This window comes from Oryx dammah, unplaced genomic scaffold, assembly GCF_014754425.2.
Source record: "Oryx dammah isolate SB20612 unplaced genomic scaffold, SCBI_Odam_1.1 HiC_scaffold_29, whole genome shotgun sequence".
NCBI lineage: Eukaryota > Metazoa > Chordata > Mammalia > Artiodactyla > Bovidae > Oryx > Oryx dammah.
This window is the reverse complement of record NW_024070213.1, coordinates 5,027,073-5,098,145: the sequence shown is the minus strand read 5'-3', so window position 1 is coordinate 5,098,145 and position 71,073 is coordinate 5,027,073. Positions and strand designations below refer to the sequence as shown.

Sequence of the window (71,073 nt, the reverse complement as noted above, 5' to 3'; positions counted from 1 at the left end):
CACGCCAGGCCTCCCTGTCCATCACCAACTCCCGGAGTTCACCCAGACTCACGTCCATCGAGTCCGTGATGCCATCCAGCCATCTCATCCTCTGTCGTCCCCTTCTCCTCCTGCCCCCAATCCCTCCCAGCATCAGAGTCTTTTCCAATGAGTCAACTCTTCGCATGAGGTGGCCAAAGTACCGGAGCTTCAGCTTTAGCATCAGTCCTTCCAAAGAAATCCCAGGGTTGATCTCCTTCAGAATGGACTGGTTGGATCTCCTTGCAGTCCAAGGGACTCTCAAGAGTCTTCTCCAACACCACAGTTCAAAAGCATCAATTCTTCGGCGCTCAGCCTTCTTCACAGTCCAACTCTCACATCCATACAGGACCACAGGAAAAACCATAGCCTTGACTAGACGGACCTTAGTCGGCAAAGTAATGTCTCTGCTTTTGAATATACTATCTAGGTTGGTCATAACTTTTCTTCCAAAGAGTAAGCGTTTCTTAATTTCATGGCTGCAGTCACCATCTGCAGTGATTTTGGAGCCCAAAAATATAAAGTCTGACACTGTTTCCACTGTTTCCCCATCTATTTCCCATGAAGTGATGGGACCGGATGCCATGATCTTCGTTTTCTGAATGTTGAGTTTTAAGCCAACTTTTTCGCTCTCCTCTTTCACTTTCATCAAGAGGCTTTTTAGCTCCGCTTCACTTTCTGCCATAAGGGTGGTGTCATCTGCATATCTGAGGTTATTGATATTTCTCCCGGCAATCTTGATTCCAGCTTGTGTTTCTTCCAGCCCAGAGTTTCTCATGATGTACTCTGCATATGTTAAATAAGCAGGGTGACAATATACAGCCTTGACGTACTCCTTTTCCTGTTTGGAAACAGTCTGTTGTTCCATGTCCAGTTCTAACTATTGCTTCCTGACCTGCATACAGATTTCTCAAGAGGCAGGTTAGGTGGTCTGGTATTCCCATCTCTTTCAGAATTTTCCACAGTTGATTGTGATCCACACAGTCAAAGGCTTTGGCATAGTCAATAAAGCAGAAATAGATGTTTTTCTGGAACTCTCTTGCTTTTTCCATGATCCAGCGGATGTTGGCAAATTGATCTCTGGTTCCTCTGCCTTTTCTAAAACCAGCTTGAACATCAGGGAGTTCATGGTTCACGTATTGCTGAAGCCTGGCTTGGAGAATTTTGAGCATTACTTTACTAGCGTGTGAGATGAGTGCAATTGTGCGGTAGTTTGAGCATTCTTTGGCATTGCCTTTCTTTGGGATTGGAATGAAAACTGACCTTTTCCAGTCCTGTGGCCACTGCTGAGTCTTCCAAATTTGCTGGCATATTGAGTGCAGCACTTTCACAGCATCATCTTTCAGGATTTGAAACAGCTCAACTGGAATTCCATCACCTCCACTAGCTTTGTTTGTAGTGATGCTTTCTAAGGCCCACTTGACTTCACATTCCGAGATGTCTGGCTCTAGATGAGAGATCACATCCTCATGATTATCTGGGTTGTGAAGATCTTTTTTGTATAGTTCTCCTGTGTATTCTTGCCACCTCTTCTTAATATCTTCTGCTTCTGTTAGGTCCATACCATTTCTGTCCTTTATCAAGCCCATCTTTGCATGAAATGTTCCCTTGGTATATCTAATTTTCTTGAAGAGATCTCTAGTCTTTCCCATTCTGTTGTTTTCCTCTATTTCTTTGCATTGATCGCTGAACAAGGCTTTCTTATCTCTCCTTGCTATTCTTTGGAACTCTGAATTCAGATGCTTATATCTTTCCTTTTCTCCTTTGCTTTTCACCTCTCTTCTTTTCACAGCTATTTGTAAGGCCTCCCCAGACAGCCATTTTGCTTTTTTGCATTTCTTTTCCATGGGGATGGTCTTGATCCCTGTCTCCTGTACAATGTCGCGAACCTCAGTCCGTAGTTCATCAGGCACTCTATCTATCAGGTCTAGACAAGGCTCCCATGTACACCTAAAACACTGGGTGGGCCGCAAAGTCCGTTCGGGCTTTCCATGCAATAGTATGGAAAGAACCCAAATGGGCATTTGGGGCCAACTCAATACAAACCCAAACCCAATACCAACCAGATCCCTCACAGGGATCTACCAGGCCTGGTGTACTTTGACCTCCTACACCTTTCCCTGGGCTTCTCCATTGGCTCAGTAGATAAAGAATCCCCCTGCAAAGTGCAGGAGAGGCAGGAGACACAGGATCGGTCCCAGGGTCAGGAAGATCCGCTGGAGGAGGAAGGTGCAACCCACGCCAGGATTCTTGCCTTAAAAAATCCCATGGACAGAGGATCCTGATGGGCTATGGTCCTGCGGGGTCGCAAAGAGTCAGACACAACTGAGCAAACGAGCGTGCACATCCACCCATCGCTTCCTTACCATCACCTCCTCTGCTCACTGCCTCACTCCTTAGCACCCTGTCACCATGCTGTGAGCAAGCCCAAGTAGCTGTGCAGAGGGGTCCACGTAGAGGAGATCGGAAGTCCACGCCTGGTATAACCAGCTGAGGTGCCACCCTGGAGCCAGCATCACCTGCCAGCTGCGCCAGCCATGCCAGCATGCCAGCCAGGCCATGTTGAACCTCCAGCCATCCTAATGCCCCAAGCCAACACCCCCCAAAGCAGGAGACCCACACGCTCCATCCACAGAATTGCCATGGTAAACGATTATCGGCATTTCAAGTTACTACCTTTGGGGGTGGTTTGTTAAACAACAATAAACAATCTAAACAGCTGTCTATCGGAGAACTAGATTTAAAACCATATTTTCATGACGTGAGCACACACACGCATGCATTACCCACAGATGCGGAAATGTGTTAACTTGTGCGCGGTTTCTTTACTGGCAGGCTTTGTGTTCCTTTTTGCCTATTTCGCTTGGCTCCTATCTCTCCTTCCAACACTTCCCACCCGATGTCCCCAAATCCTGTTGCTTGGTTCTCCATAAACACTTGTGCAATCATTTATTAGTCTGTACAGACACCTCTGGAGAGGTTTCTCTGATGGGTGGAGGGCCTTCTGTTACCCAAACGTGATATCACTTGCCTATATTTTGCTTTTCTTCTTGGAGAGTTTTTTGTAAAAACCCCTCCAAAACCCTTGTGGAAGTCCAGTTCATTCTTTTAAGGAGTTGCATAAAATTCTCCCATCCTGTGGCCATTGCATACCAGTCAGCCATCCTGGAGGTGTGAGCTGGAGCCAGCTCATCCTAGCTGGTGAAAACCTGTCATTAACGCTTCAGGAGTTTTGTGAGCCAGTTATTAAAATGTTCAGTTCCGTTCAGTCGCTTAGTCATGTCCAACTCTTTGCGACCCCGTGGACTGCAGCACTCCAGGCCTCCCTGTCCATCACCAACTCCCAGAGTTTGCTCAAACTCATGTCCATGGAGTCAGTGATGCCATCCAACCATATCATCCTCTGTCGTCCCCTTCTCCTCCTGCCCTCAATCTTTCCCAGCATCAGGGTCTTTTCCAATGAGTCAGCTCTTCGAATCAAGTGGCCAAAGTATTAGAGTTTCAGCTTCAGCATCAGTCCTTCCAATGAATATTCAGGACTGATCTCCTTTAGAGTGGACTGGTTTGATCTCCTTGCAGTCCAAGGGACTCTCAGGAGTCTTCTCCAACACCACAGTTCAAAAGCATCAATTCTTCAGCGCTCAGCTTTCTTCACAGTCCAACTCTCACATTCATACATGACCACTGGAAAAACCATAGCCTTGACTAGACGGACCTTTGTTGGCAAAGTAATGTCTCTGCTTTTTAATATGGTTGGTCACAGCTTTTCTTCCAAGGAGCAAGCGTCTTTTAATTTCATGGCTGTACTCACCATCTGCCGTGATTTTGGAACCCCCCCCAAAATAGTCTCTCATCGTTTCCATTGTTTCCCCATCTATTTGCCATTAAGTGATGGGACAGGATGAGATGATCTTAGTTTTCTGAATGCTGAGAATTGACTGTATTAAAATGTAGCCAATAAAAAAATTAAATTCTATAAATGTGTAATTAAATACACACATTATACTAGAAACTAAGGTAATACTCCAAACGAATCACTTTCTAATTATTTCACTATTCCTGATGCTCCAGGTTATTTACATCGACTATGAAGTACGACACAATGACGTGCTTCTGGGCACCTCTTCGTAAGTCCGCCATCAGATGTGTCCTGTGGCTGGTTTAAAGCTGGCCGTGGTGAGAGCATGCACACCACAGGAAGTGGCACACATTGCGAGTCAGGGCTTGACTGACTGTTTTCTTGGTTGTCTAGACTTAAGAAATATGTGATATTAATAATGCAGATTCGTGTCTGCAGCTACTACACTGCGACTAGCAGGGAAAATGTGAGCAACTGTTCTCCCAGGATTTGGAAACTATTATTCAAGTCAATAAAGATGGTGAATGAGTGACGTTTCAACACATGTCTTCTTTGGTTCCCTGACATCTTGCTCTCTTTTATTAAAAATATTTATTTATTTGGCCATGCCTTGTATTTGTAGTGGTTCTTCAGTTGCAGTATGTGGGATCTAGTTCCCTGACCAGGGATCAAACCTGTGCTTCCTGCATTGGGAATGTCCAGTCTTAGCCTCTGGACCACCAGGACGTCCCTGCTGCTACTGCTGCTGCTAAGTCGCTTCAGTCGTGTCCGACTCTGTGCGACCCCATAGATGGCAGCCCATCAGGCTCCCCCATCCCTGGGATTCTCCAGGCAAGAACACTGGAGTGGGTTGCCATTTCCTTCTCCAATGCATGAAAATGAAAAGTGAAAGTGAATTCGCTCAGTCGCGTCTGACTCTTTGCGACCCCATGGACTGCAGCCCACCAGGGTCCTCTGCCCATGGGATTTTCCAGGCAGGAGTACTGGAGTGGGGTGCCATTGCCTTCTCCAAGGAAGTCCCTATCATCTTCCTATTTGACAAAAATGCGCGTTCATATTGAACCGACATTTATTCCTGGGTTCCAGCTATAGGTTGTCTCCATGTACAAGAGTTTGGCAAAGATCAACAAAAACATTCTATGAAGATCAATTGACTACATCAAGTTTATAACAAAAGGTGTTGTATATTTTATTATTATCCGTAATGTTATGCCACACATCCTTTCCATTAATACATTTTATAATAAATACAGGTATGTACACAGATGTCTGCATTGTTTCCTGGAAGGTGGGTTGTTTCTCGGGCTTCCTAGGTGGTGCTAGTGGTAAAGAACCTTCCTGTGGATTCAGGAGACACAAGCCACATGGGTTTAATCACTGGGTCGGGAAAATCCCCTGGAGAAGGGCATGGCAACCCACTCCAGTATTCTTGCCTGGATAATCCCATGGACAGAGGAGCCTGGTGGGCTACAGGAGGTGAACAGAACTGAAGCAACCTAGCACGCACGCACGGGTTGTTTTTCATTTGGTAGCTCATTACTGATTGATTCTGTTCCCCTGCCAATAAGCATCATTTGGCTTCCATTCCAACAAGTTCCCAGGTTAAAGGGTGTATGTAATGTTCATACATATTTTAAGGTTTCTTTCAACAATTGATATAATTAGTCTCATTTCTAGCATCAGGGCATGAGTGCCTTTTTCCCATCCAGCTGCTAACCATGGATTTATATTTGCCAGTCTGATGTAAAGTGGTACCATTATCTCACTTTGCTCCCCCCTCTCATGCCGGTGAATATGAAGGTTTTTTCACAGGTTTGTTGCCATTTGGATTCATTTTGTGAATTGCTTCTTGGTGTCCCACCTTTTTTTTTTTTTTCCTATTGGGTTGTTCATTCCTTTCTACCAATTTCTGCATGGTCTTCATAAATCAGATGTAAGCCTTATATGTGTTCTCTGTGTTTAAATCGCTTGTCCACATATTGACTTTGTATTATCTTTTGTCATGGAAAAAATAATTTTTGTGTTACTGTTTATTATTCCTTCTATAGCTACTGGGTATCTGGTCTTGGTAATGTTCATACAATTCTTTAGCATTTCTGGCTGCATTTTTATCATCTTTAATACAAAGTTTATTTTCACATATGGCTAAAATAGGAGTCCAATTTATTTTTTTTCTGATGGGTAGCTAGTCATGCTAGTATCATTTGGAAATATTTGTGATTTAGTGAAACAATCATAATAGATATATATTAATTAATGATTCCCCATCGTATTGAAATATTACTTTTGTTATCAAGTATGGGGCTTCCCCGGTGGCTGAGTCAGTAAAGAATCTGCCTGCAATGCAAGAGGTGCAGGTTCAATCCTTGGGTGGGGAAGATCCCACCCTGGAGAAGGGAATGGCAGCCCACTCCAGTATTCACGCCTGGGAAAGCCCATGGACAGAGGAGCCTGGAGGGCTGTAGTCCACGGCGTCGCAAATGTACTCACATATATTTCTGTATTCTAATCTATCTATTCTCAAGCCAACAGCATATTGATTTGACCCTAGAGTCTTTATAGTCGGTTTCCATTTGGGAGATTTTAGGAAGACAACATATACAAGTTTCTGGGATGAGATCTTTAGGAGCGCCTTTTCGTCTTGCTACGTCCCTTTCAGCGCATTCACCACCGGGCCACTGCGGTAAACTCGTGGAGACTCAAGATGAAAGCCGCTGAGTCCCTGAGTCACTTTACGGAAGAGGGTTTCTCTGCACTGTTGCCTGTTTGCATCATCTTTGCCTGAGGGATAAACAGCCCTTTGTTTTGAACTCAGCACAGCCTATCCTACTGGGCCAATAGCTAGTGTTGCTGCATGTGAAAACTAAAATGCACAGCACTGGCTTAGTGGCTGGTGGGTGGTGCCAAGGACACTGACGCCGGAGGCTGGCAATCGAGGTTGTGAATGCCAGCATGTTTACTTCAATCAGCTTGCACCGATTTATAGGCAATTGAGAAAAGTGAAAAGTGATAGCCACTCAGTTGTGTCCGACTCTTTGTGACCCTGTAGCCCGCCAGGCTCCTCTGTCCATGGAATTCTCCAGGCAAGAATACTAGAGTGGGTTGCCATGCCCTCCTCCAGGGGATCTTCCCGACCCGGGGATCGAACCCTGGTCTCCTGCATTGCAGGCAGATTCCTTACCATCTGAGTCACCAGGGAAGCCAATTGAACAGTAAAACAAGAGGTAAGAAAGCAGGATATTATAAGTGTGTCTTGGCTGTTGACTACCCTCAGATAGATTTTTGTGTGAATTCAGGAAGGAAGTGGTTAGTTTGTGATCAGAAATAAAGAGAACAGAGAAATTCCAGAAATTAGGGGCTTAGCAAACTTGGAAAGCCAAAAATAACTTGATACAGGATGGAGAAAGTCAGTGAACAACAAAGGCTCAAACTACCTCGGGGCAAAAAGCAGGTTGAAAAAGAGGTCCCAGGAGACTCAAGGTAGATGCTGTTAAATGGTGAGCAGGTGAGACGTGGGGCGAAAAAGAAGGTAAGCAGAACTGAGATCAGTATCGCAAAGAGAACGTTTGGGTGGAGGTGTGGAGCATGGAACTAACTGGAAACAAACAATGTCAAAGATTATTAGGTTTTTAAGGAAATCATGTTGTGAAAGGAACCCAAGACTTGGATTAAAATAAGGCTTTGATTGTTCTTGACTGAAAACAAGCCTTGGGAGCAAAACTGTGCCATTTGCAGAGACATGTATAGACCTAGAGATTGTAACACAGAGTGATGTAAGTCAGAAAGAGAAAAACGCATATTGTACATTAATGCATGTATGTGGAACTTAAGAAAACAGTACAGATGACCCTATTTGCAAAGCAGAAATAGAGATGCAGACACAGAGAACCGACATATGGGCACCAAAGGGGGAAAGGGGTGGGCGGGATGAATGGGGAGGTTGTGGTTGTCATACACACACTACTATTTATAAGCCAGAGGACTAATAAGGACGTGCTGTAGAGAACACAGAACTCTACCCAACGCTCTGCGGTGACCTAGATGGGAAGGAAGTCCAAAAAGGAGGGGGTGTATGTCTGATTTATTTTGCTGTATAGCAGATACTAAAACATCATTGTAAACCAACTATATGCCAATAGAAAATTTTAAAAAACTCCCAAAACCAAAAAAAAAAAAAAAAAGCCTTGGGTTCCCAGTCGTCCATGGGCAGACAGCATCACAGCCCCCAAGGATGGCCTGGCCTCCTATGTCCACTGCAGATGTGTCCAGGGAGGTGTTGGGGAACACAGTAAAGGACCAAGGAGAATAACCAACAAGGGGCTTCTTCCCAGAGGAGCCTGATCAAGGAATCCTGGCAATGTCCACCCACAGGATTTCTGAATTGTGATAGAGCCATGACCCTACCTCCGTCCTTCCCATTTCCACGTGCAAGTTGTCCTGACCTGCCCCATCAGTGGGCCTTGGGTCTGTATAGGAGGCAGATAATGTCTCTTTCAGTTTGTAGGTTGTCAACTGAAAAAAAAAAAAAAAGCACAACCTAATAGTTTAGAATTATGTTTTATTCAGCAGACATTCGAAGGACTTTAAGCCTGGGGCAGAGCATCTCAGATAACGCTGAGAAATTGTTCCGAAGAGGCAAGTGGGGAGCCAGGATATATAGGATTGCAACAAAAGACCAGGCAGTTAGAATATCAAAGGATTACTGTTAATAAAAGAAAATTAGATATCTCAAGTTAAGGAATTTAGTGCTTTTCTGTGTATGGGAAGATGCAAGAGTCTGGGCTCACTGGAATCATTTCTTTTTTTGAAAAACATTTGAATTTAATTTTTATTTTATACTGAAGTATAGTTGATTTACAATATTATGTTACTTTCGGGTACTCAGTGTAGAGATTCAGTTATACATATATCCATTCTTTTTCAGATTCTTTTCCCATATAGGTTATTACAGGATACTGTGTTCCTTGTGTAATACCATAAGTCCTGGTTGATCATCTATTTTATATATAGTAATGTGTATATGCTAATCCCAAACTCCTAGTTTATCCCCCCACACCCCCGCCTTGCCCTGTTCCCCCTTTGGTAACTGTAAATTTGTTTCTGAAGTCTGTGAGTCCATTTCTGTTTGTAAATAAGTTCAGTTGTATCCTTTTTTTTTTTTAGATTTTGCGTATAAACAATATCATATTTGTCTTTGACTTACTTCACTTAGTTTGATCATCTCTAGGTCCATTCACGTTTTTGCAAAAGGCATCATTTCACTCTTCTTTATGGCTGGGTAATATTCCTTTGTATATTTGTACCGCATCTTCTTTGAAACCATGCCTTTGGTGTGCACCTCAGCTACCGGGGCCAGCTTCCTGTGCTTTCTCACGCTGAGTCCCCTCGGGGCTCACTATCAGGGCAGCTGTAATGTGATGGTTTGATGGCTGCAGCACCCTTGGTTTGCTGATGTGGCAGGGGGCATTTTAGTTCACAAGATTCCCACATCAAGAAGGAATGGGTACAGAGGCCCTGGGGAGCACTGTGCAAGCCACTCACTCAAAGATCCAAGATTTCAACCTAGATTCAGGGACCCTGGCAGTTGGAGAAGGTGTGGTGTGACCTGACTATTTGGGGACCACGGAGAATCTTACTTGTCAGTTCCCAGATAGTTAGGTGGGGCCATGTGACTTGTTCCAATCAATGGAATGTGAGTGGAAAGGATGTGTTACATCAGAACCCAAGCACAGAAGGACTGATGAACTTCATTTACTTTCCATCTGTCCTTGCCATGGCAACCCTGGAGACCATGAGGTGAGATGCTGGTAGACAAGAGGGTGCCTAGATCCCTGAGTGGTGTATGGCAAAGTAAGTCTGCTACTGCTGCTAAGTCACTTCAGTCGTGTCTGACTCTGTGCGACTCCATAGACAGCAGCCCACCAGGCTCCCCCGTCCCTGGGATTCTCCAGGCAAGAACACTGGAGTGGGTTGCCGTTTCCTTCTCCAATGCATGAAAGTGAAAAGTGAAAGTGAAGTTGCTCAGCCATATCCGACTCTTTGCGACCCCATGGACTGCAGCCTACCAGGCTCCTCCATCCATGGGGTTTTCCAGGCAAGAGTACTGGAGTGGGGTGCCATTGCCTTCTCTGAAAGTAAGTCTAATCAACCCATATTAGATTTTGCTTGAATAAGATATGCATCTTTTATGTTTGTGTGTGTGTGCTGAGTCATGTCTGATGTTTTTAACCCTATGGACTATAGCCCACCAGGCTCCTCTGTCTGTGGGATTTTCCAGGAAAGAATACTGAAGTGGGTTGCCATTCCCTTCTCCAGGGATCTTCCTGACCCAGGGATTGAACCGGCTTCTCTTGCATTGGCAGGCAGGTTCTTTACCACTGAGCCACCTGGGAAGTTTTATCTTTAGCCCCTGGATCTAATTTAAATTAGATTATTCTGACTATACCCGTGCAATCATATCATATTGCAAGCCAACACTTTAATCTCCTCCTTTCCCATCTTTCCACCTTTTATTCCTTTGCCGTACAATGCTACCAGGGTTTCATGGTCAACAGTGGATTGAGATGATGATAGCAGGTATTGTGGACTTGTTCCTGATCTGAGAGGAAAGCTTTCAATATTTAAAGCATTACAACCTGTAAGATGTTTTCTGTAAGTTTTCCATGTGTGTCTGTTGTCTGTTTAAAGAAAGCTCCCTTGTACTCCCAGCTTGTTTAGCATTTTCAAACAGGTGTTGAATGTTACACTTTTTCTGTGTTTATTGAAGTGCTCGTATATTTTCTCTTCTGATATCCTAATGCATAATAAATATAATGTGGACTGTTTTCATTGCTTTTGGATGTCAAGCCCACCTGAGACCCCTGGGCACCCCTGATTAGGTAGTGCTCTATTTCCTTTGCTGTCTTTTGATTCGGATTTGCATCTCTGTTGACGACTGAGGTTCACTTGCTCAGGTTTTGGTATCAGGGTAAATCCAGCTTCATAAAATGAGTTGAGGCCATTTTATACTCTTTTAAAGTCATTATATATATATATTTTTTCTATTCTCTAGGGAAGATCTTGTAAGAGTCTATTCTCTAGAGAAGACCTAGCATTATTTCTTCTTCAAATGTTTGGTTGAATTTGCAGGGCCTGGGGTTTTCTTAGGAGAAGGGAATGGCAAACCACTTCAGTATTCTTGCCTTGTGGTTTTTCTTAGTGGGAAAGATTTAATTTATTTAATAATTATAGGGTACAGTGTTCTATTTCTCTAGTAACAGTTTGGGGAAATTATAATTTTCAAAATAAAATCATTCATTTCTTTTCAATCTTCAGATATTTTGGATACAACTTTTTGTAACAGTCTCTTATCTTTTTTACGTTTTCCTGATGTATTGTGGTATCTTGTTTTTAGTAATAATTCCTGACGTTGGGAATTTCTGTCTTCTTTTTTATTGGTGAGGTTTGCTAAGAAGTTATCAGTTTTATTAATTTTTTCAAGGAACTAGCACTTGATCTTGATGATTCTGTTATGTTTATTTTCTTTTTCATTAGTTCCATATTTATCTTCATTGTTCTTTTCCTCTTCCTTTGGCTTACATGGCTATACTATTTTTGATTTGTGAGAAGTGTGGCTAAATCATTAGTTTTCAGGCAGTTAGTTAAACTTCTCTATTAAAAAGCAAAGACATCACTTTGCCAACAAAGGTCTATATTGTCAAAACTATGGTTTTTCCAGTAGTCATGTATGGATATGAGAGTTGAACCATAAAGAAAGCTGAGTGCTGAAGAATTGATGCTTTTCAACTGTGGTGTTAGAGAAGACTCTTGAGAGTCCCTTGGACTATTCATTGGAAGGACTGATGGTGAAGCTGAAGCTCCAATACTTTGGTCACCTGATGTGAAGAGCCAACTCATTGGAAAAGACTCCAATGCTGGAAAAGATTGAGGGCAAGAGGAGAAGGGGGTGACAGAGGAGAAGATGGTTAGATAGCATCACCAACTCAATGGACATGAATCTGAGCAAACTCCAGGAGATAGTGAAGGACAGGGAAGCTGGCCTGCTTCAGTCCATGGGGTGGCAAAAAGTCAGACATGACTTAGTGACTGAACAGCTAAGCTTGTAAATAAATTTGGGGAGAACGTCATCCAATCCACGAACACATTATATCTCCTCATTTACTTAGAACTCCTTTGAATTTTTTTATTTTTTACTGATATATGCTCTTTAGCTTAAATTTCCCTTTAAAGACTAATTTAGCTGTACCCTACAAGTTTTAAAGGGCTTCCCTGGTAGCTCAGCTGGTAAAGAATCCGCCTGCAATCCAGGAAACCCCAGTTCGTTTCCTGAGTTGGGAAGACCCACTGAAGAAGGATAGGCTATCCACTCCAGTATTCTTGGGCTTCCCAGTGGCTCAGCTGGTAAAGAATCCGCCTGCAAGGCAGGAGACCTGGGTTCAGTCCCTGGGTTGGGAAGATCCCTGGAGAAGGGAAAGGCTACCCACTCCAGTATTCTGGCCTGGAGAATTCCATGGACTGTATATCCAGGGGGTCACAAAGAGTCCAGGACAACTAAGTGGCTTTCACTCACAAGTTTTAATATGTATCATTTCTTTCATGCTCAAATATTTCTAATTTCAATTATGATTTCTTCTTTGACCTTAGGCTATTTGTTTTCCAAACAAGTAGGAATTCTCTAGTTATTACTTTTCTTCTTAGAGTCTTATCTTAATGGCATTGGGGTCAAAAAATGCCCTTTGAGGTTGGTTGACACTTGCTTAATTATGTGATATATGGTAACTCTTTACTTTACATATCAGTTTTGGAAGAACTGGCATCTCTACCACCTTGGGTCTTCCAATGCTTCAACAAGGTGCATTTTCTCATTTATTTAGATCTTTGATCAGCAGCATTTTATGGTTTTAGTATAAAAGTCCTGTAGGTTGTTTTCTTAGATTTACACTTTAATTACTGAGGGTTTTTTTTATAGTCGTGGATCTTTATTTGTTTATTTGGCCGTGTCAGGCCCCGGGTGCCATTGTGGTGCATGGATTCTCTAGTTGTGGTGTGTGGGCTGTGATAGTTGTGACACAAAGTCTCTCTGGTTGTGGCCTGTGGACTCCAGAGCATGCTGGCTCAGTAGTTGCAGAACTTAGACTTCGCTGCCCTGATGTCACATCGGATTTTCATTCTCCAACCAGGGATCGAACCCACGTCCCCTGCATTGCAAGGTGGATTCTTAACCACTGGACCAGCAGGAAAGTCCCTAAAGCCTTTGTTGAATTTGTTACAATATTGCTTCTGTTTTATGTTTTGGTTTCTCGATCAGGAGGCCTGTGGGATCCTAGCTCCCTGACCAGGGATCGAACCCACACGCCCTGCCCTGACAGGTGAAATCTTAACCACCGATCCACCAGCAAAGTCCCCACACTTCAATTTTTTAAAAAAATTGTAATTTTTTTATGACCAGCCTAGATAGCATATTAAAAAGCAGAGACATCACTTTGCTAACAAAGGTCTGTCTACTCAAGGCTATGGTTTTTCCAGTGGCCATGTATTGATGTGAGAGTAGGACTGTGAAGAAAGCTGAGCACTGAAGAATTGATGCTTTTGAACTGTGGTGTTGGAGAAGACTCTTGAGAGTCCCTTGGACTGCAAGGAGATCCAACCAGTCCATTCTGAAGGAGATCAGTCCTGGGTGTTCTTTGGAAGGAATGATGCTAAAGCTGAAACTCCAGTACTTTGGCCACCTCATGCGAAGAGCTGACTCATTGGAAAAGACTCTGATGTTGGGAGGGATTGGGGGCAGGAGGAGAAGGGGATGACAGAGGATGAGATGGCTGGATGGCATCACTGACTCATGGATGTGAGTCTGAGTGAACTCCGGGAGTTGGTGATGGATAGGGAGGCCTGGCATGCTGCGATTCATGGGGTCACAAAGAGTCGGACATGACTGAGCGACTGAACTGAACTGAACTGGACTGAACTGGACTGAAGTGGTATTGTAACAATTTTATGACTCATATGGTCATTGCAAGTACCTAGACATACAATTGGTTTTTGTGTGTTCATCTGTGATCTTATAAACTCACTTATTGCTTCTAGAAGTTCCTTTTGTAGCTTCCTTGGCTTTTTTTTTTTTTTGATAGTCACATCTCTACAAATAGAGACAGTTTTAACCCTTTCTTTTTCATCTGCATGCCTTTTATTTCCGTTTCTTGCCTTTGTTGCACTGATTGGAACTTTGGGCTCTATCCTGACAAACAGTGGTGAGAGCAGACATTCTTGCCTTGTTTGTCTTCAAACCCATTTTGTCTTTGTTCAGTCTCTCAGTCGTGTCCAACTCTTTGTGACCCCGTGGACTGCAACACGCCAGGCCTCCCTGTCCTTCACCATCTCCCGGAGCTTACTCAAACTCACGTCCATCGAGTCGGTGATGCCGTCCAACCATCTCATCCTCGGTTGCCCCCTTCTCCTCCTGCCTTCAACCTTTCCCAGCATTAGGCAGGGTCTTTTCCAATGAGTTGACTCTTCTCATCAGGTGGCCAAAGTACTGGAGCTTCAGTAAATTAAACCCATTTACTGAGATCTTAATTTGGGTAATTATACTTTTACTTCTACAGTTTCTGATTGGCTCTTTTAAAAACGTCCTATATAATATTTTTATAATATAGTTATATGATATGAAATATTTGCATATTTTACACATTTGGTTTTCAATTTTTAGACATAATTTTACGGGGTTTGAGTATTTTTTGTTGTTGTTTAGCCACTGAGTCATGTCTGACTCTTTGCAACCTCGTGGACTGTAGCCCACCAGGCTCCTCTGTCCACGGGATTCTCCAGGCCAGGATACTGCAGAGGGCTATCATCTGGAGCTTATTAAGTGCAGTTGTTTTGGAGCCTCTGCGGGCCTCTCCTGTGATCTGTTTTTGCTGTTTCTTATGCATACTGCTGCATACTGTGCCTGGCTACCTCTGAGGGAGTAGAGACTTGATAAATGGTTTGCAGAAATATGCTGAAGCCTGGGATGATGAGATTCCTCTGGGGGAGATCAGCGTTTGCTGCTATCAGTTACGTGGGCGTGCTAGCAATCTGGGGTCCCCTTAAAGCAACTTCAGGATTTGGGTGTCTCTGGGCCCCCAAGGGAAGCAGAACTGAGCTGCAGGGGTTCACCCTTATTCTCCTGGTGCAGCCTTTGGGGTCCCCATCAGTAACGGGGCCTGCACAACGCTCCCTCCGGAGGTCCTGGACTCCCACGCCTGCCCCCAGCCTGGCTCATCCTCTCAGCCCTTCTTTCAGAATCAATAAGTCCCCAGGGAGAAATCAGTCCAAGCCACCTCCTCTTTCTGTGTTTGTTTTCTTCCAGGCCTCAAAGTCAAAATTCTCTGCTACCTTGTCAGCTCTCTAGTGCCCTCAGGTAGTTTTAAAAAATGCATGTGGCCTAAGGCTTCCAGCTGCTCTCACGGGCAGGCAGGGGGTCGGGGCGCAGTCTGATCACTGGAGGTGGGTGGTGGGGTGTGCCTTTCAGATGGCTGAAACGAAGGCCTAGTCAAACGCTGGCGGTACTGACCCAACAGAGGGGGAACCCACGACACGAGATTCAAGGGGGTCTTGTCATAGGCAACAGGGGATGGAATCTCGAGATAGGATTCAGCGTGGCCGAAGCCTGGCTGCTTTATTTTGTGGTGGCTCGGGGCCCGGGTGGCTTGAGGACAGTCATCCCGGGAGGACCCCTTGGCCTGCTCCCAGCATGGAGGGGCCCTACTTACAGCGGAGGAGGTAGTGTCTGTCCAGTATGGACCACAGGCTGTGCTTCCTTGCTAAGAAAGCGCCGGTCGGCTGTGCCCAATGGCTCAAGGGCCGAGGAGAGGAAGGGGATACAGAGAAGCAGGGTGAGAGTCAGCGCTGCTCAGCTTCTCCACCGTCGTCGCTGACAGCCTCCAGCCTACGAAGTCCTGCCAGAGAGCATCCTTTCCAGGCCCAGACCCTGCTGTCCCCTAGGACAGATTGATCTTGTCTCTCCTGTGCTCCTGGCCTGACCACGGCTCCCTGCTGCCCATCGGATCAAGTCTGAGACATTCGACTGGGCACCTGAGATCCTGAAGCCTCTGGAGCCACCACTGTCCTTTCTCACGTTGGCAGCCCTGTCCGCAGTTGGAGCCGGAGCTAACCGTGATAGGGGGGAAGGGACCACTGGGAGACAGAAGGCAGCTTTCCAGTGGAATCTTTACTCAAAAGGTTATTCTGTCCCCCTCCCAGCACCAAGGCAGGGAGGTGTGTGTGTGTGTGTGTGTGTGTGTGTGTGAGTGTGCATGTGTGTGGGCATGAAGCTGCATCCTGGCCGGGCCCTCCTTGCCTAAAAACAGGGGCATGAAAGACCCTCCCCACAGCCTCTCCAAAGATCCTCAACATACCCCAAGGACGTGCCTGCAGCAGCAAAACAGTGATGTCAACCCTGTCCAGCCCCCCAACATTTGCTTGGTGATTTCCTCTGCTCCAGCCAGGAGGCTGGGTGGGGTGCGGGGGTAGGGTAGGTTTGGGGAGGAGGAGGGTGTGTGCTGACAGTTGGACCTTGGGATGGAGCTCAAGTCTGGTGGGCTGGCGGGAGGGTTTGACTAGCATCTGAGCCGGAAACTCCCAAGCTGAGCTGGACCCGGCCAGAGGGCTGTCACTGCTCTGGGCCAGTTAGGAATGATGGGGTTGAAGACTGGGGGAAAGAGGCTCCAGCATGGCCCCCCTTGGATTGGAGGCACGGAACCCTATTTGCCCAGTAAGCATGTCTGTCCCTGCTGGAGCGCGGAGGCTGGTCCTCCGCCGCGGACCCGCCAGCCTGAGGACGGCCCCACTGTTGGTGGGCTGTCTTCCTCGGAAACCCGCCGACCAGCAGAGCCGCCCTCTGCCTGCATCGTCCACGGGCACAGGCGGGGACGGCGCTGAGTCCCCAGCAACTGTCGCTGACCCGCCCGCCGCCCGCCAGTGTCCCCCTGGGTGGCCCTGTCTACTTTCCCACCTGGTTCTTGCCCTCTGCAAGGCGGTCGTTATCTGCCCTCTCGATCTGCCCTTGGCTCTGGACCCTCTGAAGCTTTCTGAGGGGACTTTGTGTGACTGGCTGCCCCTAACGCCACCCCAGGCAGCTCCTCGGCTGAGACCCCCCCCAGGCCCTGGGGGTCCACTGTCCCTGATGGAGCAACAACAGATGTGAGCGCAGCTGCCCCCCAGGGACACGGTGGAGCATGAAAACAAATTTCAGGACAGGGAAGAGTTGATGTGACACTCCTTTATTAAAACCTAAAGACATCTTTATAAAAACTACTGTATATAAAGACAAAAGCAGTGCAACAGCGGTCCGTGTAAAACACATTATTGTTATTACATTATATTATTATTATTATTAGGAATATTATTGGTTTTTGGTTTTCCGGGTTATCAGCTCTCAGAGAGACCCCATGCCTGCGCACGTGAAATGGGGGTTAACAGGAGAGAGACCAGTCTGTCTGTGCCCTTGTCTGGTTGGGGGCAAGGGAGACCCACCTGGTCAGGGGGACTGGGCCCCTCACCCTCGCTGTCCCCTCTTAGTTACTGCCCATCACCTAGACTCTGAATGGTTAGCTGACCATGACATAGCCCACTAGCTTTACCCAGAAGAGGGGGAAGAGACAGGAAGGAACCAAGGTGAGAACCCCAGGTGAGGTTCCAAGAGGAGACTTTCTCAGGGTCACCAGTTTGGGTCCAGTTGCGGCCACGCCAGATGCCCGCAGAGGCCATGCCTCTGCAACTTTTGGTCATGTGCGTGGTGACTCTCCCGGGGGTTTGCTGGGATCCTGCACATTTCAGGATCACTTTAGGGCAATTCACAGGGCAGCTCACTGCACCGACCCAAGGGCGGCTGTTCACAGCGCTGTCTATAGAAATGGCGCCCCCTGCAGGCGGGCACTGCAGCAGCCCTGAATTTCAGTCCGTCGGGGCACATGGGTCAGGGCTTTGATGGGAAGATAGGAGTTTTAGGTACAGTGTAACCGATAGTCAAAGCTGCTGACTCACCAATCATCTATCTAGCACCAACTCTCTGGCAGCATCTTGGACTGGAGGCTTTGGGGTGGGGGGAACAATGTCACCTCCAAGGTCACTTATTCTCCCTGTGGATTTGAGCATTCCTAACCATCAGGCACAGCAAGTCATTTTGCAGGGGGTCCTGGCCTCTCCCTCGGACACGGCAGTTTCCCCTGACTTCTCCATCTGCAGCAGAACTGTTCCCAGAGGGGTGCTGGGTAAATTTTTGTTGAACAGATGAGTGAATGTATGTATGAGCAAAATGGATTTTCTAGAATCTTCTCTCTCACCTGACTGCTCAACTCAACTTTTGAGTTTTCAGGCCACGGGCCCCAAAGCTGCATACGATCACTTAAGTGCCATCTGGCACTGCATTTATGCCCTCAGGAGGAGCTGGGGAGCTTGGAGTCGCTCACACGGTCACACGGTGTGAAGTGTGGATTTTCCAGAGGGGACAGGACATCACCCCAGCCTGGTGGTGAGTTCTGGGGCTGCAGGGGGCAGTGACCAGAGTGTCATCCCGTCACTGGGTGGGCGGCTGCCCCACTGACCTTTCAGAAGGCCATTGAGAACAGGCAGACACTCTCTGATGCCCACTGATGAGCAGTAAGATAAGAATCCCCCAAAGCTGGCGTAGAGAGGGGGGCCCACCCAGGTGTCTGTGTAATGACACGGCTGCCCCTCAACACTGACAAGCAATGCCGCCAGCATCTCTGCTTCAGGCTGTCAGGTCAACTGGGGTCACTGCCGAATCTGCAAATTCACCTCTCAGGACCACCTAGGCCACGACTCCTCCTACTGGTGGGGGCCAATCAGCCAAACTGAAGAAATGAAATTGAACCAATAGACAATGTTTAAAAGCCTGAGACTCTGGGAAACTTGTCTTCTTTCATGGCATGACCTCTAGTAGACACACTAAATGGGGTGTCAGAGGAGCCAGGAGACAGGGCTTGAGCAGGGATTGTGGTCTGGAGAGATAGCCAAGGGGTGGGACCCCAGCCTGGTGTGGGCAGGGGTCTGGGCGTCTGCTGGGTACATGGGAGGTGGTGCCAGGTCCAGCCACTCATAATCTTGGCTCCTCGGGGAGCCAGGAAGCTTCTCTTAAGAAGACTGCCATCCCCACTCCTGGTTGTGTTTTCCCTGATTCCCCCAAGTCTTTTCCAGCCCAGGGGCTGAACTTGCCTGAAGGTGTTGGATGAAGAAAGGAGATGCCACCACCCCAGGAACACTAGCTGCCTACCTGCTATTTCGCTATAAAGCATCAGAGAGATGGGCTCTACCTGCAGACTCATGTGTGCGCACGTGCGTGCATGCGCACGGGTGTGTGTATGTGTTTTCAGTTAAGGCCTGTTTCCTATAGGTCCCGGTCAGCATCAGATGTCGGGCTGGCATCTGGCGGTCCCAGGCCCTCCTGTATAGCAGGCTGCTCCTTGAGTTGCAGGGGGATCTCCGAGGTTCGGGCGAGGGCAGAGAGACCCATGGGTGCTACCAGGTATTAGTTCTGCGTAGAGATTCCAAAACGCACAGTTACACTAAACACAGACGAGAAGGAAAGCATAAAACTGCTCGTGATAACACACAGTTCCCAGTGGGAAAAAGTCCTTACGAATACAAGGGGTTAAGGACAGATTCCTCAGCGGATATACTGCCATCTTCCTTCTCTTCTTTTTTGATTTTCTTCCCATAGTATTATTATTATTGTTGTTATTTTTGCAAAGTACGTGGTAATAGCCAGAAGCTCACAGTAAAAAAGTAAAAGTAGGCAGCTTGAAAAAACAGGTTTGGGAGTCACTAAAAAACACTAAGTCTGTAAATCTCTACTTGAACCTGTTGCTGCCCTGAGCATCTTCTTCTCAGGGGCGCGCTACTCACTGGCACGTCTATCTGCCATGGTAGGATGGGACAGGTTTTTGCCAGGGTGGCCCATCTCCCGGGGGTTTTGAGGACCTCTGGACACCGGGAGGGACTGAACAGCATGCCTGCCTTCCAGATGGGCATTCACAACACCCACACGGCCCCCACCGCTCGATCACTCCAGCCGCGGCCCCCACCCCACACACTGGACAGGCGAACCTCAGAGAGGTGAGGCGACTTGCCCAAGGCCACCCAGTGGGGAAGGGGCCGGGCTCTCGGTGCCCATGCTCTGTCCCCTGTATCCCAGGCTGTGCCGCCGCTTTGCTGTCTGTGACGGGCGCTGAGCTACATGGCAAGGGGCCACCTGCTTACAACAGAGCGTTCTGATCCCTTACCGACTGCGACCGTAAACACCCAAGGGGTCATCAGTCCCTCCTGGAGAGACCTCTGTGGGGCCAGGAGCAGCATTCTGCAAGTTCTCAAGCTGAGTGGCACAAATCAGGGGACCGCAGCCCTTGCTGGTCTCTGTGACAGTGACCCTGTGCCCAGTGTTCGTGGCAGGGAGGCAGGGCCACCAGCTCCCTCTTGGCAGAGGAAGTGTCTCCGTGTGAACAGCTGCGTGAGCTCCACCCGGAACCTCAGGAAGCTGGAGATGCAAGCCCCTTAAACACCTGGTCCAACCCCTTCCTTTTAGAGATGGGGCAACGGACAGTAGAGAAGGCACAGGACTTGCCCGAGGCCACCCTGATCTTCCTACAGAGCTGATGTCAGTCTGGGCCTGTGCCCAACCCCTCCCCCCGGCTGGGGTTTCTCTGACTCCCCAGGTTCTGTGCATGGGATGCAGGTGTGGGCTGATCCAGCTGTGCCGAATGGCTTCTGAGCAACCCTCCATGGCAACAGCTGCTCCACTTGGACAAATTCCCGGGCAGGTCCGGGGACGACCCAGCATCCAGGGTGAAGGAAGCAGCACTGATGCCTAAGCAAGACCCCAGGCAGAGGTTCTCCAGCTTGGCCTCTGCCAAACTGTACCCCTGGGTTCTGGCAGCACTGTCTGGAGGAGACGAGACTCAAGCTATAGGTCTGAGTCTTCCTCAGCTTGCACTTGTGACCTTGGGCAAGTCACCTGACCCACCTGAGTCTCAGTATCCTAGTCTGTGAAATGGGAGGAGTCCCTTCTCTATGGGGTTGATGATGAGAATGGGAATGCTTGACGCCCTTGAAATGTCCTTCTGCTTTATCAGAGGGTGGGTGTTATGTCTGTCCTGCTTCAGGTGTCTCTCGGTGAACCACAGTGTTGGGGATGTCACCTGTCTCTCTTCCTATATTTCTTCTGTATCCATGCCAGCCCGACTTTCTCTTGGTTCCTTGAGATCACCAAGCCGGTTGCTGCCTCGGGGTCTTTGCACTAGCTGTTCCCTCTGCCTGGAAATCTCTTCTATCTTCAATGTCCACGGTGGCTCTTGCTTACCACTCACGTCTGGGCTTAACTTGCTCAGAAAGGCCTTCTCAGACTAGCCAAACTTAACCCTCAGAACCCCGTTTTGATTGAATTCTTGGCTTAGGGCTCACTGCTGTTACTACCTTCCTATTCACTGCTTATTTCTTCCCTGTCCTCTCCCCCAGCTGGCCAGTACCACGAGTCTGCCTGCTCTCTGCCACGTGTGATGGATGGAGGGTCCGTTGGAGACATTGGGTCTAGCTGAGTAAAGGTACTTGAGCAGAGGAGCAGGGACCCACCCAGCTGGGTGCTGGGGGAGATTCTGGCGTCACTAACACCAGGGGAATGAGGGTGTCTACACTGCCAGTTTGCCCTTCAGGGATTTATGTGATCATTTCCCAGATCATGCCCTTCCACATGTGCACCCTGGGGCAGTGGGGTGGATGGCGGTGGTGGTGAGCTCAGTGGACAGATATTAGGAACATCCAGGTTTGCATGGAAGTCTCGCCTTAAACGGGAAGGGCTTCTAGAACCTTCCCTTCTGGGTTTCCATAGTGCTCATCACTCTGTCCAGCAAAGATCTGTGTGTCTGTTTCTTCCCTCTGGGGGCAAGGAGGAGGCCTGTCTGACTCAGCTCCTTTCCAGATCACTGCCCAGCAAGCCTGATATACAGTAGGTACTTAAACAGAATATGCTGTAAGAGGGTCCCGGGGCAGCACTGGTGGAAAGCTTGGGACAATGACCCATCCACTGAGAAGCCACTGGGGAGAAGCTCCAGGGACTGTACTGGGGGGTACCCTGGGCTGGGGAGCTTTGACTTTGGGTTCTTAGACCTCTGAGGTCAAGCCGAGAACTGGTCTCCTCCTGGCTGTGAGACCAGGCCATTTCTGCAGGGAGTTCATCCTACTCACTCCCCAAGTGATGAGAGTGGGTGTGTGTGAAGATAGTCACACTGCCTGCCCCATAGATGGCCTGAGACGTGTCTCTCATCACTGTCATTACAGGAAAAAAATTCCATAAGAACGCATCCCCACTGGCATTTCTGCATCCCAAGCACCCCTGGAGGCACAGTGGGGCTGTACCCCACACTTGCCAACTCCATCTGGCTCACAGCTGCCAGCAAGAGCTCGCCGGGACCCCCACCACAAGTGGACCCAGGCCCATCAGAGAACTTGGGGGACCCCAGTAAAACCAATCAAGCAAAAAGACACCCCCAATCATACACACGCACGCACACTCACGCACACTCACATTCAAAATTCTGACACGGATAGGCCCATGGGCCACTACTGGAGGGAGCAGGGGCAAGGGAACCATGGATAGGATGCACAGGCCTGAATCCTTCTGCTTGACTTGGCCTGAGCAGCCGTGCCGGTCATCCTGGGTCCACAGTGGTGCCACCTCTCAGAAGCCACCAGCCCAAAGTGGGACTATTGCTCGCAGACGGGTGGCTCAGAAGCCCCTTCCTGCACCCTGGCCTCCCACCACTGTTTGCTTCTAGTCTTAGAAGTCCGAGGAAGGGGGTTCGGGCACAGGTAGCATTTTCTCCTCCAGCACCGCCACGGCCGTCTTGGCTCTCCCTGGCGTCTTGAAGTTGTTCTTCTTGGAGGCTGAGCCAGGAGGTCTCACCTCCCCCATCCTGAGGCACGGCAAAAGGGTTTTCTAGGAAAGCAGAATGGAACAAAATATCACATGGTGTCTCCTCCATGGGGACTTTTCTGTCTGGCCTCAGTGACAGGAGAAGCCAGGCTTTTCTCTGAATATGTGCCACCTTTGTCTCCTAGACACTGAGAGTTATTTCACTTTAAGGCTGGGAGCAAGAAAAGCAGGCTGCTATCACTGTGGTTGCATACAGCACTCCTGCCTCTGAGCGAGTGAAGTCGCTCAGTCGTGTCCGACTCTTTGCGACCCCATGGACTGTAGCCTGCCAGGCTCCTCCCTCCATGGAATTTTCCTGGCAAGGATACTGGAGTAGGTTGCCATTTCCTTCTCCAGGGCATCTTCCCCATCCAGTAATTGAACCCGGTCTCCCACACTTCAGGCAGACTCTTTACCATCTGAGTCAACAGGGAAGCCTCCGGCCCACGCAATAAGATAAGAAAAAGGCATAAAGAGTTGGGAACGAAACAGAAAAACCCTAATTACCATTATTGGCAGATCATGTCCATAGAAAACCCAAGAGAATCAACAAGCTAATTCTTAGAACACAGGGTGCAGATATAAAGCTACAACTTTCAATCTGTAAGACATCAGATCAACTTACAAAAAACCAACAGTGTTTTTCTTCCTTGGTGATCACCAGTGTTATTATAATGTCTTGGCTTAAGACCGTCCCAGGTAATACTTGTAATTTTCAATACTGTTCCCCTTTTACCCTCAAAAGTACTCTACTTTGGATATTAAACCATATGGCCACCCTTGTTATAACAAATGGAAGATATTAAGAACAGATGCCGATAACACCCATAATAAAAATAAAAGAAAACATGATGAATCTTGGAGCTACACCCCTGAATATGACCGTATCATACAAAGCCATGGAGAGCAAGCCAGACAATGCTGGCGCATGGAGGGGTCAACAGATGGTTGGGAGAAGATCAAGAGTGTAAACATCAGCCCAAGGGGGCACTTACAGCTTTGATTGGCAGAGTTGAGTTGCCATGGTCCTTTCTCTCCTGGAGATCACCTCCAAAGAAGGATAACGAGGAAAAGAAACACAAACTCCATCTGCGGCAGACACAGTAACGCCCCAGTCCTATATCCGTTTATGGGAGCAGTGACCCAGTCACAAATATTCAGCTTCCCATACTCCCTTGCAGACAAGGGTGAACACATGACCCACCCTGGCCAATGCCATGTAAGCTGAAGTCTACTGGGAAGGGAACACGGATCCAGAGAAAGAGCATGAGAATGAAAGGCCTTCACTAATGAGGGCGGAGTGGGAAGGGAGCAGGGAGAGACCCGGTTCTGGTGACGGCCCCAGACCGTCTGCCTCCACGCCACTGTAGCTGGGTGTCTGCTACGTGCATCTGGTTGGACAGCAAGGAGATCAAAACAGTCGTTCCTAAAGGAAATCAACCCTGAATATTCACTGGAAGGACTGATACTGCAGCTGAAGTTCTATTACTTTGGCCACTTAATGTGAAGAGCTGCCTCACTGGAAAAGACCCCAGTGCTGGGGAAGATTGAGAGCAGGTGGAGAAGAGGGTGACAGAGGATGAGATGGTTAGATAGCATCATCAACTCAATAGACATGAGTCTGAGCAAAATCCGGGAGATACTGAAGGACAGGGAAGCCTGGCGAGCTGCAGTTCATGGGGTCACAAAGTGTCAGATATGACATAGCAACATATAAACCATTTTCAATCAAGCTCTAGTGTGTGTTCCAGGGCCAAGGGTGTGGAGTTGATGGAAGGGCTCTGACTGAGCCAGTAAAGCCCAGGTTTCCAGAGTGAGAGATGCCCCTGAGGGCAGAGCCAACACCTCAGTATGCATTACTGGGCTCTGGGCAAGAAAGTCTGTGGAGCTGTCTCCTCTACTTCACAAAACTGAGCCAGGTCCCCCATCACTTGCTTTATCTTTCTCCCTAGACTTATCTCAATCCAGCACACCAAATATTTTACTTACTGGCCTAGCTTATCATTTGTCTCTCCCAACTAGACAATAAGCTACATGAGGGTTATGGCATTGGTGTGTTGTGTTCGTTTTTGTATTATCAGGGTCTGGAACAGTAACTGGCACAGACTGTTGTTGAATGAATGAATGAAGAAAGAATTTAAGGCACAGATGAATCAGATTTTAAATATAAAGTCAGCAGAAAAATGTTTAAAACACATTTTTTAAATTGTAGCTCGCATAAGCCCTTCTTGCATAAATTAATAGAGGATACTCAAAGGATTTCACATGCTGGCAAGGTAATGCTCAAAATCCTTCAAGCTAGGCTTTGATAGTATGTGACCCAAGAACTTCCAGATGTACAAGCTGTGTTTAGAAAAGGCAGAGGAACCAAAGATCAAATTACCAACATCCGTTGGATCATAGAAAAAGCAAGGGAATTACAGAAAACCATCTACTTCTGCTTCATTGACTATGCCATAGCTTTGATTATTGCCAGGAGCCAGCATGGGGAATCCCGCCCATGGCAAAGGTCATGAGGAAAGGGGCCTGACAAACGCAAAGGCAGGATCAGGCCTCAGGGGTCCCCCTGGATTTTCTCGAGCATCTACCCCCAAAACCAGAGTCTGCCTGCTTTACTGTGTTATGCTTTCCACCCACTCTTCCAACATTATAGGGGGCTATCCCCGACCACCTTTCTCTAAAGAAAATTAACTTAGAGCTCTAGTTAATAAGTCTCCTGGGTGTAAAAGGAATGTCTCAGCTCAAACCCCTCTGATAGCTTTCTAGCCTGCCTGACAGGTTTATCCGGACTCTTACAGCTGCGCATGTGATTGTTTACAGCCTCCTGACCGACCGTGAGAGGCACAGGAAGCTTAAAACATCCTAGGAATGTAGGGGCTTCCGAGGAGTCAGAATCATTAGAATAGGACTGATTAAGGGTTTAATTGTTGAGCCAATACTTGCTGCCAAGTTTTCATATCTTTTATTTGTAGATATAGTTGGTATGTAGAAAAAACAGGTAGTAGCTCTGGTATTAGCAACATTAGATCTTTGAGTTAAGTACTTTCTTTGTTATAACCCACTGCACCTTTGTTCTACAGGAATGTAACTTTATTTAATACTTTGAGGGTGATGCAGATTAAAGAAAAAACACTTCAAGGGAAAATGAGTTTTCTGGTTGATAGACATTTATCTAGGAAAAGAGCCATAAAAATGTTAACAGGCCTCCTGGCCAGAAGATGATGTAAAACCACCTAAGACCTTTTGTATACGGGAAGGTATGCAAAAAGAAAGCCTGGTCTCATTAAGGGTCAGGACTGCTGCCCCTGCGTAACTCTGCATATTCCATTATTTCTTTATGTACAACTTGGGGTATATAAGCTGCTTTTGAAAATAAAGTTGTGGGTCTGGCGCCGATGCTTGGCTCCCCCATGTCGTTCTTTTCTCCCTTTTCAGGCTGAATTCCCGTCTGGGGCACAGAGGCTCTCTGTGTTTACTTATTTGCCCTGGCTTCTAAGAACCACGCGAGAGGGAGCCCAAGGGGGGCACCCTCCACTATTCAAGCGGGTGCCGGTGGCCTATGTAGACGGTGCAAGCCCCTTGTCTCGGAGCTTTATTGGTCTCCTGTGTAAACCAAGGAATACAGCCTCTTTTCTCCTCTATTTTCTCCACTACACTATTCTTTCCTAATCTCTCTTTATATCTCTAAATAAATAAATCTCTCCTCACCGACTCCATCCCCGCTTCGAATTACTCTGGACCCTCCAGGGCTGGACCCCGGCAGATTATGCGGATCACAACAATCTGTGGAAAATTCTTAAAAACACGGGAACACCAGACCACCTTAATTGCCTCCTGAGAAACCTGTATGCAGGTCAAGAGGCAACAGTTAGAACTGAACATGGAACAACAGACTGGTTCAAAATTGGAAAGGGAGTACATTAAGGCTGTATATTGTCACCCTGCTTATGTAACTTCAATGCAGAGTACATCATGCAAAATGCCAGGCTGGATGGAGCTCAAACTGGAATCAAGATTGCCAGGAGAAATATCATTAACCTCAAATATGCAGATGACACCACCCTAATGACAGAAAGTAAAGAGAAACTAAAGAGCCTCTTGATAACGGTGAAAGAGGAGAGTGAAAAAGCTGGCTTAAAACTCAACATTCAAAAACTTAAGATCATGGCATCCTGTCCCATCACTTTATGGCAAATAGATGGGGAAACAATGGAAACAGTGACAGACTTTATTTTCTTGGGCTTCAAAATCATTGTGGATGGTGACAGCAGCCACAAAATTAAAAGATGCTTGCTCCTTGCAGAAAAAGCTATGACAAACATAGACAGCACGTTAAAAAGCAGAGACATCATTTTGCCGACAAAGGTCCATATAGTCAAAGCTATGGTTTTTCCAGTAGTCATGTAAGGATGTGAGAAAGAAAGTGAAGTTGCTCAGTCATGTCCGACTCTTTTTGACCCCATGGACTGTAACCTACCAGGCTCCTCCGTCCATGGGATTTTCCAGGCAAGAGTACTGGAGTGGGTTGCCATTTCCTTCTCCAGGGGATCTTCCTGACCCAAGGATCGAACCCAAGTCTCCCACATTGCAGGTAGATTCTTTACCATCTGAGCCATCAGGGAAGGCCGATGTGGGCGTGGACCATAAAGAAGGCTGAGCACTGAAGAATCAATGCTTTTGAACTGTGGCATTGGAGAAGACTCTTGAGAGTCCCTTGGGCCGCAAGGAGATCAAATCAGTCAATCCTAAAGGAAATCAGCACCGAATATTCACTGGAAGGACTGATGCTGAAACTGAAGCTCCAATACTTTGGCCACCAGATGCAAAGAGCCCCTGACACTGGGAAAGATTGAGGGTAGGAGGAGGAGGGAGTGACAGAGGATGAGATGGTTGGATGGTATCACTGACTCGATGGACATGAGTTTGAGCAAGGTCCGAGAGATAACGAAGGACAGGGAAGCCTCGTGTGATGCTGTCCATGGGGTTGAAAAGAGCTGGACATGACTGAGCAACTGAACAACAACACTTAGGATAACCAAGAGTAAGTAGAGTAACTCTGGCAAGGGTACTGGCAAGGACAATCTATTTAGCTGTAGGACCATGTCTGAAACTAATGTATTGTGACTGTTATATAAAAAGAACAAAAGAGATAACACAGAACTGATATAAACTATAGGAGGGAGGGTGGAGGTCAGAGGAGGGAGGTAATATATATAAACTGTCTTCTGTGTTTATAGCTAGAAGTCCCGAAAATCGTTTAGAGATGGAAATAATATTAGAGGTACAAAGGCAAATGGAAAAACTAATATAATCAGCTAAAATCATTTGATGGACAAGGGAGGAGGAGAGGGGAAAGTAGGAATATTCTAATTTGGGCATCACTCATAGTAGGGAGAAAATAAACATTGTCCAAAGAAACAGAGGATTAAGGGTATCATATGATAGTATAATTATGAAGATAACTATGGGATGAAAAACACAGCCTTCCAAATTGTCAGAAGACATATACACAAAAAATAAAACAAAGAAAACAGAGAGCATATGGTGAAAGTTGACAACCCCCACAAAAGCTATAAAAGCAGAAAGCATATCATAAGCTATGATGGCAGAACTAAGACTAAATGTAGCTGCCATATTAGTAAATGTTCATAAGCCACACACACTTGCTAAGAAAGAAAGACGGAGACTGGATTACAAACGAAATTCACTGCAGGTAGAATGACTCGGAAAGGCTTCCTGTAATAGGATGGGTAGGTGATGAAAAAGTTTTGGAGATGGATGGTTGTGATGCCTGTACAACAATGTGAATGTGCTCAACACCTGTGAAAAGTACAGTGGTTAAAACGGTAAATTTTGTTACGTGTTTTGCCATAATTACACACAAAAAAATGGGCAGAAATAAAACAAACGCAAACCAAGAATGACACTGGATTCCCAGAGCGTCTTTGGTCCCCCTTGCTCTCTCACGTCCACTACCGGTGCATCAGTCAAGCCTGCAGGTGTGCCCATCGACCTCGCCCTTCCCGCTCCTCCATCGCTCCTGCTGTGGCCTCCTCGTAGCCCAGCCCTTCTGTCTTTTCTCCATACAGCAGCCAGAGGGATCCTGTGAAAATCTATGGCGTGTCGCGTCATGTCATGCCTCTGCTCAAAACCCTCACCGGCTCCCATCTCACTCAGAGTAGAAGCCAAAGACTTTCCCCTCTGTTCTCTCTGGCCCAGCCCTCCTCTCCCTCTTCTGTTCACTCTGCCGCAGTCTCGATGGCTCATTCAATGTCTCAGCCTGACTGTGCTGTGGGGGTTCTTGCTGTTCAGTTGCTCTTTGGGACCCCATGGACTGCAACAAGTCAGGCTTCCCTGTCCTTCACTATCTCCCAGAGCTTGCTCAAATTCATGTCCACTGAGTGGGTGATTCCATCCAACCAACTCATCCTCTGTCGTCCCCTTCTCCTCCTGCCCTCAATCTTTCCCAGCATCAGGGTCTTTTCCAATGAGTTGGTTCTTCTCATCAGGTAGCCAAAGTATTGAAGCTTCAGTTTCAGAATCAGTCCTTCCAGTGAATTTTCAGGGTTGATTTTCTTTAGGATTGACTGGCTTGAACACTTTGCTGTCCACCGGACTCTCAAGAGTCTTCTCCAGCACCATAGTTCGAAAGTATCAGTTCTTCAGTGTTCAGCCTTCTTTATGGTCCAACTCTCACATCCGTATATGACTACTGGAAAAACCATAGCTTTGACTGGGCCATCCCATCACTTCACGGCAAATAGATGGGGAAACAGTGGAAACAGTGGCTGACTTTATTTTCTGGAGGGCTCCAAAATCACTGCAGATGGTGATTGCAGCCATGAAATTAAAAGACGCTTACTCCTTGGAAGGAAAGTTATGACCAACCTAGATGGCAGAGACATGACTTTGTCAACAAAGTTCCATCTTGTCAAGGCTATGGTTTTTCCAGTAGTCATGTATGGATGTGAGAGTTGGACTATAGAAAGCTGAGTGCTGAAGAATTGATGCTTAACTGTGGTGTTGGAGAAGACTCCTGAGAGTCCCTTGGACTGCAAGGAGATCCAACCAGTCCATCCTAAAGGAAATCAGTCCTGAATATTCATTGGAAGGACTGATGCTGAAGCTGAAACTTTAATACTTTGGCCACCTGATGCAAAGAACTGACTCATTGGAAAAGACCGTGATGCTGGGAAAGATTAAAGGCAAGAGGAGAAGGGGACGACAGAGGATGAGATGGTTGGATGGCATCACTGACTCAATAGACATGAGTTTGGATGAAGTCTGGGAGTTGGTGATGGACAGGGAGGCCTGGTGTGCTGCGGTTCATGAGGTTGCAAAGAGTCGGACACAGCTGAGCGACTGAACTGACTGGGCCATGGGGGTGGTGCCCAGATATTTGATCAAACACGGTTCTGTGTGTGTCTGTGAAGGTGTTTCTGGATGAACTTCCCCTCTGAGTTCGTAGACTGAGTCAAGTGCATCGCCCGCCCCAAGGCAGGTAAGCCTCTTCCAATCCACTGAAGGTCAGGGAACAGCCAGCGGAAGGGAGGGCTCCCTTTCTGCCTGCCCGTTTCTGAGCTGGTCATCAGTCTTTCCCTGCCGTCAGACTTGGGACTGGGGTCTGCACCACTGGCTCTTGTGGTTCTCAGGCCTTGCAGACTTGGGCCACACCAGGCCATCAGCTCTGCTGGGTCTCCAGCTTGCCACCTACAGATCTTGGAACTTCTGCCTCTCCAAATCTGCAGAAGCCAATTCCTTAGAGTAAATCTCTTTATATATAGCTCTATGTAGATCTTTTACATTTTATCTACATTATAGAGATATTTGTTTATATAGCGATATCTATCTATATCTAGATTTATATATAGAAACTTACATCTGCATCTTCACTCTCTCTATATCTATCCTGTTGGTTGCGTTTCTCCAAGAACTTAGACCAATATAGCACCTGCACCAGCACACTGCCATCTCTTCTCCCAGATAAACACATGGCTATTGATGTTTTTCCAAACTGTGGTGTTGGAAAAGACTCGAGAGTCCCTTGAACAGCAAGGAGATCAAACCAGTCAATCATAAGGGATATCAATCCTGAAGCTTCATTGGAAGGACTGTTGCTAAAGCTGAAGCTCCAGTACTTTGGCTACCTGATGCTAAGAACTGACTCATTGGAAAAGACTCTGATGCTGGGAAAGATGGCAAGCAAAAGGAGAAAGGGTCAGCAGAGGATGAGATGGTTGGATGGCATCACCGACTCCATGGACCTGAGTTTGCGTAAATTCTGGGAGTTGGTGATGGACACGGAGGCCTGGCGTGCTGCAGTCCATGGGGTCACAAAGAGCTGAATGCAGCTTAGAGACTGAACAGCAATATTCCCTGATGTCCTTCAAGTCACCCATTACTGAGACCTTCTCTGACCACCCTATCAAAAGCTGGACTCCACGATCAACTCTCTCCCTGCTCTCATGGGGTTTTACTCCCTAGCACTTATCACCGTCTGACACTCCATGTATTTTACAGATGCATTTTAAATCGTCTTTAGGCTCCATATAAGTACAACTTTTCAGTGGTTCTGGCCCACTACCGTACCCCCAGGACCAACAACAACACTTGGTACAGAGCAGGTACTCCATGAAGATGGAGGGGACAAATAACAAAAGAAAGAGGGGGCCTGCCCACTCAATTCTGTCCAAGGAAGTCAGAAAACTCTGATGAGATGGGTGAATTTCCAAGAAAATAGAAATTACCCAAAGAATCTCAGAAGAAGGAATCTAAACAAACCAATTGCCAAGAAGAAAGAAAGTGTCCAATCGCAAAACCAAAGTTTAAAATGAGAGGCATGGAAATGAAAGCCGTAATGGGAAAGCATTCCAGAGCATAGACCAAAGGAAGCTTCCACGTTCCTCCACTCAAGCAAGTCCCGCAGAGATCAAAACGGTTGAGAGAGCACCATGTGTGTGCTGGTTTGCAGGGGCGGGGAGCCTCTGCCTTCTGTGCTGGTGGGAAGGACATCAGTTCACGTCTGGAAGGCAGCTTGGCACATACCAAAGTCACAGACGCACACGCCCTCTGACCCAGTAATTCCACTCAACCATCATCCAACAAACACGCCCACAAGGGCAAAATTCTTATAAGCTCATTTACCGCAGCAGTGTGGGTAAGAGTCGAAGATTAGGATCAAAGACTTGTCCATCATTCGGGAACTGGTTCAAAAACAAGGGCTTCCCATGCAAGGGAGACCAAAGCAGGACGATGGCGTCCGGCAGCCCCTGCTGGTGGCATCTTCTGCCAGGCCTGGGCTGGGTGCTCGGGTACAGACCCGCTGGGCATGGACCCAGCCCTCCAGGACTCAGAGCCAGCGGGGAGCCGCACTGGGACCTCCAGAGCAAAAGCAACAGATCCACATCGAGTAGGCGCCAGAGAGCCTGGGGGCGTGGCCTGGATGGGGGCGGGGACTCAGGGGAAAACTTTGCGGGAAGTGGGGGAGGGCACTCCAGGAACTGGAGCTGCCTTAGCAGAAGCCAAGCAGAGGGTCACAGCGGGTGACATGGGATCTTCCGGGCAGTGTGAGTCTAGGATCAGCTCATGAGTGACCCCAGGCCTCGGGCGTGCAGACAAGATCCTTCTTAATTCCAGGCAAGGCCAGCGTCAGGGCTGCTGTGATGGGGGAATTCTCCTGGACGGGGCACTGTCCCAGCACTTTCCACGCCTCATCTCTCTTTGCTTTCCCAACAACCCTAGAAAGTGGGACTTTTACTTCCTGCATTTACAGATGAGGAAACCGAGGTAAAGGGAGGTATCTCGATTTGCCCAGAGTCACCCATGGAGCTCTTTTTGGAGCCAGGGGTCCAGCTTGCGCTGCCACCCGCTGGGCTCCGTGGTCACTCCTCCTGGGCGGGCTGGGTAGGGGAGGCTGGGCTGGGCAGCAGGTCTGGAGAGAGAGGTGCGGCCTGGACCTGGGTGGGGATGAGGAGGGTCTCCAGCTGGCGTCTGCAAAGGTAATGGGGAGATAAGACGGAGCCCCTGGCAATTTGAATAACAATGAACACTTCCAGAAGGCTGAGACTCGGTAATAATAACGGCTTGGGCTTGGCTTCGGGTAAAAGCGGAGGAGTCAGACCAGCAAGAGGACTAATTGCCAGGAGAGCTGCAGATAAAGCGTCCTCAGTGCTGATAAGAGCTCCCCCGGAGACCAGGAGCCAGGCGCCGGGGACTGGAGTTTTCAGCTCAATTTCTAGAGCATTCTCACAGTAACTTGAGAGGTTACCATACTCACACTGTTACCACATCTCAAAGAAGAGAACAGTGCAGGACCACTGCAGGGCTAAGAGGGCAGCCCCCCAACCCTACCCCAGCGCAGTGCTCTTAGCAGCAAAATGTGTGGTCATGGGGGGCTGCATGGAGGAGGTGTGCTCGTGGAATGATGATAGAACTTGAAACTCAAGCATGGAGAAAAGGCAATGTAAAACTACAGGGGGCTGCCCTCCATGCCCCTGAAATAAACGGCTAAGATGACAAAGATGTTAGGAGGTGGGGGAGGAGGAACTCTCACCCACGACCCAGGGAGGGCAAAGAGGTTTAGCTGCTTAGGGAAACTAAGAGACCACATGTGCTGAGGCTGAACGATACCCCTTGTCCCATGACGCTTCATGTGCTCCGTGTGTAGGCACAACTCAGGCCCCCAAAGAGGTCCCTGTCCTAATCCCCAGAAGCTGAGAATGTGGCTGTGTGAGGGAGAGACTGGTTACCCAAGTGGGCCCAGGGTCATCCCTAGGGTCCTTGAAGAAGGAGGGTGCAGGAGGGTCAGGGTCAGAGGCGATGTGAGGATGGAAGCAGAGGTCACAGTGATGCCACCGGAGGAAGGGTCTACGCGCTGTGGACAAAGGCTGCCCCCAGGAACAGGTTCTGCTTGGAGCCTCCAAGGGACAAGCTCTACCAACACCTGGACATCAGAAATTCACAAGGCTCCTTGGGAACCTCTGCCCGTCAGAACTATAGGAGGACACATTTGTGCTGTTCTAAGCCACCAAGTTTATGGTCATTGTTTACAGCAGCCATCAGACACTCCTAAGCACCCAAGAGAACTGTGTCTACCTGTTCACCAGAGCGTGTGGTGGTGGGTGTTCAGAGCGGCCTTATGGATAATCACCCCAAGGTGGAAACAACCCAAATGCCCAGAGCAGGTGAAGGGATAAACAATATGATATGCCCAGATAGCGGAGCACCCCACTCCAGTACTCTGCCTAGAAAATCCCATGGATGGAGGAGCCTGGTGGGCTGTAGTCCATGAGGTCGCTAGGAGTCGGACATGACTGAGTGACTTCACTTTCACTTTCATGCATTGGAGAAGGAACTGGCGACCCACTCCAGTGTTCTTGCCTGGAGAATCCCAGGGACGGGGGAGCCTGGTGGGCTGCTGCCGTCTCTGGGGTCGTACAGTCGGACACGACTGAAGCGACTTAGCAGCAGCCGCAGTGAGGAGCAGACTCTTGATATGTGCAACGTCAGGGAGGAGCTCATCTCATCGAAAACAATGTTGTGTGAGAGATGCTGACCCTAGGGTCCACACCATCCGGTTCCAGTCCAGGGAGAGCCTACAGTTGGGCAAAGTGACTTAGGGGCTGAATGTCGAGGAGTGGTATTCAGGGGTCGAGAGGAAGCCTTCCGCATGTTAGACTGCTCACCATCTCAGACTGAAGTTCACCAAACTGTACTGTTAAGATGGGCATTTCACGTATGTTAACTGGGAAAGAGTGAACAACCTCCGGAAATGAATTTCTGGTCTCAACTTGCACAACCCAGTAACGGGGAGCTCACTACCTAGAGAGCAGAGCAGCTCTGCTGTGAAGGAAAGCTGTCTGGAAAGAGGTTCCTCCTCTGCTGACCCCACAACCTGCTTCTGGCCTCCTCCCCTGCTGCCAGCTTGGCCTCGGGATCCCTCCCTCCAGTCCTGCAGGCACAGCCAGGCTCCACGACCCCCAGAGCGGTCAGGCTTCTCTGGGTCAGGGCTTCCTTTCATCCTTCCCCGCTTTCAGCGAGAGCTGTCAGGAGCAAGGCAGGGCCCAGGCCCTGGGGGTCCCTGCAGACTCTTGGCAAGTGTCCGTGTTGACTCTCACCACCAGCCAGCAGTCACCTGCCTCCAAGAGCTTCCGTTTACTTTTTGGCTAAGTGAAGACTTTGCCAAGGTCACAGGAGGCAGTGTTAAAGCGCCTCACACACAGTGAGCGCTCAGTGCATGGCTGTCTTAAGTGGGGAGAAAAAGTATTTCAAAAGGAGGTTTAGAGACCCTCTAAGGCATTTTTATTTTGCCTTTAATAAGACATCTTGTTGGTCCTCTAGACGGTGAAGATGGGCAGCTCTGGGTCACCAGGTCTCCCGGAAAAATGAGAGACTATCAAACACGGGTCTTGATGGTGGACAAATTAGAATGATTTGGGGTCTTACAAGGCACTGCTTCATTTTTAAGTATCTAACGTGAAACCTCACTTCCTTCCCCAAAGGGAGAAGCCGGCTGTCATCCTGGGATCATAAGAGGCCTGGCGGATGGGGGTGGTGATGGCGCGTTTGGAGGAGCCCGCTGACTGTATCTCTGCATCAGGCACGGGGCATCTTAGGAGCAGTGGGCAGAGGGCGGGGCCTTAGGTCCTGGCCTTTGAGGCTGGGTCCCCACAGCCCTTCCACCCGACCCTGCTCTTGCAGGATCACGCCCCTCCAGGCCTCCTGGGTCGCTTCTGCCTCGGGACTGCTCCCTCCACACTTCCTTGCTGGCGTCCCTGGTCCCTTGCCCCACGCTCCATCCTCGCCCCAGGTGACCTCCCGCCTCAATCCACGGCACGATTCCGTGACAGGGCCCTAGGCCAAATCCAAGCTGGGATTCAGCCCACATTCCCCACCCCCGCCCCCCGCCCCAAGCTCCTCCCTGACTTGTCTGCAGCATCACCCCACCCCATCGTCACAGGCACCTCAGCCTCCAGATGGCTGATCCCCGAAGCCAGGCCTCGGTCCCCATCTCAGGAAACCCCACCAGCATCGCCCAGTGGTTCAGGCCAGAGTCTGAGGCATGGTCTTTGGAGACCCTCATTTCCCCACCACCCCCTCCCCAATCTGCTCCTCTGGGCTGTCTGCCCCCACCTCCTCTGCTCCGGCCACAGCCCAGCCTGTGAGCCAGTGCTGGCCTCTGCTGCACTCACTGCCAGGGAGAGCTTCTGAAAAGGCCCCTGACCCTCTCCTGGAGAGCTCCCACCACCCCTGGATCAGGAAGCCTCCTCCTCACCATGACCCTGCACCTCAGGCAGGGTCTCCCACCCCTCCCCTCCTGTGTCCCCTTCTCTCTGCACACTCTTGCACCCTGATTTTGCTTCTGATGCATGAATACACTGCATCTGTCTGCCTTAGTGCCTTTGCACAGGCCACTCCCAGTGCCTGGAACGTCCCCCGATTCCACCTCAATCTCCTCCAACCTCAGCAGCTCACTCATTTCATCCTACGGGACTCAGCTGCCCGGAGAAGCAGAAGCTGGATCACAGAGGGCCATGGAGGCTGAGCCGAGGGCCTGTTCTTATCCCGCAGGTCACGGGAGCCTCAGAAAGGCTTATGGCCGAGGAGGGCTGCCCGCGTGCCTCTGCAGACGCAGGGCTGGAGGCGGCTCTGGCAGGGGGAGTAGAGGAGGGTCCTTGGGGAGCAGTGCCTGGTTCCGGGGACATCACTGCTCACACCCTACGCGTATCCTCTCAGCCATCATTTCGCCCTCCTGCCTTGTGGCATTTCGCAGGAAGCTTGGGGTCTTTAAACCCCTGCATCCTAAAGGTGAATTTTTAATGCTGCTTTTGTAAATATTTGATGCCGTTGCTTTCCCAGGCACTCTGCATTCTACATTAAATGTCACAAAGTGCTCTGGAAGTGGTCCTTTTCATCCACAGCTCTGTCCACAGCTCCCCCCTCTTCCTGCCCACAAAAGGAAAGCTTCTTTCCCTGGGCTTCCTGCTATGAATTTTTCAAAGCGCTTTCCACATCTGTTCTTGTCCCTGTCTGCATCTCCATCAGCCAGGTAGAAGGTCAGGGAGGTTTTAAGATGAAAGGCACCACGGAAGCATTCTGTCCCTTCCGTCTACTTACACGGTGAAGAAGACAGTAAGGCTCAGGGAGGGAAGGGGCTGCCCAAGGTTAAACAGCAGTCCGCGGTGTGCTGGGGGACGAGCCACCGTGACTCCCAGCCCATCCCCAGCAGGACTCAGACTGTCCTTGCTCTTGCCCAGTCCAATGGGCACAGAGGGGACAACAGATCATGTGGTCCTGCCTGTGACGGGAGCAGGGAGCAGGGACAGAAGTCCTCCAGGGGGTGGAGGAGAGCAACCGAGTAAGGTTTTGAGGGCTAAGTAGGAGCCCGTGGGGAGCTGGGAAGGGAAGCCAGGGAGGCCAGGCTTGGGTGAGGGTCTCACGGGGTCTGAGACAGGGGTCTGATTCATTCCGTGTCCATAGCCTGGCCCGGGGCTCGGGGTTTGGTCCACTCTTTTGTAAATCCCTGGGAGATGAAGGTGCCTCCTGGGAGTGTTTGCACCTTATCCTAGGCCAACCCTGCGTGGCTCCTAGCCCCAGGCCCTGGCGCCATTCACACCGCTGTGCTCCTGCAGGCTGGGCGCGGACCTGTCTCATCTCTGTCTTCCCTCACCCCTAGCTGCTCAGATGCCCTGCCCCTCCTCCATGCCCCTTGCCCATGGCTCTTGGGTCAGGACGGAAGCGGCAGGAGGGGGCAGAGTGGACAGAGATGGGTGTGCATACTACACACACATCTACACACACTACACACACACACATGCACACACACACAACACACACATACACACAACACACACATGTACACACACAATACACACATCACACACACACACACACCACACACAATTCACACACGCACACACACCACATACACACATGCACAACACACACATGTACACACAACACACACAACACATATATAACACACACAATACATATACAACACACACATGCACACATAACACACACATGCACACATAACACACGCATGCACACATAACACACGCATGCACACACGACACACACATGCACACACACAATACACACCCATGCACACCACGCCCAAACCACACCCCTGCACTCTGCATGCACACAGACCCACACACACTATACGCTACGCATGCACACAGCACGCACACCCGCCTGGCAGCGGGGCCCTGGGCATGGGGGCACCATGGGGCTAAGCACTGGCTCTGTGTCAGGCTCCTAGCAGGCAGCCCCTCTGTCCTCTTGGTGCCGCCGTTTTCACACAAGCAAACAGGCTTGGAGGAGTGAGTGATTTACCCAGGGTCTCAGGGCCCATTGATCTTGTTGGCCAGACCCAAAGCCCTCACTCACACACCTCGCTGAGCTGCATCCTGGGCCCAGAAAGAGTGGCTCTAGTTCAATCTGGAAGTGCATTTTCAGGGATTTTTTCCCCCAAACCCTCCCCGAGGTATATTCACCCCGAGGCTGAATACCTTGATCTTCTAGGCAAAGCAAGTGCAGGGGCAGGATCGATTTCCAGCCCAACACCAGCCAGGGTTCCCTGCAGGCAGGACTAAACCCGTTTCATCTTTCTGCCCCCAGCACTGAGCTCTAGCCACGACCTAGTGCCAACCTTGGACCAGCGCTGGTTGGATAAATCAGGGAGTGCAGGGTGCCTGCTGCAGGCTCGTTCAGAGAAGGAAGGGCAGATGCAACCGGAGGGTTTGCAAAGGCATGCCGAGAGGTCTCCTCGGCGGCTGAGAGCCAGATATGTGGCCGGAGGCCCGACCAGTCTCTCTGTCTCTTGGCCCCCCAACTCCCTTATTCCCTGCACCTGGAAGGAGCAGGATCTAGGAAGGGAGGATGAATCTCCTCCCAGAACCACCTTGTTTCTCATCCTGGCCACTGCTGCCGGGATGTCCCCGGGAGTGCCAGGACCCTGCCTTCACCTAAGAAAACATCTGCTTCTCCACAGTAAGGGGTACAGACCACTGGGGCAGGCAGACCCAGAGGTGCCAGCATCTGAGCCCTTCCATACAGCGGTGAGCTGGTAAACATTTAACGACCAGTCCTGCAGGGGAAAAGAAGCCCTGGTTTGTAGCTTTACTGCCCATTCGTATGGCGTAAACATAAACACTGCCAACATGATGTTGCTGAGTGCGGTCACCATCCTGCCTGTTTCCACCACACAGATAAGCAGATCTCAAGAACATAGGAAGGAGCAGACTCAGCAAAACAATCAGGAAGTGAAGAGTTTCGATTATCTGTCACCTTTGCGTTAAATATGATCTACTGAATTGGAAGTTTCTATCGCTGAAGTTTTACAGTGGCTGTGATTTACAACAGGTTCCAAAAATGTCTCAAGATTTAACTGCCAGTTCTACTGAGCTTCCCTGGTGGCTCAGCTGGTAAAGAATCCACCTGCAATGTGGGAGACCTGGGTTCGATCCCTGGGTTGGGAAGATTCCCTGGCGAAGGGAAAGGCTCCCCACTCCAGTATTCTGGCCTGGAGAATTCCATGGACTATACAGTTGCAAAGAGTCAGACACAACTGAGCGACTTTCACTTTCACTTTCTGTTGAGGTGGCCAACCCCCCCACAACTCTTGGATATGTTTATGGGTTTGTTTTATATGTACTAGGAAAAATGTAACTTTAAAAAAAATTGAAGTATACTTGGTTTACTGTTAGTAATGTTGTATTGATTTACTGTTAGTTAAGTTGTGTTAGCTTCTGGTGTACAGCAAAGTGTTTCAATTATATGTATATAAACATATATAATGTTTTTCATATTCTTTTCCATTATGGTTTATTACCGGATATTGAATATAGTTCCCTGCGCTCTGCAGTAGGATCTTATTGTTTATTTTATATATACTAGTGCGTATCTGCTAATCTCAACTTCTAATTTACCCCTCCCCATACCTTTACCTTTTGGTAACTGTAAGTTTGTTTTCTATGTCTGTGAGTCTGCTTCTGTTTTGTAAGTCAGTTCATTGTATCACATTTTAGATTCCATATATAAGTGATGAAAGTGAAAGTCACTCAGTCATGTCTGACTCTTCTCGACCCCAAGGACTGTACAGTCCACGGAATTCTCCAGGTCAGAATACTGAAGTGGGGAGCCTTTCCCTTCTCCAGGGGATCTTCCCAACTCAGGGACTGAGCCCAGGTCTCCCACATTGCAGGCGGATTCTTTACCAGCTGAGCCACAAGGGAAGCCCAAGAATACTGGAGTGGGTAGCCTATCCCTTCTCCAGCGGATCTTCCCGACCCAGGAATCAAACTGGGATCTCCTGCACTGCAGGCAGATTCTTTACCAACGGAGCTCCCAGGGAAGGGATAGCATGTGACCTTTGTCTTTGTCTGATACTTCACTTAGTATGGTAAGACCCATCTCTCGGTCCATCCACGTTGCTGCGAATGGCACTATTTCATTCTCTTTTATGGGTAGGTAGCATTCCATGTTGGAGAGGGCAATGGCACCCCACTCCAGTACTCTTGCCTGGAAAATCCCATGGATGGAGGAGCCTAAAAGGCTGCAGTCCATGGGGTCGCTAAGAGTGGGACAAAACTGAGCGATTTCACTCTCTCTTTTCACTTTCATGCATTGGAGAAGGAAATGGCAACCCACTCCAGTGTTCTTGCCTGGAGATTCCCAGGGGCAGGGGAGCCTGGTGGGCTGCCGTCTATGGGGTTGCACAGAGTCGGACACGAAGGAAGCGACTTAGCAGCAGCAGCAGCCGCCTTCCCTGTACAGGTGCACCACGTTTTCTTCATCCATCCTTTGGCGGCAGCACAGGTTGTTCCCATGTCTTGACTATTGTAAACGGTGCTGTTATGAACACTGGGGCACGTGTATCTTTCTAGATTAGAGTTTTAGTCTTTCCTGGCTACATGCCCAGGGGCAGGATTGCTGGGTTGTGTGATAGCTCTACTTTCACTTTTTTAAGGAACCTATACACTGTACTCCAGAGTGGCTGCACCAATTTATATTTCCTTCCAACGCATAGGAGAGTTTCCTGGGGAAAAAGTAACTCTTATACCAAAGATATGAGTGCTTAGGGCAAGTCTGGGCTTTCTTTTTTTTTTTTTTTTTTTAAATGGCTTGATTTAAGATCAATAAAAAATGTAGTAAGTAAATAGTACAAGGGAGAGAGGTACACAGACAAGAGGAACCCCCAGGAGCTGAAGTTTAGGAAACAAATGTTGTTGATGGAAATGGCTTCAATGATTTCCTATTTTGGGGTCATGGTAAAATATGTGGGCACCCCCCAGGATAGGAGGCTTCCCAGGTGACGCTAGTGGTAAAGAACCCGCCTGCAGTGCAGGAGATGTAAGAGACATGGGTTCAATGCCTGGGTTGGGAAGTTCCCCTGGAGAAGGGCATGGCAACCCACTCCAGTATTCTTGCCTGGAAAATCCTATGGATAGCAGAGGCTGGCAGGCTACAGTCCACAGGGTCTCAAAGAGTTGGACACGACTGAAGTGACTTAGCACACACAGACCCCACAGGAGAGGAAATACAATTAATTAACAGGTGAAAGGCAAGGTGTTTGACCCCATTAATAAAACAATTTTTAAAAAAGCAAACCCCAGGCTGGAGAGGGGGCTGCATCCTCAGAAGCTGCGGGTGGGTGACGGTCCATTTGGGAATGAGGCTGACACTAATACAAAGAACCATAAAGCTGTCACACCCCTGCACTCAACAATCCACTGGCCTGGAATCTATGCAGAGGACATACTCCAAAAAAGGGAAAACCACAAACACATAAAAGTGTTCGCTGCTGTTCCTAACTTGCCAGAGTATGTTCCTCCCCCTTGCAATGTCTTCATCATAGTAAAAAAAAAATTGTTAACTTGTGTAAATCCCTTGCTGTGGGGAGATGGCTGATTTAACGCCAGAATATGGAATCTCGAGTACTGGGGAGCTGCTACAATGATATTTAGAAAAATTAAGTCAAAATCGCAGGGTAACGGCTAATTTAATGTTAGGTGAATAAAATTAGAATGCAGAACTGTGAGTATAGTCGTCCCCCCATAACCATGGAGGGGAGTACATCCCAAGACCCCGTGGGTACTTAAAACCACAGAGAGAACCAAACCGTACATAGACCATGTTTTCTTGTATCCATATGTGCTTATGATAAAGTTTAATTTATAAACTAGGCACAATTTAAGGTTAACAACAACTAATATTAAAATAGAACAATTATAACAATACACTGTAATAAAAGGTATGTGAGTGTGGTCTCTCTCTCAAAGTATCGCGTCGTACAGAGTGAATGCCCTTTCCGTCTACAGTAAGCACTCAGGAGGCCCTGCGGCTGTTACTTTTGCAGTCTGAGATGCAACAGCAAAACTAGGACAGATTTCTTTTCCTTTTTCACAATTTTCCGGGTAGAAGATTCATCCTTATCACAGATCTTAGCAAGATCTTAGCTGTTTTTTCTTTCCTTATTGAGAACTTCCGTCCTTTCACTAAAAGGAACCACTTACAGCTTCCCTTTGGCACAGCCAGCCCACGAGCATCACTGTTCTTGCCCCGAGAGCCTATTATTAAGCACGTGAGGGTCACTTGAACGCAAGCCCTGCGACGACCGAGAGGACTAAGAGACGGATGAGCAGAGCACCCCGCACGAAGAGATGTTTCACATCCAGGGCGGGATGGTGTGCGATTTGATCACGCTACTCAGAATGGTGTGCAATTTGAAACTTGTGAATTGTTCATTTCTGGAATTTTCCAAGTTAATATTTTCAAACCAAGGTTGACTACAGGCCACTGAAACTGGGTAAAGTGAAACTGGATAAGGGGACCTCCTGGACATCACTCCTGGAGGCGTGTAAAAGCAGGCGCATAAGAAAGCAAAAAATGCAAAACACCTGTGTGTGTGTGTGTGTGGTGGGGGGGGCGGTTTCTGTGGCTTTTCTTCTCACTTTTGTTCTTGCACTAATAACACACCAATAATTACAATGAGCATTTATGGAGGCTCCTGTCACAGGCAAAGTCCTGTTCTAATCCTCACAGTCACCCAGCAGGGTCAGTCTACTGGGCCCATCTTACAGATGGGAGAACTGAGGCTCAGAGAAGTGAGATAATTGCCTGAGTTCCCCCACTAGCAAGTGGAGGCACAGTCTGAACCCAGGTCTGACTCCAAGACCATGCAGCTGGGCTCTCTGCAAGTTTGCTGGCTGAGGCCGTGAGATTCTTGAGGCAACATTTTCTGTAAACCAGCCTGCACTGCTTTGCTGTTGTGTAGCCAGGACCTCCTCAGATAGGGCAGGGTGCCTAGAGGAATGAGGCAGGTGTCGAGCAGCCAGGTGGAGGTGTGGGGGCTCCTGGCTGCTCCAGCCCCTCTTTGGGTCTCCAGAAAGATTCTGAGGGCTGAAAGAGACTCTCACAAACAGTGCAAGGGCAAGGAGAAAGACTCCAACACCAAACCAAGCCAAATCAACCATGTAACCCAACCACGTGCGCGTGGCGGCCTTGGCGGAGCTGGTGCAGAATCCATATGGTTTTCAATCGATACTGCATCCAGGCCAGAGAGGGCTTGGTGGGCCGGTGCCTGGAGCCCCAGACCTCATACCCTTTGGGGAAACCCTTGAGGTCCTGCCCCAGGGGTGGGTAAGGCCTGATTTGCACAGGGAACCCATCATCAGGTTCAGCATGGGGCTGGGCACTTTGTGAGCGCCATCTTGGGGGGTCACTCCCACAGTGGGAGAGGTACCGGTGAGATCCCGCTTCCCAGTCCAGGGAAGCCCACTGCTCATGCACAAGCAGCGGACTTTGGAGTCAGCTAGACCTGGGTATGAATGCCGGCTCAGGCGCTGTCAACTCTGGGGAAACTGCTAACTCTCTCTGAGCCTCAGTGCCCTCCTCTGTGCACGAAGCCCAGGGTGGCCAAGCTAGGGACGTGAACTGGCATGGTCCGCTGAAGTTGCTTAGCTCATTGGTTCCTCAATAGACAGGAGCTTCTGTTGTCAACAACGAGGCCATTCACTCCTTGGTCTGACATTTACCAGGTGCCTACTGTATGCCCAGCTCTAGGCAGATAAAAATGCAGTCACTTCGTTATAGAGCACCTACTTCCGGGTGCTGGCAGCACGGCCGGGCACAGGACAGACCAATCCCATCTCCCTCAGGATTCGAGACAGCAGACAAGAAATCAAACTCAACAGAGGTGGTGAGCTCCACATAGAAACCAAAAGAGAGAAAGGAGGAGGAGAAGGAGGTGGTGGGTGGAGGTGGGGGGGCTGTTGCTATTTATAAACCTTGGCCCAGGAAGGCCTGTTGGAGCAGGTGACATCCGAGCAGGTGTCTGGTGGAAGGAAGGGAGCGAGCCCCGCAGGTGTCTGGGAGGAGAGCATTTCAGGCAAAGGGAGCAGCAGGTGCAAAGGCCCTGGGGTGGGGGTGGGCCTGTCCAGCTCAGGAACCAGGGAGGCCAGTGTGGCCGGGGCTACTGGGAGAGAGGAGGGCAGAGGAACTGGGGAGGGGGTCTCAGGTCAAGCTACGTGGCCAGTGAGAGGCTGCTGGATTCAGCCCCTTGTGAGAGAGGTGTCGGTGGCTGTTGAGTCATGTTTGAAGAGGATCTCCCTGCTGCTGCTGGCCGTTCAGGGTGGGTGGGAGGCAGAGGAGAGAAGCAGAGAGGTTTAGGAGGGGAGAAGATGGGCTGGGACAGCTGGTCTGGGGAGAAGGGCGTGGAGGGAGGGTTCTGGGCTCGTGAGGGCATATGGTTGACGACAGGGCATGTGAAGTGGGAAAGGAGGGCGCGCTCCGGCTGGCTCCGAGATTCTGTCCCAAGCAGACAGCGGGAGGGGGCAGGGGTCCCTGGATGCGCTTGTCCGCCGTGTCTACTGAACAGCCGAGAGGCTGGAGTCAGGGGAGACAGGAGATGGGGGTGGAGACGGAGCCAGGCAGGGGTCCGGTGCAGCTCGACAAGACCCAAAACATGGGCCGGGTGGGGTTCCCGGGGTGGTGAAGGTGGGGAGAAGAGGGCCCAAGAAGGGCCCTCCGGTGTGCAAGGTTGGGGAGACAAGGATGGAGCAGCGGAGTGGACTCAGGCACAGCCAATGAGGGCCTGGGAGCCACGAGAGGTGGTACCCAGGACCTGGGGTTCCCCGCTTTTCTTCAGCATTCTCCCTCATCTGACACACTGCCAAGCTGCTCTCTCTGCCTGTTCTCTACTTCCAGAAAACTCCTACTCATTCACCGAAACCCTTTCTCATGTTGACTGCTCTCTGGTATTCGGCCAAGAGGGCTATGGGCCCTGGGGACAGCTGACTGCCATCTTCAACATCCTAGAAAGCCTGCCACACCCCAATGAGATGCGGGGAGAGCTGGAAAACATGTGCTCAGCTATTTCTATATGTCAGGCTCTTCCCATGTCTCGTTTAGCCAGACAGCACCCTAGTGGGCTGATTTCAGCACCTGCTTTCCAGGTGAGGGCACTTTGGCTAAGTCACCTGCTGGAGGTCTTCCAGCCATCAGGAAACGGGGCAGCAAGATTCGAACCCAGATCTGTTAAGCCTCCAGGTCTGCCCCTCATCACGCTGCTTCCTGCCTATAAAGCACTAGCAGGCGGCTGGCTTTGGAGGGGTTAGCACTCCATCACTGCGTCTGGGCAGGGACGAGGAGGGGGTTCTGGAAACCCTCTCATCCTGGAGGCCAAGGGAGCTGGGGCACAAGCCAAGGGATGCTCTGAGAGAAGAGAAGCATCACTGGGTGGGAGGTTAGAAGCCCCCAGGTGGCCCAAGACATGGAAGCAGGTCACAGAGCGATGGACCATCGCCTCTCAAGGCACGATGAACAGAGCTATTAAAGCAGAGCTTATGAAAACTTCTCAATAATGCAGGCAGCTCTCCGTGACATAAAGCTGAACTAAAAACCCAGGACACACAGTCTCATGTGCAAAGGCAGCAACCATAAAAGTGGAACAAGGCGCTGGTGACCAGTGAGGGCCAGAGGGGAGAAGGGGCCGCGTTAGGTGGGGAGCCCGTTTGGCCTACTCCTCGCCTGCTCTCCATTGAGCAGGGGCGATTTTACGATGGGAAATTTGGCACAAAAAGAAAGGAAACTCTCCTGGCTACTTGGTGGAGGGCTGAGGCAGAGGAAACGGCTTAAACAGGGAAGTGATAACCAAGACCAGAAAGAAGGGCCCTGGGCTCTGGCTCCCTGCAGCCCCGCCTCCCCAGGCCTGTCGTCACCCTCTCCCAAGAACCCTGAGCCTTGGGGCGGGGGGCGGGCGGGGAGGGGGCGAGACGTTGCGGGAACCGCCCAGGTCACAGGATTCTGGAGGGCAGCCGTGGGATTGGAGCTCTGGGTTGTCTGTGGCTTTCCCTCCAAACCACTTCATCCACCCACTTCCCTTTTGCTCCATATCACAGTTTACTCATTGGTACGAGTGGGAAAATCCCCCAGCAGAGCCCCAGGTGTCCTTGAACGAGGCCTGCTCCTTGCTTCTGGACCCCAGGGGCTCGGGTGTCTTCAAGCATCCAGCTATTTCTTTCAAGGGCTGGGTTGGGGGTCTCTGTCAGGGTTTGTGGCTCTCTCTGCAGGGAAAGAGCAGAAGGAGAAAGCTCTGAGCCCCAGAAAGCTGGAGGGGCATTTCTGGCCTCTTGTGGAATATTGTCAGTGAAGGGGGTTTCACCACAAAAAGAACCTGATGCTCTGATTATTCTAACAGAGAGAAGAACTCTGAGATGCACTGTGTGCCTGGACAGCTGCTTCCTTTGCAGGCTCTGTGGGCCTCACCCCTCACTGCAGCCTGTGGACATTCTGTTTTTCCTACTAGAATACCCTCCCTGTTGTATTTTTAAATTTTTGCATAGTCCTTCAAGACCATTTTAGCCATCACCTCCTCCAGGAAGCTCTCCCTGATGCCCAGGATGGGCAGGTGTCTCCTCTGGGCTCCCTCCAATCAGATCTGATCACTCATTGCCACTGTCCACCCTTAGGTCAGTTTCACTGTGTGTTCAGGTGCCTGGCCCAGGACAGACGTGCAGGAGGTCGGCTCCCATCCCTGGCCCTCTCTGGACCAGAATTGGATGCCACACAACCCCTCTTTCTCCCAGTCCCCTCCCCTGCCCTTGGCCCTGCCCTGGCTGGACTCTGCCGCAAGAAGCCCGTTCCTGCCCGAGTCTTCAGGGGGATGCGGAGGCCCTCAAGCTGTCTCCTGACTCCAGCCTGCTCCTCCCATCCAGCTACCTGGACAAAGGGACCAGGCTGGAGACCCGGCGCTGACAGCCTGGGCTGGAGCAGATGGCCTGGGTTCAACCGCTGAGGCTGCGGGTGGCCAGCGAGGTGACCTTGGGCCAATTACCTGACCTCTCTGTGCCTCGGTTTTCTTGTCCTTAAGATGAGAATGCATCAAATGAGTATTTGAGAGCTAGGAGTGAGGCACGGAGCCAGGCAGACAAAGCCTTCACTCAGTCTTCTGTTCTCCGGGGCTGCGGCCCGACACGGGGCGCCTGACCTGAGTGCTGGAGCAGCGCCGTCTGCCCCTGGGCTCTCCATTGCACATTCACTCCCCAGCGCCGAACCCAAGGGTTCCCTCTCGGCCCCCGCCCCAGCGTTGATTTTCTCCACGGAGAAGTCGGGCTCTCTGCCCTCCCCTGGGTAAGGAGGGACAGGCCAGCTGCTGAGGGGGGAGGGGGTGCTCCCTGGGAATAGCGTCCGTGCTCCCTGCAGTCCTACTGTGCGCTGAGCCCTGGGCTGGGCCCTTCCGTGTGCCCGCCTTCACCTCTTCACCATTGTCCAGAGCAGGTACGGAGACTCAGAGAGGGCCAGCAATGCATTCGAGGACACACAGCAAGTGAGGCCTCTGGGCTGGGCTTTCCGTCACCACCACCCCCATCCCTCAGGTATCCCCCCACCAGTCGTCGAGTCACGCTGATGAACAAACACTCTCCTGGGCTTCCACCAAAGCCATGCAAACAAGATGGAAACTGGGAGAGCTGGCAGAGGTGGTTCCCGCGTCAACCAGCCCGGGTGCGGGGAAGGCAGGGCCCAGCCAGGACGGACGGGATCAGAGGGGACAGGGCCGCGGTGCCCTGACCCAGCTGGAAGCCCCCAGCACTGAAACCCCAGGCCGACTCTGAATCCACTGCCTTCTGAATCCCAGTCACGGAGGCCTTCTCGGTGTCTGATGTGGTGCCAAGGAAAGAGGATATCTCGTCCTCTCCCTTTGTCTCCTAATTTTCTGGAATTTCTCGCCATTGGCTGGTGTCCCTGACAAAACCACACACCAGAGACTCTGGTCGCAGAGCCGGGAAGAAAGTGATGGCTGCGCTCTGCCCAGTGTGGGGGAGGCTCGAGTTGGGTGAACTCCAGAGACCCCATGGGGGAGGCACGGATGAGTTCTGCAATGAGCTGGGTGGGTTCTAGGTGAGGGAGGGCGGAGACGGAAGAGGCTCTGAGATCGACAGGGGCTGCGGCGGTTGGCTCAGGACTGGACTTTCTTCTGGGAGACTTTGGACTAGAGAGACCCTGGCTGAGGTCCGTAGACTTCCTAGTGTGGCTGCGGGCAGGTCACTTAGCCTCTCTGGGCCTGTGTTTGCTCATCTGTGAAAGGGGATGAAAAAGCTGCACAGCTCAGTTCTCAAGGAGGGGGAGTTAGCAGGGAAACAATGATAGGGGTGGGTCTAAACAGCAAATGTCACCAAGGTTTCCCCTGCTCGACTTGCTTGCTCACTTGTGTCTTAGAGGGAAGAGGGCAAAGCCTGAGGCTTCAGAGAAACTGAGGTAGGCTGGAAAGGGTCTTGGGGGCCAGAATATGAGCTGAAGCCCCTTAGCTGGGGGCGATGGGGAGGTGGGATGAACCAGAGGGGACCAGGCAGGGACCATGGGGTGGGGTGGGAATCCTAGAAGGCAACCAGAACGTCAACAGGTCCCAAGACCTCACTGTGAAGTTAGGCCGTGATTGTCCCCATTTTACAGATAAGGAAAACGAGGCTCAGACAGGTCCAGAGGAGTCAAGCTGGGATTCAAAGCCAGGAGCGTCTGACCGCGATCCTCAGTGACAACTCATGTGAATACGGCGATACAGCAGCAGGGGGGATAACACCGTGTCTTGGGGACCCCTCTCCCCACAGCTGCAGCAAGAAGCCTGGGTGGTTCCCGCAGCACCCCAGACCCCCTCCTCTTTCTCCTTTAGGCCTCCCACACTCCTGGGGGGCTGGCACTGGCAAACAGGCACACAGCCTGAGGGCCATGATGACACGGCAGGGGTGGGTAGCTCCAGCTCTGCAGCTGCGTGTCAACCAAAAAGCACTTGCTGAGCACCTACTGCACGCCCTGAACACCAGACATGCCTGCAGTGGGCGCAGGTTCCAACCCCGGGGAACCGTGGCACAGTGACAGAGACGAGGCCCACCGGGAGCTCGACCCTGAGCTGGGGCAAAAAGATAACCGGGTAGGGGGAGATGCAGGGGGAGGGTGGTGGGAAGGAGACTCAGAGCCAAGAACTGCCCTCCTGCAGCCGGTGAGCTGGCCGGTGTGTGAGGGGCGTCAAGGTGAAACGTCCCTACACGCAGAAGAAAACCAGCGTGTCAGGGGCACAAGGGAGAAGTGTGAGCCGCCAGCTGTACCCAACTCTGCGACCCCGTGGACTGCAGCCCGCCAGGCCCCTCTGTCCATGGGATTCTCCGGGCAAGGACACTGGAGTGGTTTGCCGTTTACTTCTCCAGGGGGACGTGATGAGCAAATATCGGGGGCATCGTGCCACCACTTTTCGGAAGGAAATGAGCCAGGGGAGACTGAGCCTGCAGGGTATCTCAGCAGGAAACGCTGCAGTCTGGGGTTGTTACCGTGTAAACAACGGACACTGGCTTATTCCTGAAATGAGCCAAAGGCGGCTGCCCTTGATTCCCTCGGATTATCCCCGATCCCGATCCAGACCAAAAGCTCCACAACTCAGGGGCTGAAGGGTCCCTGCTCTAGACAACGGTGATGAGAGGTGGCCTTGGTCGCCCCAAGGCCTTCCTGAGAGGTGAAACCGGTGGTGAGGATATGGCATTTCCAGTGAAGGAGATGGAGGCACTGTGTGTCTGCTGGGACTCAGGCACGTGATGCTCGGAGATGCAGGCTCGGCCTCTGAAGCTGCTTTTCAAGGGGCAGCCTGGGGCCACTTCAGCCCATGCGCTACTGGAGGACTTTCTGATGAAGAGGCTCCTGCCCCCTCCCGTGGAAGAGGCCACCCCTCTAGAAGCTCTGCGAGCCCCCAGCAGAGAGGCCACTGGCCCTGGGCTGGGGCCCTGCTCAGTCTCCCCTTTCCTGGCTGACCTGGGCACGTCAACAAACTCCTTATTGCCCCCCACCCCTCAGCTTCCGTATCTGAAAATGGGTCTCAACACCCTTACAGGACAAGTGGCGTGTGGCTGGCCTGTTCGGGGTGAAGACTGCTTCTGCCTCCCCGTCAATCCTGGCAGGGCAGGACCTATACCGTGTTTATTTACCCAAATGTGAAATGACCTCAAGAATCGCCAACACCTGGGTTTACTTCTCAGGGTGATTACGACCCCTGCCTGGTATTTACACGGGGACACGGAGGCACTGGCTGGCGGCGTGGCCTGCCTGAGGTCGCAGAGCCCACATGTGGCGCAGGTGGGCCTTGACTTTGAGCCATCTGACTCCTGCCCCAAGAGATGAGCTGCTTCCAACAGCACCAGCAGAGACGACGACGCTAACATAACCCGCTTACGAAGGGTGGTGGCTTTATAATTGACAGGCGCCAGCCCCACCGATGGAGCCGGTGACGGGCGTCTGGGGTGCGGTCAGCGCTCTACTTCCTTCTCTCCCCTGTCGCTGACCTTGTCTCCGTCTGTGTCTCTGTGCCCTGACCAGCTGACATGGAGTCGATCCCTGCTGACTGTCTGGAGGAGGGTAGGGGGCAGCACCTATGGCCTCCTCTGTGGGTTTCTGAGCGTTCGCTGAGCCCTGCCCCACACAGGACTCGGCTGGAGTGCTGAGGGTCAACTCAGTCCACTGCTGGGTGTCCAGGCCCAGCCCTCCTCCCAGCCGCTGGACCGGGCAGCGGCAGCCCCCTGGGGCCTCTCCTCCGGGGTGCCTATGACAAGCCTCCTGCCTCAGTCTCCCTTGGAGTTGTCTAGAGCTGGTCTTGACTCAAGTCCTCTGTCCCCAAATAAGGGCCAGAACGGGCATATGAGGCCCCCAGAAGAGGGATGCACCTCGTGATGGAGACCCTGGGAACCAAGCCCCCGTTCCAAGAGGAAAACCCCTGGTCCTCCTCCCTGTGTGGGGAGAAGCTGGGCTGTGGGCCAGGAATGGAGGTGCCTCCAGAAGCTGGAGCAGCTGGGATCATCCGCGTAGTACAGGACTTGGATGGGGGAAGAGGGGAGAGAGAGGCCACCGAGAGTTCTGGAGGTGAAAGTCGAAAGAAAGAGGACGAGACAGGCTTAGGGAGCAGCTGACAGGCTCCGTGCTCCAGGAGAAGCATCTCTGCGATGCCCCGGGGAAGCACTCACAATGGCTGGAATGTGGGTGTTTGGAAGACGCAGGTGACGATTCGGAGTAAAGCGGCCCAGACTCGAGCTCTTGTTCCAGGAGAAACACTGATGACAGCACCCTGGCCCCCACCCTCCAGCCACCCCCGACCCCTGGTTTGACAGCACCGTGAGCACGCCACAGCCCTCCCCCTGCCTGCCCCCCTCCACTGCTGTCCACGGAGAGGCTTGTTTGACCTCGGCCCGCTCAGCCCCACAGCCTGCCTGTGCCCTCCTGTAGGGGTGGCAACCTCCATCCCGGGATGGTTGCTCTCAACTTCAACTTCATTTGCCCTGCTTGCATCTGCATCCCCAGCTCCCACACAAAGGCAGGGAGGGGCAGGGGCTGTTTGGAGAACTTTAGCTGAACCGAACAATGTAAAGGAAGACAGGTCCACACCAGGAGGGGGCAGGGATTCCTGGCAGCCCAGAGGGTGGGGAGCTGCCATGCAGCGGCAGGAGGGCAGGGGCTGGAGCCAGACTGCTCACCAGCCTGACCCCCATCATGTGCTGACCCTGCTGACTGGGGACCTTGGGACTGGTGCCCGTGCCCACGGGATCCTGGTGAGGACGAAAGGATGGAGACAGTGCCCAGAACACAGCAAGCCCTCAGTAGACGTTGCCGGAGCCAAGAGCATTCACTCCTTGAACCAAGGAGGCCCAGCAACACGAAGATCTGTTCCGCTCTCAAAGTCCATCCCTTCTCCCCTCAGCTGGCAAACCAGAAGCCCAAACAGGATCCCCCGGTCCAAGGTCACACAGGGTGTGGAGGGCAGAACGGGAGGCAGGCACCACTCCGGGGACCCCCTACCCCCCATTAGGTCCTTGCATGTTCCTGATGCTCACTCTTGAAGGAAGGCTCATGTAGTGATGGAAACCCCATTCTGAGTCTGCCACTGCGACCCAGGAGGGCACGCAGTGGCCCTGAGTTCCAAAGAAACGTCTCCCCCTGCAGACAGCAGACCCTGTGGGCCATGACCTCAGCCTTTCGTACAGTTGCCATGAACTTGAACGTCACGGACCACCCCCCAAAGCTTGCACGCCCTTTCCCCTCCACAGACAGTCTTATCTGGGTAGCACAGCACAGTGCCTGGTACACAGGAGGCACGTGATTGTACCACGTTGAAAGGGGGAGACCTTGGAGACAGGCAAGGGTTAACAGCAAGGTAGAGACAGAACTGTTAAGACCAGATGCAGCAACTCTATGGTGCAGGGAAGCCATCCGGGTTCTGAGGAGCATGCGTGCGTGCTAAGTCGCTGCAGTTGTGCCCAACTCTGCAACCCTGTGGACTGTAGCCTGCCAGGGTCCTCTGTCCCTGGGACTCTCCAGGTAAGAATACTGGAGTGGGTTGCCTGCAGGCAGAATGGCATCTCCCCAGAAAGATGGGCTCACATCGTGGTCTTGTCAAGTACACAGGGAGGGATGGAGGGATGCGGCAGAACTACCTTCGTCTACACAGTAGATTCTCAGCTCTCAGAACATTTGGCTCCTGGGAATGACATTTTCCAGTGGTTCTCAAACTGTCATGCCTACAGGCATCACCTCCAGAGATTTCTGATCAGGAGGCTCTGGCTGAGACCCAGGAATTTATTTTGACAAACACCCCAGGTGTGTCTGCAGTGAGAGACCCACATTTCAGGAAACCCCACCTTTGGGGCTGAGCCAACAGCTGTTTCATGGTCTGTAGCTTTGGGTGGGCTTGTGCGTCCCCTCCCCGCTCCTCAAAGTGAAGAGCAGCCCCTTCTCCACCCATCACCTCCACATTACCGGGAGCCCGGCTCGGGTGCCCTCCCCAGAGGACCCACCCAGTCTCCACTTGTCCAGCTGAGCTGAGCAAGCCTGCCTCTTTGTCTCCTGTGTGACAGATGGGGCAATTACTCGATCAATAAGCACAAGCTGATTTAAGTGTATCTTATTAATTATTTAAGTCATCCATTATTGAAAAGGTCACAATCTGTTAGCTACTTAAACGATCATGAACTAGCTGGGCTGCGTCTCCAACAAAGAAGCATCAACAGTTCACTGAGCACCTACTATGCGCCAGGCATTTTGTTTGATCCTCAGGACACCCCTGGGGCGGCGGGAGGTGGGGATGGGCAGTGTAGGTCCTTACACTCTGCTCCTTCACAAAGATGTGCAGGTAAGGAGGGTGAAGGGGCTTGCCCCAAGTTACGAAGCTGATAACTGGCAGAGCTGGGGCCGGGCTGCCTGTCAAGCTCATGGACTTGGCACAGCTCACCGTGTTGTAGGTTTCTGCACCGGGATCTTGCAGGCTGACTCAGTACTGTTATGTCCTGGGATGATGTGCCCCATGCCCTGTGTGTCCATGGCTGCAGCTCCACCCCTGCAGAGTACCTGAACCTCACACCTGACTCTGAACTTGAGCATCTCTGCTCAGCTTGGCTCCTCCAGGGGCTGGTGCCTGTGCTTGGTGCTGGCTGGCCGCACAGTGGGGTCCTGCTCCAAAACACACAGACCCCCCTCCCCTTTGCCTCCAGCCCCGCACTGCCCAGGGACCCCCAGGTTAGTTATCCCCCATCCCCCACCAGACTGGAGACAGATAGATCTGAGGCAGGATAATGGGGGGTCTGCTGGGGTAGCCACCCTATCAGGCCAACCAAGATCCCCCTTGCCGACTTTCTTCCCTTCCCCTGAGCCGTCACTGAGCAGCCTGATTGCATCACCCTCAGATGCCTTTCTGTGACTCAACATACATGCACGATGGAACCCAGTAATATGCTTATTTTTAAACTTGATGCTGGAAAAAAGGCTTCTCCCTCAGCCCCTGGCAGATCAATTTGCGTCCTCTGACCAGACTGTGAAAACTTGGAAAGCCATCCAATTTCCCTTTTTGCCTTGGGAGCCAGGAAAGCCATCATCCAATTTCCCCTTTCTGCCTTGGCAGCCAGGAAACTCACAACTCCATTTCATGCTCAACGCCAACAGCTCTCACACCAGAATCTGAGTAAAACAAACTTGCAAGCTTTGTTCCTAAGCTCCATTTCAACCTTTTCATACAGGCACATGTTATTACCAGGAGCCACTTCAAACTTTTCTTGGCAAATAAGCAAATAGTCCAGTAATCGACGAGCCAGACCCAGCAGCAATAATGATTCGGCATTTTCCAAGCTCATCAAAGACAAGCGATGGCGGCGACTCACCAGGCGGACGAGCTCTGGAAAGTCATCAGCGGCGGGGTGTGGCTGTCTCGCTGCAGCGTGTGCACGGCCTGGGGGGCTTGCGGCAGGGGGCCCGGGGGAGGCTGGGGCTGCGGGGCTGGCTGCCCTGGCCGGGGGGCCCGGGCAGGGTTCCCCCAGCGCCGGGGGTCCTGTTTCATCCACCGTCCGTGGATGCCCCACCGCGCCAGGTAAACCTTGCAGACGTCGTAGTTCATTGCCGAGTAATACAAAAGATCCAGGACCAGCAGCATCAGCACGAAGAAGCCGTAGATCCACACTCCCAGCAAGGCGGTGTAGTTGCTGCGGGCAAACAGAGAGAGGCTGAGAGACGCAGCGCCCCGCGGGGGCTGCAGCTAGGCAGCGGGGTCGATTAGAAGATGTGGTTCGGAGGCTGCTTTGGGGGTGCTGGGCCCCTCTAGGGGGACAGGGAATCTTGGCTCCCTCTTCTCACGCCCCCCTCCCACCACTGCCGCTCCCCAACCTGCCCTGCTGGCTGCCCCCCGGATCCCACTGCCCTGGGCCCTGTCCCACCCAAGCACCCCCTACAAGAATCCACATCCTTGGGTGGGAACCCTGGTGGGGGCCCACACTGCTAGACCCTCTGGAAGGAATTCTCAGCTGGACACCTGGGGCTCATGTGGTGTGGGAGCCCCTACTTCCACCCTCCTTCCCTCCCCACTCCTCCGCCCAGACTGGCCAGCTGCCTCCCGCAGGTGGCCCGCGCTTGCCCACCCTCCTAGCCCTTGCTGAAGCCATTCCCACCATGGAGGAGGCTCTCAGAACCCCCTCTCTCACCACCCCTTCCCTTCCCCCTCCAGCTCTTCCCTATTCTTCTGAGCCCAGGGCAAATGCAGGAAGTCCATTGTCTTCGGATGCACTGACCCAAGTTCCTGCCTCCCAGCGTCCACCTGGGGCCACTGAGCACCCCGAAGTTCTGCGTGGAACGCAGCCAGACCTCCCCACCCAGGGCCAGCTCCACCCCAGCCTGCTCCATTACACCCCCTGCTCCTCCACCTCAGAAGCCCAGGACTCAGGGCATGGGCTCAGCTGCCTTCCCCCAACCCCATGCAGCAGACACCGGTCCATCTGCCCCACCAGCCACGTGCTTTTCCAGCCTGCCCCACGGCCGCTACCCCACCCAGTCCTCCCCACCAGGCACAGCCAGGGGTCTCAGGGCCCTGACATCGGTTCTCTTATTCTTCACCCAGCACTTCCACACTGAGGTCTGGTCTGTCCTCCAGAAGCAGAGATGATGGGGGTTCTGAGCCGTAGATGCCTCTTTGTGAAGGAGTGCTGGTCTCCTGCCAAGGCGCCTCCACCCTTGAGGAGCTTCCCAGGGTCTGAACCTTCTGCCCGGCCAGCACTTTCAATGCCCCCAGTCCCTTACTTCCTCTCCTGCTTGACTCCTACCACCACCTCTTGGAGACTGCCTCCCCCCGGAAGCCTCCCTGATACACTGCTCCACCTACCCGGGCTGGGAGTCTTCCCTCTAGGAGGGCCCTTCAAACCCTCCTCCGCCACCCAGGGCCATGCTAGCCGGGGTCCATGTGTATCCTCCCGCCCATGCCAGGGTCTGAGTCTCCCCGGAGTGCCCAGATGGTCGGGGAGGCTGCTTCCTGGCCTCGCCATGGCAGCTGGAGTAGCTGAGCTCCAAACAGTGCCTGCCCGGGACTGCGACTGTTTAAAGGGACCGACTTATTACTCAATGCCTCCTCCATCTGCTGCCTGCTGTGGGCATCTGTGCAGGTGGGCGTGCACAGGCGGTGGCGGAGAGGAGGTGCTCCCAGGAGGCAGAGCCGGCATCCAGCCCCGTTGCCCCACATTCCACGGGGAGAGACCCGCCCCGGCTCCTGGCAGACAGGCTCCCTGGGTGTCCTGGGTCCCCACAGCAGGGCCCCCTAGATGCTGTCTGAAGCCTGGAGCCTGGAGGCCCGGCTCTGGCCTCTTCTCGGCCTGGCTTTGCTGTGTGGCCTGGGAGGACACTGGTGTGTTTCTGGTTTTGGAGGAGATGGAGTAGAGCTCCTCCCAGTCTCGGCTTCTAGACTCTGGATCTTTCCCGCTTGGTTCACCCGTGCTCAGCCTCGGCCTCTGCAGTGAGATGGGAGCTGCTCCCCTCTGAGTCCTCCAGCTCCCTCCCCGGGCTGGACCCCAGGCGGAGGGTGCTGACTTTCACTCACACACACACACACACACACACACACACACACATGCATGCGAGCCCTCTGCCTGGAAGGCCTTCCTTCCCCAAAGGTGGGGCGGGGGGCTCCTCGACGGGAGGCTCTGGGTATCCTGAGCACCTCACATGCAGCAGGCACTGGCAAGTGCCTGGGGCTTCCGGGCTGCTTGAGGAATGAGTAACCCCACAACTCTGCATCACAGCCCCTTGGATCCCTCCTGCAGCCCCACCTCCAGCCACCACTTCCCTGAGGCAGCTGTCCCAGGGGCTTGTTCTTGCTAAGGTGTGAATGACTAACCAGCAGTCTTCCCCACCACATCCCCCAGCTGCCTGATTTCAAGGGGAAGCTAGCTCCACCTGGAGACATGTGGATGTGAATTCCTGCCATGGAGCAGAGGCTGGCAGTGTGGTCCGGCATGCTGAGACAGGAGCCCGTGCGGACACGGGAGGAGGAGCTGACTCCAGCCCCCGGCGCCCCTGTTTTCCCCAGCACCCCTCTCCACCTTCCCCTGGAGCCCCCACAGGGTTGCTTGAAGCGCCAGGCTTCTCCTGGGTGGTTCCCATGGCAGCAGCTGCGGGGGCTGGGGGAGGGGCGGAGGGAGGGAGAGGCAGGGCCAGCTGCGGGCAGATGCTAGGCTGCAGAGAGGGAGTCCACGATGCCTGCAGGGGCTGGAAGAGGGACCACGGCTAGGCCTAAACCACCAGGGCTAAGAAACAACAACCGCAACCAAAGCAGTGGCTGGTGGGTATCGCTCCCATCCCTTGACACATCCTAGCCCATCCGACCCTCACGGTGTACAAGGGAGGAGCCCTGCTGCCGTCATCCTCAGCCCAGAGATGCAAACCAAGGCTCAGAGGAATTACAAGAGTGTCTGAGATCTCACAGCTGCAAAGCGGCAGAGCCAGGATTTAAGCCCCGCAGTCCAGTTCCAGAACACACATCCCTAACCATTGTACCACACTGCGTAAGTAAGGCAGGTGCCACTCACATTCTCTGGGCAGACAGCTCCCTTCAGGCTTGTATCCATGCTGCTTCTCTGCCTGGAACTTGCCCCCTACCTCCTGTGCATGCAGCTGGCCCCAGCTCCCTGTCTTCCTGTAGCTGTCACCTCCTTCAGGAAGCCTTCCTTGATGTCCTGTATTAAGTCCAATCCCTCTCCTTGGGCCCCCAAAACCACTGGGTTTCCCAGAACACACTCTGCTGTCTTTGCTGTCTTGTAGGACTATTTGCATCTCAAGATCAGATATCCTTGAGGCTAAGTCAGGGTCTAACTTATCTTTGTGTGCCCAGCACTCAGCCTGGGGCCGCTTCAGACATTCCTTAAGCTAACACATATTGAGCACTCACAGCAATCTGGTGACAATGGCAGCCTTGATATTCATAACCTCTTCACTAGATTTTACCTTCTCTATACATATTCTCTGGAGGAGGCAACAGCACCCCACTCCAGTACTCTTGCCTGGAAAATCCCATGGACGGAGGAGCCTGGAAGGCTGCAGTCCATGGGGTCGCTAGGAGTCAGACACGACTGAGCGACTTTACTAACTAGAGAATATGGGCTTCCTGGGTGGCGCTGGTAGTAAAGAATCCGCCTTAGGAGATGCCGGAGACAGGCTTCGAGCCCTGGATTGGGAAGAGCGACTTCCCTTTCACTTTTCACTTTTTGCACTGGAGAAGGAAATGGCAACCCACTCCAGTGTTCTTGCCTGGAGAATCCCAGAGACAGGGCAGCCTGGTGGGCTGCCGTCTCTGGGGTTGCACAGGGTCGGACACGACTGAAGCGACTCAGCGGCGGCGGCAGCAGCAGCCACACTCTCCAGTGCGTGCATGTGCGCCAAGTCGCTTTACTCGTATCCGGCTCTTTGAGCCCTGTTGACTGTAGCCTGCCAGGCACCCCTCTCCATGGCACTCTCCAGGTTGCCATTCTCTCCTCCAGGGGATCTTCCCCATCCAGGGCTCAAGCCTGTCTCCGGCATTTCCTACACGGGCTAAGGCGGGTTCTTTACTACCAGCGCCACCCAGGAAGCCCATATTCTCTAGTCAGTAAAGTCGCTCAGTCGTGTCTGACTCTTTGCGACCCCGTGGACTGTAGCCCACCAGGCTTCTCTGTCCATGGGATTCTCCAGGCAAGAATACTGGAGTGGGTTGCCATTCCCATACTCTCTAGTAGTTAATAGTAATACTAGCAATCACCATGCCCTATGTTTCTGAATCTTTGCAACAATACTGTGAGTTAGGAGTTGGTCTCCCTAATTTACAGATGAGGAAATGAGACCCAGAGAGGCAAAGTCATCGCCAAAGGCTGCACAGCTGCGGAGGGGCCGTGCTGGGATTTAGACACAGGGCTATGTGACCTCAGAGTGTGTGGAACTAGGGGGAAATCCCAAGGTTGAGTCTAAGACAGATGTCCAGGGAGGAATTCCCCGCATCTGCTTGGCCCACGTGTCCTGGCTCACCCTCTACCGGGAACTGAGGACAGGGTCCAGCCTCCCCAGCAAGAGCATCCTGCATCTCAGAGTGTCACCGCCATGGCAAGCGCAGGCTCTGCTGGGCTACAGGCCTCCGCAGCCAGCTCAGTCTAACTGGCCTGGGGTGTTGGGGTGACAGCGTGGTCTCACGGCCCCCCTCCAGTTCAGAAGAAGGAAAGCGGCACTGGAAGGAGGTCACCTTTGCTGACTCCTTCTTACCTGCAAGGGAGGCCACCCTGGAGGTGGCAGCCAGCACAGAAACCTAGGTCATGGACACCGTCCCCAGGCAGCTCCCCAGCCTCTCCACGGTTGGCTGGCTGTGAGCATTCTGGTTTTTATAAAATTTAATTTAAAAATGCGATCTGGAAATTAATTTCATCCAGATGCAGGGGACTTTGTTGAGCATGTGTGTGGGTGTGTGGGTGTGTGGGTGTGTGTGTGTGTGTGGGTGAGTGTTATAAAGGTCAGAAGATAAAACAGAGGCTGTTTTATGAAGCAAGATAAGAAGCCAGCCAAAACCATAGATACCAATTTTTCAGTATCTTTTGGGATATTTACTGATTCAAATTCTTTTGGTGCTTCTCAAGCAATAAACCAAGCCTTCTCTGATGGAGAAATCTCGCTGAAGACCTTCCCGGACAGGAGCAGGTATGTCAGCCTGCTGAGGCCAGGTGGTGGTCCCATCACCACCCATGGGCAGTCCTGGGCGAGGATGGAGGAGGTATGTTCCTGAGACCATTGTGTCTGTGTGGCTGGAGCACCTCTGGATTTGGGGAAAGGAAAGCTTTTGGAGGAAAGAGGTTTCACTGTAGCCAAGGGAAAGCTGACAACCCGTCACTTCCCATGGTGAGGCCTTGAGGACTCTGCTGTCTTCGGAGAATTCCTGCCCCAGGCTCCCACCTCTAGCAGCCCATTTGCCTTGTGAAGGAACACCCATGCACCGCACAAGGACTCCAGTCCGTGACCCACTGCCAGACGGGCTACCTCTGCCCTCAGAGAGCACTGATCGCCCACCGCACAGGCCCCATCCCCGCCCCCCACGCCCTGAACAGGTGCTGCTGTTGCTTGTTCAGGGCCCTGGGTGGTCACTGCTGCTAGCGTCCTGCCCGGAACCTGGCATGGGAGGGTGTGCACACACTCCTGAACACCAGGGCCGCTGCCCGAGTGGCTAGAAGTGGCATCTCCCCAAGGTAGTGGGCTTGGCGAGGTTGCTTCCCTCGCTCTGCCTGCCTTTCTGCCAAGCAGCCAGAACCAAAACAGACCGTTCTGTTCCTCCAGAAAAACACAAGTAAATAAGTCATCAGAAGCACTCTCCTTTTGCCTGCCACCAGCCCCGCCTCCTGGCTGATTCACTGGGCAGGACGGGCGAGTGTTAGGTGGCTCTTGCATCTTCATAAAGCCCTAATGGGGGTCACAGTTGCTCTGGTCCATCTAGATGGGTATTAACCTTCATCTGGCCTCTGGGCTGAGATCTGGCACGCTCCCCAGCACCAGACAAGCCCTGGCTTTCTAGACGCACCCAGGGGTGGCAGAGCCCGCTAGTGGAACAAGGGCCCTGGCATCCCTCGGCCTCAACGGTGGCTGCAATAGGTGACCTGACCAGCCTGGGCCCAGTCTCTTTTCCCTTGCTCTCAGAGTAGTGAGGACTAACGAGACAACACAGCTGTCCTGCCCAGAGGGATCAGAGCCCCAAAGGGCAGGACGGTCCTAAAGGCGGACTTTACCTGGCTCCCCTCACACACCTGGAGCACTCAGGACCTCTTGGCCAGGCAGGCCTGTCCCACCCCGTTCACTACTGACCTATCCTCCCACTCCCACCAGCCCGTCTTCCATTTGTCCCCTCTCTGACACAAGCTCTGACTGGTCCAGCTCCCTGGGCTCAGGCCTTCTCCCCAAGGTCCCTCAACTCCAACAGCTAAGCAGGAGGCCCTCCAGGGCCTCTTATCTGAGCTCTGATTGGCTGTCTACTGGGTGACGCCGGCCCCTCCCCTCCGTGGGGCCCCCATCTTGCCCAAGTCAACATCATAGTTTCTGCAATGCCCTAGGTCCTTGTCCCTGCACCATCCATGAGTACAAACCCAACTTGAAGCCCTCAGGGCCCTGTGCCACCCTCAAGAGGAAGCCCAAGCACCACCTCCTCTGTCCCCAGCCCACCATGCCAGCCCCTGCTGCCTCTCTGCACTCTTCCTCCAGCATTTCATACCAGGCTACCCAGAAACGTTCCTTCCTCTGTACTGTGTGACTCTCACTTTCTTCTACACTTTTGGATGCGGGAGACCAAGCACCACGCCTCCCTCATGAGGCCCAAGAGAGCTGAACAGCCCAGCTGAGGAGTGCAGCCCAGCTCTTCTGGGTTTCTCTCCATGTCTGTGGGAAGAGAGGTGACAAGAAGCTCAGTGGAGAGTGACAAGGAGGCATTCCCCCAGAGCGGTGCCCTCAACCAGGAAAGTCCCACATCCTGTGCTTGGCAAAGTCAGGAGACACGGTTGGGGGTCACAGCCCATCAGCAGGGAGGGGCTGCTCCCCACCTCTAGTGAGTGGTGGCCAGTGTCTCACAATGCACAGAGCGACCCCCGAAAGGAGGATGAGGCCCATGTGTCCATGGGGTCGTGGCGGGGGTCCCTGCTCTGGGGCTTGCCATCGACAGAAGTCTCGCATTTATTAAAGCAACTCTAGATCCAGGTCAGCTCTAGGCTCCACCCCCACTGGCTGCCTCAGTCAGGCAAGTTATCCAGCCTCTCCACGCCTCGCCTTCCTGCATGTCAAGGGGACTAAGGGTGGGCTCCCAGGTGACTTCAGAAGGTTGACACAGAACCGGCCCCATGCTGCCTGTTCCAAAAATACTTGCTGAGATTCCAGAATAAAAACCAAGCTAAACTTCCTCAATGTGGCCATGCCTCCCCAGGGAAGGGCTTTGTTTTGTGGTTTGATACTTTATTATCCACAGCCAGGACCCATCGTGCTGAGACGGTGGAGAATTCCACGTGCATCCTGTGTGAACATGCAGACCACAGAAACCTGTGTGTTCAAAACGAGGATCCCAGACGCCAGTCACCAGGGCCTTGGAGAAGTCTGGCCACCTTGCCAAGCCTCTGTCTTCTGTCTGGCTTTCAGCCATCAACTACAACACTTTGGGGTCCTAACCTCAGTCCTGGCACCACCCTCCTGGCTTAGGAAATTAGTCTTTGGTCTTATAAAAAGGCTTGGGTCAAGTTCCAGGCTTGATTCCAGCCCTCGTGACAGAAGAGGCTTGCTGAACTACTTCACACAGAATTATTCTAAGGTCTGAGCAGATGGCAAGATATTCAAGGGAAGCACCCATGCATCTGAGGAAGGAAGGCTGGGGAGCTGGCCTTGGTGGGAGGAGGAGAGATTTAGATGGTAGTCAAGCAGTTTGCATCTCCTGCCTGATCAGAGGGAGGAGGCAGCTTCCCCCGAGAGAGCATGGTGTGGTGAGAAAACATCCACGCCCAACATCAGGCAGAGACTGAGGCTCAGACCTTTCCCAGCACCATTACTCCCAGCGGGGACACTGATCCCCCAACTAGTCACTCAACAAACCCACTCCTTCCAAGTAGATTTTTTTTCTTACCACGAAAAAAAATATATCTACCTTAGGAGCCATCCTCAGGCTTACTGGGAAAATATCTGAAGCATCCCCATTAAAGTCAGGAGGGATATCAGACTGCCGGACAATTTTAAAGATGGTCTTAGAGGTACTAGCCAACATGATTGGACAAGAAAAAGAAATGAGGCACAAAAATTGGAAAGAAGGAGATGAAATCATCATTATTTGCAAACAGCATAATTGGACATGTAAGAGAGTCAACTGAAAAAGTATTACAAATATAAGGAATTTCAGTAAGGTGGCTGAGTTTAAAAAAATTTATATTTAGAAATCATTAGGTTTTAGCATTTAAACAACAGTTGGTTAGAAGGTTTAGTGGAAGAAAGTGAAAGTGAAAGTTGCTCAGTTGTGTCTGACTATTTGCAACCCCATGGACTATACAGTCCCTGAAATTCTCTAGGACAGAATACTGGAGTGGGTAGCTGTTCCCTTCTCCAGGGGGATTGAACTCAGTTCTCTTGCATTGCAGGCAGATTCTTTACCAGCTGAGCTATCAGTAGAAAAAAAAAAACACAAACACTTCATTATAAAACAGCAGCATGAAAAGAAATAAATATGAATAAATGAAAAGATATGTACAATCTCTATGTGAAGAAAACTCTAAAACACTATGAAAGAAAAGCTGAACAAAAGGAAAGGCACCCTGTATTCTTGGAAAGGAATATTCAACGTCATGAAAAATCCATTCTCCTTGAATTAATCTACAAATTCAACACAATTTCCATAAAAAATACTACCTAGATTTTTTTTTTTGGCAGAGAGACTAGAAAAGCTAATTATAAAGTTTATATGACAAAAAAATCTGGGGGAATAGACTAAGAAGACATTAAAACATATCAAAAGCAACAGTAGTTAACACAATGAGGTACTAGCAGACATAAACAGACCAATGAAAGCCCCCACAATCTACCCAGACACTCACATTTAGTATATGATAGTATACAGTAAGCTGGCATTTCACATCAGTGAGGAAAAGACGGACAATTCAATCATTCCTATTGGAAGAACTCTCTACCCATTTAGGAAAAAAGTAAAGCTAGATTCCTAATAAACATCCACATGAACTACTTGCCTGCAAATTAAAAAAAGAAATCTTACGTCCAAATGAATTCCTGACAGATCAAGGATCTGAAGGCGAGAAAATAAACATACAAAAAGTAAAACATGAGGGGATCTTCTTATGATCTCAGAGTAGGAAAAGCCTTCCTCAGGATGATATCAACCCCACCAGACATAACAGACAAAAATATGGGTACAATTTGATTGTGTAATAATTAAAAACTAAGCATGAAGGAAAAAGCAGCACAAACTCAAAGACACACTGAGAAAGTATTTGAAATGCATCCCATTTCCTTCATATATAAAGAGTTCCTATGATTAAATAGGAAAAAGGTCAAAAGTCAAGTAGGTAAAGGCAGAGGACATAAACAGCTAGCTCACAATGGCTTTTAAAAATGTGAAATATGCTCATTCATAATCAGATGAATAAGTGGATACTGTTTTGATACCATGTGCCTTTACTTAGCTTATTCTCACTGCTTTTCTACCAGCAAACTCCTCCTCTCTCTCTACATTCAGATCCTGTCTACCAGGGCCCTGGGCTCATGTGTTCTAATCACCTTAGGGAAAGGGGCTGCATGGGAATAATTTCTGAGTCAGGAATGTCAACCAATATTTGTTGAACAAATAATGAATGAGAAAGGAACTTGGGTCCCATGGGCTCCAGGTCCAAGCACTGAAAGTCTTCCACATTCTTGACCTCGTTTCACTTTCCCAGCAGCCCTGAGAGGTAGCTACCATGTCGTGCACCCATTTCTCAGATGAGAAGGCTAAAGTCCAGAGGACAGAGCAGCCCAGAAAACCTGTCACCTGAAGACTTTCACAAGCTCCTTCCAGGCCCACCCATCCTCACACTGATTACTCCACAGCTGGCTGGGAGGTTGGGGTGTTCTGGCTGCACCCTGGCTTGACGGGGGCCCAGCGTGGTACTCACTTGTGCGTGTAGCCCTCGGAGCCGGCCGTGAGGTTTGCCTGCATCACCGCCTGGAACTCTGTCTCGTTGCAGCAGTATTTGAAAACTGTGTTGTTATGGTGGCAGCAGAGGATGAAGGTTTTGTTGTCCGAGAGCCGGGGGCAGTGGAAGCCGAAGTGGTAGCGGCCTTTGTGGTCTGTGTACGGCTCACAGACCCGGAAATGCGCGGAGAAGACTGGAAAACAGAGTCACCGGGCTTGGTGGGGTTCCCTCCCCAGGCCCAGCTGGCCCAAGACACCCGTCAGTCCGTGAGGATTGCGGGAAGAGCCTGGTTGGCCTATTTTAGAGTCTTGCTGCCTCTTCCCTTGCCAGGAGGCCTCTGTGGCCCAGTGTGAGCCTCCCCTCTTCCAGGAAGGCTACTCCTGACAACTCCTAGCCGCCCCCCACCCCCCCGCCCCGGCTACCATCCTGCTTATACTGAGCCCCCCGGGAGCTCCTTGCAGGCTTGGCTGATCTTAGCCTCAAGGACATCCTTTCACAGGGTTTTGCATACTGCAGGCACCCAATTAGGGAACAACACAAACTGAGCACATACTGTGTGCTTCAGCGGTTCTATCGGATTTAATCCACTTGGCCATCTTAAGAGGCAGGTCTGGGATCCCACTTTACAGAGGGAGAAACTAAGGCTCAGAGGCCTACAGTGACCTGTCTGAGCCGGTTAGAGGTGGTGGAGGGGGAATCCAATCCAGGCCTGCCTGGATCCAAGGTCCAGGACCCTCTCCACTCCTCCATCACTGGGCAGACTTGGTTGTGGGCTCGCCAACAAGTCCAGGCTGGCCTGGGTGGTGAGTGACAGGGGTGTGAGAACCAGGTCCTGCTTGTGGAGAAAGCAGCATCCCCTTGGGTCTTAGTTTCAACTAAACTGACACCCTAGAACGAGAAGCCCCCAAGGGGCTGCCTCAGTGGCCCCAGCTTTTATCATAAATAACTCAGTCCCCTAGACCATTGAATTTAAACACAATTTCTACCTCTTCATCTTCCGACACACAAAAGACCATCAACAATCGGTGACAAAGCTTCCCTGGCCTCGGACCCTCATTCCCCTGACTCAAGGCCAGAGATCGGTGTTCAGCCACTGGTGACACCGTCTAAGCCCAGGACAGTATTTACTAGTCATGCCGATGGTGATAAACAGGAGTGAAAGCCTGAACAAATATAACAATGGAAAAAAACCTGGAGCCCGCTGTCTCCAGCTTAATTAGTATCTTCATAAAAGGGACTGCTGTATCTAATTTGTATCCCTCAAAAGGGGCTTCGTAGGCTGAATACATTTCTCCAACCACAAAGGCTTCGGTTCTGCAGAAGCGCCTCAGTTAGTTGAAAGCTCTGTCTCTGCTGAGAGGTTATTAGACTCCAGCCCACACAGCTCCCAGCGCCCGGGGCTGGCGAGGGGATCCCAGCTGGGTGGTGCTGGCCAGTGGGTGGGCGGGTCTCATGTACCGGGGTGTCGAGGCTGGCTTGGGTGGCCTCATGAAATCCTGGGCCCCTTCCTCAAAGTACTGCACCCTCCTCTGTGGGGATGGCAGGACCACTGCAAGAGAAGGGTCCCAGCCTTTCAGGAGTCAGGGGAGCTCTCCAGGACCCCTTCTCAGCCTTGGGAAAAAAAGAAGACCGTCTTAAGGACACAGAGGTCACTAAGGCAGACTTTGGTGAATTCACCATCTCACTTGATCTCATGCATTCCCGGGTACAGAGGAGAAAACTGAGGCTGAGCACACCGGTCTCGAGGTGCGGTCCCCGACCTGCCGCGTCCTCATCCCCCAGGGACTCATCACAGATGCAGCGCTTCAGGCCCCACATTCTGAGACAGAAACTCTGGAGTGGGAGCAGGGTGGGGGGCACAATCTGAGTCTTAGCAAGATCTGCAGGGGATGCAAAGACTTGGTTTGGGACCCACTGGCCTGGAGAAACAACCTACCAGAGGCTGGAGGCGAGGGGCAGAGGCAAGAAGGGAATCCTAGCCACTGTTCTGGGTTAGGTAATTAAAAAGCTCCATCTTCGGTGGTGGTGGGGGTGGGGGGTCGGCTCACACTCAGCTCACAGGGGCTGAGTGTGTCAGCAACTGTTGGTGGGGAGTCAGGAAGACCAGCTGGGGCCCTGAGGCTGGGCTGAGAGGCTGTGGCTGCAGGACCCGGGGAGGGAAGGGGGAGAGCTGGGAAGGGGCCTTTGAGCCGGGCTTTGGAGGAGCTGAAAGTGCCGCCATGGAGGTGGGGAGGGGATGCGGACAAGTCCCTGGAGGCTCACCCTGGCCACCCTGGAGGGCTGGCGCCACCTGCTTTGACCACCTGACAGAGACCAGAGGCCACTGCTGCCTCCTGAGGAAGAGTGTGAGGGAGCCGGAGGTGCCCTGGGCCCTGAGCTGGGACGCTGGTCTGACCCCTGGAACGTGCAGGACCACCTGAGCCATCAGGGCCTCTCTGCGCCTCCTTGCCCCTGGTGATGGGAGGCCAGCGGTTTCCCAGGGGCTGGGGGCCCCAACGAGCACCCATGAACAGCACATAGGGCCCGCTTAAGGCAGGGAGGGGGTAAGCAACAGAGGGAACCACGGCAGAGGGACAGTGGTTAGGAGGCCAGTGCATCCTGAGTCACCAGGAAAAGGGGCCCAAGCAGAGAGGGAACACCAAGGGGACAGCCACTCTCTCAGGGACCATGATGCCCCCTATTTGCAAAGTTCAGGGTCTGCAGGGCCATCAATTAACAGCCAGGTGACTGCGTTCTCTGACTGTGTGGCCTGGGACTGGTCTCTTTCCTGGCCTGAGCCTCAGCTTCCTCATCTGTAAACGAGTGAGGAGTCCCTCTCCTCCAGGGACAAAAAGAGCTAATACTCAGGAAAGCCGCCGAAGGGACAGAGTTCTGTGCACGGTGGCCACTCCCAGACCCCTGGCCCTGGCCTGGCTTGGGCTCTGCCATACCAGGGGCCCTTCATGGCCTCCTTCTGAGCCACAACGGCCAGCAAAGGGGCAAGGGACCTGAAGCTGCAGGCTGGCACCCACAACCCTGTCACAGCAAGAGGCAAGGAGGGGTTACATGCATGCCTGCCTGAGAAAGAGAGACAGAGACAAGGGCAAGAGGGGGAGAGGGACAGGGCAGAGGGAGGGGCAGGACAGAGGGAGACACCAAGAAATAGAGAGGCACGCAGACAAAGGGAGAGACACAGAGCCAGCAGGCGCCTTGCTGAGAGCAGGGCCAGCCCCGACGGCAGAGGCGGGTGCCCCTTCTTCAGGCGGCCAGCTTCACCCTGAAGCAAATGAAGGACGCGGTTTATGTTCCTCTTGGTGAAGGGGTGCATGAGAGCCCTCCTGCTGGGATTGGGGAGGGGCAGGCCTCGGAGACTGGCAGGTGCTGGGAGCCGGGGACCTGGCATGATGCTGCCTGGATTGGAATCCAGCCCCTATACCAGCTGTGCCATCTCAGGCTGGCCAGTTCCCTCTCCAAGCCTCAGTTTCCTCCTCTGCTCAATGAAGCAACTACAACATTGCCTGACTTTGACTTGCCAGGCCGAGGAGAGAACTCACTGCACATAAGGGCTTCTCCTAGGGTTTATGGCAGCCTGTGATACTCCCATAGCATCCTCGAGAATCTTCCTGCAGAGCTCCCCGAGACAGGCACACATGGGGCCTCATCGAACGTTAGCTCCTCACGAGGGTGACTCCCGTCAGCACCCATAACTCTGGCTGGGCTAGCAGTGACCCCGGGAAGGAACCACCTGTCCCTGCCCATCCCCCGCCCCCACCTCCCACCTCCCACCGAGCATCCTGGGGGTCCTACCTGCAGAAATCAGCAAGGAGAGGACGGCGAGCACGTTCAAGGGCTGCTGGCCACAACTGGTCATCGTTTGGCTTGCATCGATCCGTCGAGCGCTGCCTGTAGAATGAGAGCCGGGAGAGGCCAGCTGCGGGCTGTCCTGCCTGCGGAGCGGACCACTGGCTCTGCTGCCCGCGGCGGGGCCAGCAGGCACCAGCGGGGACGCGAGTGTGCCAGAGCAGGGGCCAGGAGGCGGATGGCGGTGCCGCCATCCAATTTCCTTTCTGGGATGGATGAGTTCCCCAACCAGTCAACTGTCACCTCCCTTTCTTTTCACGCCAAAACCAGACTTTATCAAAGGGGTGTGGATGGCTCAGGTGGTGGAAATAACCAGCAGGCTGAGGGTGGTGGGCACAGGAATGAGAATGGGGGTGAACAAGGGGACTAGAAGTGAGCTCATGCAGCTGCTAGGGGCTGGCAGGACCCAGGTCTCCCTGCTGTGTTCTAACAGGGACTTCCCTCCACTGCCCCTGCCCTGACCCCCTCCCTGCCCCATCCCACCCCCACCAAAAGCATGCATCCAGCCAGCACCTTCCAGGCATTGGGGGCCCAGCAACGAGCCAAACACACTCGAGACAGAATGCCACAGAAGCTGCTCTTGTCCCGGCTTGCCTTCTAGCAAGCAGAGCTGACCGGGCACAGAAAAATGGATAAGGAGTCCAAAGGCTACGAGCCTCCTGGGGTCACACCCCAAACACCAAAAGCAGAGACTCAGACAGATACATGTCCACCCATGTCCACAGCAGCACAGTTCACAATAGTGGAAGGAAGGGACAGCCTGAGCGCACACTGACGGGTGATGGGTGAACACCATGCGGCAGGTGCTAAGCGTGGAACATCACTCAGCCTGAAAAAGGGAGGAGATGCTGCCACAGGCGGCAACACGGATGAGCCCTGAAGACGCTACACTCAGTGAAACAAACCAGATGCACAAAAAGACAAATACTGGGTGGTCCTGTCATCTGAGGTCCCTAAAGGAGTCAAGTTCACAGAGACAGGAAGTAGGTTGGCAGGGCGGGGGGCTGGGGGAGACGGAGAAAGTGCTCCTTGGGGAAGAGTTCCCGTTTGGGATGAGGACAGAGTTCTGGAGGTGGATGGAGGGGGTGGAGGAAGTGTTGCAGACCGAGGGGGCAGCAGGCGCAAAGGCCCTGAGGTGGGAGCAGCAGGGAGCCAGGGAAGGAGGGGGAGGGGCGGGCACCTGCAAGCCCCCCAGGGCAGGGCCTTGGCCCTCTGTGGCTACTTTCCATCAGGTTGTTGGGGCCTCGGGATAAACCTGAGGGACAGGTTCCCTGACTTTCATCACCCCCGCTCCCCAGGGGTTTGAGAGCTCCGGCTGGGGAGGAGGCCCAAGCTTCCCGTGTACTCGCGTGGACTGCTAGAACCCCAGCAGGGTCGTAGCTGCATGTGGCTGGGGATGGACTTGCTGAGCACCCACTATGTGCCAGGCTCTGGGCCAAGCGAGGTCCTGTGTGCCACCCTCTGCCCTCCCAGCTCTCCCAGGGACCCAAGCGTGGGTCCAGGGCAGCTCTGAATCCTGAGTGGAGGCAGGAAGCTACTGGGGGTAGGGGGGTGGGGGCAACTCAGAGGCTGGAGAGGGAGTCAGATCCACTACCAAACATGGGGCGCCCCCGGGCAGATCCCTGCCCCTGCTCTCCTCCCCCGGCAGCTCACTTGGAGCAGGAGCGGCAGGGAGGCACCAGCGTGTCAGGGCGGCTCTGAAGTGTGGTGAGCCAGAAGAGGAAAAGAGGGTGGCAGGGCCGTGAGACGCAGCCCAAATGCCTTAACACAGTGCTTACTCATGGTGACGTTGGTGCCAGCCCCTGGGGAGGGCCCCCACCCACCTCTCCACCCAGGCCTCTCTGCTCCCCGACCATGAGCAGCCCTGCCCCCATGGGCTTCCAGCTTCTTAATTGCTCTGAGTCTGGGCCTCCTCCCCACCTCCCTCAGGGCACTCCTGGGAGGATGAAGGAGATTAAAGAATTAGAAAGTGCTTAGGAAAGGATTTCTACTGGGGAAACCTAAGGATCAACCCTGGTAAAGGTCCTGTGAGGGGGTGGGGAGTGACAGGTCCTGAGCCCCCATTCTGCAGATGGGTAAGCTGAGGGTTCCCTGAGGCCAAGATGGGCCTCCAGACTCTGGGCTCCTCTGGCTCCTGTAGGGTGGGGCCACCCACTTTTTGAGCCAGGGCTGCAATCTGAGAGCTGGTGGGTTCACTGAACAAATGCTAGGGTGGGGGTCTGGCTCCCCTACAGGCCCAGCCCTCTCTCATGCTGTCCCTACTCCCTACAAAGCCCTGCGCATATGGAGGGGGGCTGTCACTCACACCTGGGGTGCCCTCCTCTCTTTCCTATGAGACCAAATCCTGCACCACCTTAGAAGCTGGTTTAATGCCACCTCCTCCAGGAAGCCTACCTTGATTCCATCAC

At 51.8% G+C, this 71,073-nt stretch overlaps 1 protein-coding gene across 1 annotated transcript; it reads right to left on the bottom strand.

The window, feature by feature from the left end:
- Positions 1 to 17,119: 17,119 nt before the first annotated feature.
- SHISAL1 (shisa like 1) lies at positions 17,120 to 68,704 on the bottom strand. The gene is made up of 4 exons (XM_040234570.1): positions 68,612 to 68,704; positions 64,805 to 65,018; positions 54,521 to 54,838; positions 17,120 to 22,862 (listed from the first exon to the last, which is right to left on the bottom strand). Coding segments are annotated over exons 1-4 (597 nt in total). The 5' UTR covers positions 68,676 to 68,704; the 3' UTR covers positions 17,120 to 22,861.
- Positions 68,705 to 71,073: the final 2,369 nt, after the last annotated feature.

Coding starts and splice junctions, on each gene's coding strand:
- SHISAL1 (XM_040234570.1), bottom strand. CDS start 68,675: ATGACCAGTTGTGGCCAGCAGCCCTTGAACGTGCTCGCCGTCCTCTCC. Junction 65,019..68,611: donor CTCCTTGCTGATTTCTGCAG/GTAGGACCCCCA, acceptor TCTGTTTTCCAG/TCTTCTCCGCGCATTTCCGG. Junction 54,839..64,804: donor TCCGAGGGCTACACGCACAA/GTGAGTACCACG, acceptor GTTTGCCCGCAG/CAACTACACCGCCTTGCTGG.